General features: G+C 32.7%; 7 protein-coding genes across 19 annotated transcripts; 5 read left to right on the top strand and 2 right to left on the bottom strand.

The window, feature by feature from the left end:
• Positions 1-3,071: 3,071 nt before the first annotated feature.
• On the top strand, positions 3,072-11,370 carry LOC131648396 (acidic endochitinase-like). The gene is made up of 3 exons (XM_058918162.1): positions 3,072-3,343; positions 10,230-10,964; positions 11,167-11,370. The coding sequence occupies exons 1-3, from the start codon at positions 3,142-3,144 to the stop codon at positions 11,277-11,279; spliced, it is 1,050 nt and encodes a 349-aa protein (XP_058774145.1). The 5' UTR covers positions 3,072-3,141; the 3' UTR covers positions 11,280-11,370.
• A 13,635-nt stretch (positions 11,371-25,005) lies between these two features.
• Positions 25,006-27,570, top strand: LOC131648395 (uncharacterized). Its single transcript, XM_058918161.1, has 6 exons — positions 25,006-25,255; positions 25,339-25,471; positions 25,709-25,812; positions 25,913-26,057; positions 26,160-26,300; positions 26,389-27,570. The coding sequence occupies exons 1-6, from the start codon at positions 25,215-25,217 to the stop codon at positions 27,034-27,036; spliced, it is 1,212 nt and encodes a 403-aa protein (XP_058774144.1). The 5' UTR covers positions 25,006-25,214; the 3' UTR covers positions 27,037-27,570.
• A 5,661-nt stretch (positions 27,571-33,231) lies between these two features.
• On the bottom strand, positions 33,232-36,882 carry LOC131654126 (alpha-dioxygenase PIOX-like). 9 transcript variants are annotated; one of them, XR_009299235.1, is made up of 8 exons: positions 36,624-36,882; positions 36,430-36,520; positions 35,741-36,186; positions 35,477-35,629; positions 34,952-35,142; positions 34,541-34,599; positions 34,321-34,470; positions 33,234-34,234 (listed from the first exon to the last, which is right to left on the bottom strand). XR_009299235.1 is itself a non-coding variant. In XM_058924550.1 (3 exons), the coding sequence occupies exons 1-3, from the start codon at positions 34,589-34,591 to the stop codon at positions 34,127-34,129; spliced, it is 309 nt and encodes a 102-aa protein (XP_058780533.1). In that variant the 5' UTR covers positions 34,592-35,470; the 3' UTR covers positions 33,232-34,126. The 9 variants fall into 9 exon arrangements, 1 of the variants encoding a protein (XP_058780533.1); XR_009299236.1 differs by having other exon boundaries at positions 34,952-35,064; XR_009299234.1 differs by having other exon boundaries at positions 33,237-34,234; positions 34,541-34,627; positions 34,837-35,142.
• Positions 36,883-46,030: 9,148 nt separating this feature from the next.
• Positions 46,031-49,505, top strand: LOC131648394 (uncharacterized). Of its 4 annotated transcripts, none has more exons than XM_058918158.1 (9): positions 46,031-46,281; positions 46,421-46,516; positions 46,602-46,687; positions 46,804-46,906; positions 47,526-47,576; positions 47,781-47,934; positions 48,161-48,299; positions 48,520-48,625; positions 48,720-49,505. In XM_058918158.1, exons 1-9 carry the CDS (start codon positions 46,131-46,133, stop codon positions 48,884-48,886), a joined length of 1,053 nt encoding a protein of 350 aa, XP_058774141.1. In that variant the 5' UTR covers positions 46,031-46,130; the 3' UTR covers positions 48,887-49,505. The 4 variants fall into 4 exon arrangements, with proteins under 4 accessions (XP_058774141.1, XP_058774140.1, XP_058774143.1 ...); XM_058918157.1 differs by having other exon boundaries at positions 46,599-46,687; positions 48,720-49,504; XM_058918160.1 differs by having other exon boundaries at positions 46,074-46,281; positions 46,434-46,516; positions 48,720-49,504.
• A 1,071-nt stretch (positions 49,506-50,576) lies between these two features.
• LOC131654124 (protein ROLLING AND ERECT LEAF 2-like) lies at positions 50,577-54,290 on the top strand. The gene is made up of 4 exons (XM_058924546.1): positions 50,577-51,915; positions 52,499-52,674; positions 53,011-53,234; positions 53,329-54,290. The coding sequence occupies exons 1-4, from the start codon at positions 50,805-50,807 to the stop codon at positions 54,125-54,127; spliced, it is 2,310 nt and encodes a 769-aa protein (XP_058780529.1). The 5' UTR covers positions 50,577-50,804; the 3' UTR covers positions 54,128-54,290.
• A 318-nt stretch (positions 54,291-54,608) lies between these two features.
• Positions 54,609-56,021, bottom strand: LOC131654125 (ras-related protein RHN1-like). Of its 2 annotated transcripts, none has more exons than XM_058924549.1 (7): positions 55,870-56,021; positions 55,654-55,731; positions 55,409-55,576; positions 55,291-55,339; positions 55,128-55,201; positions 54,947-55,040; positions 54,609-54,852 (listed from the first exon to the last, which is right to left on the bottom strand). In XM_058924549.1, the coding sequence occupies exons 2-7, from the start codon at positions 55,714-55,716 to the stop codon at positions 54,752-54,754; spliced, it is 549 nt and encodes a 182-aa protein (XP_058780532.1). In that variant the 5' UTR covers positions 55,717-55,731; positions 55,870-56,021; the 3' UTR covers positions 54,609-54,751. The 2 variants fall into 2 exon arrangements, with proteins under 2 accessions (XP_058780532.1, XP_058780531.1); XM_058924548.1 differs by having other exon boundaries at positions 55,874-56,021.
• Positions 56,022-61,325: 5,304 nt separating this feature from the next.
• Positions 61,326-62,477, top strand: LOC131648393 (uncharacterized). The gene is made up of 3 exons (XM_058918155.1): positions 61,326-62,004; positions 62,144-62,215; positions 62,310-62,477. Exons 1-3 carry the CDS (start codon positions 61,465-61,467, stop codon positions 62,310-62,312), a joined length of 615 nt encoding a protein of 204 aa, XP_058774138.1. The 5' UTR covers positions 61,326-61,464; the 3' UTR covers positions 62,313-62,477.
• Positions 62,478-71,582: the final 9,105 nt, after the last annotated feature.

Here is a 71,582-nt window from a genome sequence, read left to right as displayed (position 1 = left end):
TTATCTCATTTTTCTGCGCACTTCTGCGTGACAAACTTTAATAGGGTTGACATGCATGTATGTCACCCTTTCATAGTACCTATATGTTATACCAAAAATTTTGAAAAAAATAAAATTCACATCGAAATTTGACGCACTCTTCATGTACATAAATAATTTTGATGTTAGAAAATTAATATTTGGAAAATATTAACGACTGTCCTAATGATAGTTGAAATACGGTTTAAAGTAGTAAATTTTTTAAAAAATAAATATTATTCAATGTATTAAAAATAAAAATAATTAATTTTTTTAAACAATATTTTTTAATTTAATAGCATTAAAGAGTGTCGTCAAAACATTTAGCATCACTTTTTATTTTACTAATTAATCTCTGAAATGTATCCTATTAATTGAGTCAAACTCATTTTTGTATAAAAAGTTATACACGTTTTATTTAATTATTGTTTTTAATAATATAGAAAAACAATTATAAAACATTGATTAGATGCATTAATTTTTATACAACATTTCTTTAATTTCGATCAAATTATCAGATTTTATAATGACTAAAATTATGAATTATGATACACCACACTGATATAGTTGTTTTCTAAAAATAAATCAAACTTATACTATTCCAACACTAAGTTTTGTTAATACATAGTCAAACTGAATGTGCGTCTATAGAATAAAGGGTTAATACTATTTTACCTCTATGTCATATAGACGACTTTTGATTTTGTCTCCTGTATTTTTTTTTTTTAAAAGCATCCTTGCCATTTGAACCCCATCTTATCGGTCCTCGACAACATTAAAACCATCTGAAGAGTCGATGGCAAATCGTGAAACAATGTCTAGGGGCTCTTGCCCGACCCAATCCAAGTTGCAACCAATGTCCATATTGGATCCCGCATTCACGTCAAGTAGGTTGACTTCTCCAACTTGTCGAGGCATTTTACCTGAAAGTCAGGGGGAAATAGTGAATTCGACGGTAAAATAAAACTCACCCTTCCACCGCAGATCAAGTGAAAAGGCGAGGAGACGCTAGAGGATAGGTCCTCGACTAAAGCCCTTTTCGACGTACATAACAAATGCGGGAACCCTATCCTCGACAATAACACCAAACCACTAGCCTGAGAAAGGATTCTCCACGATGCAATGGCGAGCACGATGTTCTCTAAACTCACGGGGGACGTATCCCAGTCACAAACCCATCGGAAGTTCGTGAGTCCTCATCGGAAAACTCATGAGTTTCATCGGGAGATACAAAAGATTAGTGCAGAGGACGCGAACGAAAGAAGAGCAACAAGAGAGCAAAGTTTGGAAATGTTTCAAATTATCCTCCTCACTCTTTTTTATAGCCAACCCCACCACACGAGGAAACACACGGTAGGTCATCATTGCTTAGGCCCTAAGCTATCATAGGCCATAATGATGCATTAATTAGTTGTCACGCGTGTCACACTAAAGGACCCTACTTTCACACTCCTGAGACAATGTTTCGTATCTACGTGTCGAGCTCTCATGTCGACTTCTCGCATTCCAGCGCGGACATGAACCCTAGGGCTCCAACATTATGTGTCCCCACTGTCGGGCATAAGCGACAGGTTACAACATTTCCATACCGTCGATCACGCTCGCAAAAACTCAGGCCGCCTCAAGCAAGCACAGTCTCGAGGAGTTTGGTGACAAATTTACCGTGTCGAGTAGGAATGACAGGCAGCACCTAGTCCGGATGTCGGACATAGATCATTGGCCCGACGCAAATTTCCTACGAGCATACATCCAGGGAAATTCAAAGCGAACTCGAGCAAACCACGTTCACGTGACTGCACGCCCAGATGATAGTTGACCACATGCAAAGTCTATCCACCACGAAACGGGAGCTAACTCTTAAGTCATAGCTCTTTCAATTAGGAGCAAAGATTTGGGGGGCTCTTGTTCTGGACCGGGCTTGTGGCTGGCCCACTGTCGGGAAGGACCCAGTCCAAAACTACTACAAGGAAGGCCGAACGAAGTGGCCCAAACTGCCATAGTCGTTGGGGTGCTTCTCACCCACGTGCCTTTCTAAGGACACGTGGCCAACTTCCCTCCAAAAGAACCGGTCTTCCAAACATCCGAAGATCGCGGGGCAGTTGACCTAGAACGAAGATCACGCGCTAGTTTTCCCTACCCATGTAGGATCTGGGCAGTCTTCTATTATGGGCCGGAGAATCCAACCCACAATAGAGACCTTGTCTAACGTTGGGGGCACTATAAATACCTTATTCCACAAGAGGGTTAGGTATTCTAATCATTCTCTCTAACTTCGTACTTGCACTTTTCACTCTGAACCTTACTTTGGCATCAGAGTATCTTGCAGGCACACCCCTCTTTTTTTTCTCATCAACCGCAGAAGTTCAAGTGTTGTAGGCCACTGAAGATTGTTCTGATCCCGGTAAGATCACCTACCCAAAAGAACAAATTATCGACACTCCAGCCACTAACGACTCATAATAAAGTTAGGGTTCTTCAGGTATCATTTACATGCCAAAGCAATACTCATATCTTCAAGGTTCTCCGAATCACTCGGATCACAACATGACAAACCATCAATAAACCTCCTCTATAATATCACATGTGACAAATAACTGAGAAGCCGACTCAGTGACGCTTCCACAAAGACCATAAGCCACACCTACATTATCTAAGTGAACCTCGCAATTAATGAAATTCTCTCTAGAGGGAAAATCATTCCGAAGCAACTATCAGGAAAAGACAATCACTTTGGAAGGTGCCTGAGTGGCCTAGATAGAAGACAATAGCAACCAAGTAAACTTCATCCTTCCCTACCTACCACAACGAACTATCACTACCAAGTTAACTCCTACCTCTACCTCAATTGTATATCAAATAGCTGAAGATCCTAAAATCTAAACAAAATAAAAGGATAGCATTGTTCAGGCACATAGATTGCATATTTTTTATTCACCATTATTGTTATTTTTATTCACCATTGTTGTTATCGTTAATTTTTAAATTTCTTATTTTTTATTGTTTATATGATTCCGCACAGACGGCATTTTGCATTAATAAATAAAAGATACAAGGTTACAGGATTTATCTTTTTGTGCAGAAATCTCTCTATAGTAAACTTGACGATGAAAAGAAACTATAGAGATGATTATACATATATTCCTTATTAGTACTTTCTTAGTATCTAATGCTGCAGAATCAAACATTGCCATTTATTGGGGTCAAAACAACAATGAAGGTACCTTAACACAAACATGTGCAACAAAAAATTACTCCTATGTTATCATAGCTTTTATGAACAAATTTGGGAATGGAACAACACCTGAACTCAACTTAGCAGATCACTGTGACCCACTACAAGAAACAAGCTCCCTAGCTGCATAATATAGTGACGTGATTATCACGTGTTAAAATAATGGCTGTTGCGACGTGATAATCACGTCACTACATATTATATTAATAAAATATTACAAGTTACATATTAAATGGGTGTGTCAGCATATTTAATTTAAAAAAAAAAATAGTGGCATTATAAGCACGTCGCTAATTGAAAAAATAAAATAAAATAAAAATGGGCGGTGGATTTCAAATGGGGGGAGTTTAAATATTTTGAAATTCAAACTAGAGACGTGATATTCACGTCGCTAATAAAGTAGCCTGACTCAGTCAGACATTGTGCAGTCTGTTGTTGACCGTTGGCTGAGTAGCGACGTGTATTCCACGTGTGAAATTAGCGACGTGAAATACACGCCTCTGATTGGCAGACTTTTGCAGAGCTTTGCAGAGCAGGTGACCGTTGGCTGATTAGCGGCGTGATTCGCTTTTGGCAAAGTAGCGACGTTGCTTGCCTGTCGCTTTATTTTTTATATCTTTCCCGAGCCAGCTCGGTTTCCACCATTATCTCTCATAACTCTTCTTCATTCTCTCAAACTCACCATCTCTCAAACCCATTTCTCTTCTTCATTTTTCTTCTTCATTCTCTCAAACTCACCATCTCTCAAACCCATTTTCATTTCTCTTCTTCATTTCTCTTCAACTCTTCTTCCCCAATCTCTTCCCCAATTTAATTTCAATTGCAAGGTATATATTTCAAAACCATTTTAATTTCTTATTTCATTTTATAAATTATGTTATGCTCTAGTTTTGTTCTTAACTGAAATCTGTTTTTTTGTAGGTATTATTTGTGTTTGAAGGAGCTTCCAAGGGAACATTAGAAGAAATAATAGAGGAAGATAGAGGTATTTTTAGCATTTATATTTTATTTAATGTGTTATTAGGTATAGTTTTTGTATTTGTAGGTATAATTTATTCTGTTTTACACTTTAATGTTTTATTAAATCTAGTATATATTTTATTGAAATCTGTTATATATAATTTTTAAATATTATATTAAATCTGTTATATCTATTATGTATAATTTTTATAATAAAATCTGTTATATCTATTAAATCTGTTATATATAATTTTATTGAAAAAAAATTATTAGTTTTAATAAGATAATATACATGCATGTTATATCTATTATATATATATATATATTTTATTGAAAAAAAGAATATTAGTTTTAATAAAAACAGATTATATATAGATATTTATATTATAAGAAACATATTATAAATGTTATTAAAAATAAGTTTAAAAAGTTATATGTAAAAAACAGAATATAAATATGTATAAAAAGTGATATGTTTTTAAATGTTATAAATGTTATACTAGATTTTAAACATATTATAAATGTTATTAAAAATAAGTTTAAAAAATTATATATAAAAAACAGAATATAACAAATTATATATAAAAAACAGAATATAGATATATATTATTAAAAACAGATTTTTAAAAAATTATAAATAAAAAACAGAATATTATATGTATAAAAAGTATTTATATTAAAAAAGTGAAATGTAAAAGGTATTTATATTTAAATAAAAAATAGAATATTTTATTTGTCACTTTTTTATTTGTTAAAAAGTATTTATATTTAAAAAGTGAAATGTTTTTTAAATAAAAGGTATTTATAGTTAAATAAAAAATAGAATATTTATTTGTTACTTTTTTTGTGTTAAAAAGTATTTATATTTAAAAAGTGAAATGTTTTTTATAATAATTTTTTATAGTTTTTTTATAGTAAATAATAAATTTGATTGATAATTATTAAAAATATATAAAAATAAATATGTATTAAAAAATTTGATTGATAAACAGATATGTTTTTTATAATAATTTTTTATGTTGAAATATTTTTAAAATTGTGTTATATATAATTTTACTTTAAAAATTGTCTATATGTATTAAAAAATTAATGTAGAAAACACCATTGTATAGAAAAAAACAATGTGATGTAGTATTTTTTTTAATATAACTTCTTTTAAAATGATATTGTTTTAAAATTTGTTTAGTTACATGTTGTGATGTAGTAGGTTGAATGATTTAATATAGTTAAATTATAATTATAGTTACTAAAAAGATAATGATTGAATATGTGCAGTATGGAATATTATTTGTACTATCGTAGTTGGATGTACGATAGATTGTATCCAGGAAGAAGTGGACTTAAACCCAATTTTATAGAAGGAGTTAATGGGTTTATAAAGTGGGCGTTTGTTCAGGAATGTTGTCGAAGCGAAGGGGGAGTTAGGTGCCCTTGTCTTAAATGTGACTGTAGATGTATAATTAGTGACCCAGAGGAAGTACAACGTCATTTGTATAGAAGAGGTTTCATTGAAAATTATTGGGTTTGGACGTCTAATGGTGAACAACTGCCGATGAATGTGCCAGAGACTAGCAATACGCATGCTTCAAGCAGTCGTCCGACTATGGAATACGAGGAAAATTTTAATTTGATTGGTGACATGGTTGAGGATGCTTTCGGTGTAAACGTGACCTATGATCAACCTGAAGATTTTGATGGGGAAGAGTTGCCGAATGAGGAAGCACAAAGATTTTATCAGTTGTTGAATGAGATGAATATACCGTTGTTTGAGGGGTCGTCAGATTCAAAGTTATCAATGTGTGTGAGATTATTGGCTGCCAAGGCAAATTGGAATGTCCCTGATAGGTGTTTGGAATTCTTCATAAAAATGATGTTGGACTCAACTGCAACGAAAGACAACTTGCCTAAAACTTTTTATGAAGCAAAGAAGTTAGTGTCGAGGTTGGGTTTAAGTGCAAGAAAAATTGATTGTTGCACTAATGGTTGCATGTTGTTTTATGACAATGAGTTTGGTACTAATGATGGATTGTTGGAGGAATGTAAGTTTTGTGAAAGTCCAAGATATCAAGTCCAAAGTAAAGCCGTTAACCGTCAACAAACACGTGTAGCAGTGAGGTCCATGTTTTATCTCCCGATTATACCAAGGTTAAAAAGAATGTTTGCTTCAATGCATAGTGCAAGTCATATGACGTGGCATCATACAAACAAAACAATTCCAGGCACTATGCGACATCCATCTGATGGCGAGGCATGGAAGCACTTTGATCGGATGCATCCTGATTTTGCCGCAGAACCTAGAAATGTCAGGCTGGGATTATGCTCTGATGGATTTACTCCGTATGTCCAAGGGTCGGGAACTGCATATTCTTGTTGGCCAGAAGGGAAAAAAACAAAAAACAAAAAACAAAAAACAGTGGTGTATTTGTAAAAGGAGTTACTGATGGGGGTGAAGATGACTTCTATGGCTTTGTTAAACATATCTACGAGTTGGAATACAATTACTTGGACTCCGAAAATAAAGTTGTCTTATTTTATTGTGAATGGTATGATCCAACTAGAGGCACAAAAATAGACAAGACATATGGTACTGTTGAGATTCAAATGGGCCGAAGGTACAAACAGTATGACCCTTTCATAATGTCACATGTTGTTAGGCAAGTTTATTATGTTCCTTATCCTTCATTTGTGCCACGTAAACGAGGCTGTTGTGTTGTAATTAAAACAAAACCATTGGCCCATATTGAAAGTGGCGATCTAGTGGAAGATCTTCCTTTCCAAGTTGATGAAGTTGGACCAATTAATGAGGTGATTGCAGTTGAACAAATTACAAGTTTGTCTGATACAACAGTTGAGGGGTATGAAGTTGAGGCGTCTATATTGTTGGTTGAAGATAATATCGACGGAGAGCATGATGAGAATGTCACATCAGATGACGAGAATGATATGGATGAAGAGCATGATGATAATGATAATGATATGGATGAAGAGCATGATGATAATGATAATGATAATGATGTATATTAATGAGAACATGTGTTTGTAATTATACTAATGAACCATCCATTGAATGTTTTAATGAAGATATATATATTAATGAAAATGTGTGGTTTGAATATTTATATATTTGATTAATTGTGTATTCTATATAAATAGGTAAAATGCGACCCCAATCTGAGAAGACTAAAGGTAGACGTCCGAGGGTAGTGGTATGCGAGGCACCTCAGACGCCAGTATCTTCCCGCCCACAGACTCAGCCAGACCGCATGTCTTTGGCCAGCACTCAGCCTCTTATGCCATTACTCTCCTCTCCATCTTTTATTAGCCCACCCAGTTATTCATTTCAGCATACTGGGGGACCTAGCTATCCATTCCAGCAGACTGGGGGACCTAGCTTTCCATTCCAGCAGACTGGGAGACCTAGCTTTCCATTCCAGCAGACTGGGGGAGCTAGCTTTCCATTCCAGCAGACTGGGGGACCTAGTTATTCGTACCAGCAGAGTGCTGGACCTAGCTTTCCACCACAGGTCCCCCCAGGTTTCCAGCAGACAGGGGGATCTCGCACCACACATCCGACACAGGTGCCCCCATCCTTCCAGCAGACAGGGGGATCACGTACCTCACCTATACCTCCAGGCGGGGATGATCATGTGGAGGTAGATCAGGATGATATTGAGCAGGATGAGGATGATGTTTTGTTGGATGGCGATAATCTTCAGGGGGACGATAATCCGGATGAGATTCAAATCGTCGATGGCAGATATTATATTACGCCTGTTGGACATAAGTAAGTATCTTATTTAAAATTTTTTAATTAATATAAATTTTTTATTAATATAAATTTATATTTAACGCATGCTAATTCAAATTATTGTTGTTTAGTTTTACTCCGAGTCGGACAGCTGCAAAGTGTGTGAGCTATGTGATTCAGCAAATGTATAAAGATGCTTGGACGAGATTTGGAGAAGTTCCAAATAAGGATGATTGGTTTAAAAAATTTAAGGTATAATTAATTTGTTTTTGAATTATTATTTATTTAAAAAAAATATTATAATTTTCTAACTGTTTATCTTAATGTCAACAGGAAAAGTGCACATGGGATGTTTTGAGCGAGAAGGCTGTTAAGAAAGTCTTTTTTACTAGGGCATCAAAAAGACTTTCTGACACCTTACGACGTGTTAGAAAGCGTTGGGAACGTGATAGTAGTTATCCCGCTTGGGTGGGCAAAGACACTCTTGATAAACTTCTGGTCTATTGGGATTCACCTCAATTTAAAGCTAAATCTGAAAGTGGCAAAAAAATGAGGGCATCTGAAAAAGGTGGGCACGTTAATGCTGGTGGAAGTATAAGCACCTACGAACATATGCGACGCATGGTAATTACTACCACTTATATATTGAAGTTATGTTTTGATTAATTATTATATATGTATTTAAATAAAGTTCATTTTATTATTTAGGAAAAGAGGTTGGGGAGAAAACCACTCATGGTTGAGTTAGTTAAGGAGACTCGGACGAAAAAGTCGGGAGAGTATGTTGATGAGCGTACACGGCAAGCTTTGGTAAGTTATTCAATTTACATTATGAATATTTTTTTTTATTTTAATGACAACTTTGTGACGTGATTTTCATGTGGCAACTAAGAAGTTGCAGCATGATTTACATGTGGCAACTGAGGTTGTGGCATGAGAATCACGTGACAACTGATTTTTATTTTATTTAAGTTAAATTTAATTTAAGTTTTATATTTAATATTTTTATTGTATGTGTAGGAGGATTATCAAGAAAGGCTTGTAGAATTTTTGGTCACTAATCCGAAATTTACTCCTAGCGAAGGACAACCGCTTCATCCAGATGTTGATTTTTATATTTGGAATGAAGTCATTGGCGGAAAAGGTCGTAATGGATGTTTTTTTGGTGGTGGAAGTATGGCGGGATGCTTGAGAAGTGGTGATAGAAATTTATTTGAAAGAGTAAGAGATGGGGAAGGAACGTCACGCCCAGCACAATTGTCCAAACAAATGATGGAAACAATAAGACAATTGGCGATAAGTGAGGCGAGACGCGAGTCAGAGCAACGTGAGATGGCGTTAAAAGCCCAATTAGAGGAGCAACAACGGCAAATAGAGGCAATGAGTAAGAGGCAAGCGGAGATGGAGGGGCAACAAAGCCTAATAGAGAGAATGGCCAAGAGGCAAGCGGAGATGGAGGAGCAAATGCGGCTATTTATGCAATTCCAGGGAAGCGGTAATCAAATGTTTGGTGGAAACGTTGGAGTTGGTGGTGCCTCGACAAATCAACAAGATAATGATGAAGATTTAAACCTTGATGATTTTCCCGATCCAGGAGATACTTAATTATTATGTAATATTAATTATATTTTACTTTTAGTTTTAATTTTAATGTATGAAACATATTAAATTTTAATTGATGTATGATGAATTTTAATTTATATTTTGTTTATTACTTATATTTTAAATTTTATTATATTATTCAATAAATATATTTTATTAATATTAATATTCAAATTATTTATTAATTATATTTTATTATATTAATTATAATTCATTATTAATAATAAAAACCTTTTTTAATAATAATAATTAAAATTTTTTTATTAAAAAGAATTATGCTTTGTGGCATGATAAACATGTCACTATATTTGTGACATGCTTACCACGTCGCTAGATGCATATTAAAAAAAAAAAATTTGTTTTGTAGTGGCATGCTTCCCACGTCACTAATCAGTGTCATGAAAATCACGCCACAAACTTTCTCCGTTTCTTGTGCCATCCCTGCAAACCTGCAGCATGTCTGCTGTGCCAGAAATATGAGTTGGATTGTGTGTAGGATATAGCGACGTGAATTACATGTCACTGAATAGTGACGTGAATACCATGACACTACAAGTTTACCACCTCTCCCCCTGCGACGTTTTCTTTCACGTCGCAAATTATGTGTGGTGACGTGATGTTCCTTTTTGTGGCGTGGGAATCACGTCGCTGGAGAGAACATTTTTTGTAGTGACCCTTCTTCCAATGATTGCACAATGTTAAGCACAGACATCGAGAATTGTCAAGCGAAAGGAATCAAAGTCTTGCTTTCAATTGGAGGAGCAGATGGAGACTATGGTTTGGTTTCTACTGAGGATGCGAAAAATGTTTCTGATTACTTGTGGAACAAGTTTCTCGGTGGAAACTCGTCTTCGCGTCCTTTTGGTGATGCGGTGTTAGATGGAATTGATTTTGATATAGAGAAAATCTTGAAAGGAAAACAACAACGACATTGGGATGAGCTAGCGATTTTCCTCAAGTCATATAGAAATTCAACACGGAATGTTTATTTAAGTGCCGCACCCCAATGTCCATTCCCTGATAGAGAACTGGGTGCGGCACTTGACACGGGGTTTTTTGATTATGTTTGGATACAGTTTTACAACAATCCTGAATGTGAATATAGCGGAAATGATGTTGATCAGTTGTTGGATTCGTGGAAGCGATGGACGGATTCGTTGACGGTTGGAAAAGTTTTTCTAGGATTGCCTGCTTCTCCTGCAGCTGCAGATAATGGCTATATTCCTGCTGATTTGTTGTGTGAGATTGTTCTTCCCGTCGTAGCAATGTCGCGTAACTATGGTGGTGTAATGCTGTGGGATACATACTATGATAAACAAAGTGGATACAGTAGATACATTAAAAGTTCTCTATGCACTCAACAAAAGCCTTCTCAATGTAGAGGAAATGATTGCCGTCGCAAAGGTTCGTTTTATCGACAAAACTTAGGCGCGATTATGGAAACTCTTTCTACTATTGCGAAAATAGTAGAAACAGTTTCTAAAAAAAATGCACCAAAATTTTGTCATAGTAGCAAATTTATATATTTTATAATTTAGGAATGAATATTTTTTTTGTAATTTTTTATACATGCAAATAAATTATTTATGATATATTTGTCTATCAGAAAACAAGTGGTGGATATGGATAATCATTGGGATAGGAGTTGCTGTTGCAGTTTCTGTTATTTTCTGCTTAGGTTGCACCTTAAGGAAGAAAAAGAAAACACAAGGTAATTAATTTCTCACATAATAAATTTTAATTGATGAGTTATCATTTTTGACACAAGATATTTTATTTTCTTATGTCAAATAATCAGTGGATAGAACAATGAACCAACAGAAGGTGTTACATGAAATTGAAGGAGATGTTGTGCTTTCTGACAAGGCAAGAAGTGTTTGAAATAGAGGATGGAAGGATAGTAAGTAACTTGGTTAAGAAATAAGTACTAGTGAATTTTTTTTGTTATGAAACTCACTTTCGTTGTATGTAGATAGCATATACTATGAAGTAATAATATGTAGGCCAATATTTGTTGTTCTTGTTCGAGCCTTTGTTTCAAATATTAATAAAACGAAACTATAGTGTTACTATGTAGTTAGAGACAAAGACATATTTGACTAAATTTTGTAATGCATAGAGACATAGACATAATTGATGTTTCATTATTTGCACTTTATCAAAAATTTAAGGTCTCAAATACTTAAGGTCTCAAGGAGATAAACATCTCCCACTCTCAAACAAACTGCCTCCTCCACCATCTCAGATCTCAAATCCACACACCCTTATTCACTCTCTCCCATTTTCACTGCAACATCTTCATCTCTGCTATACTAATTTTATTTTTGTGTTGATTTTTAAGTATCCAATATTTTGTCTCGTATAAAATTGTAAGTTGTATCACAGTCTAATAAAACTTTTTCTTCAGCTTGAGCGCTACCTTTGCATCACATAAAATACCTGATGTCGTACTCCATTTCAACTATCCAGCTTGAATTCGATGGTTTGCATCCCCTTCTAATTTCCATCATTTTCTATCACAGACCCAAGATATTTAAACCGTGTGACTTGAGGGATAATATAGTCTTCAACTTTCACCTTTACATGAGAAACACTTCTTTTGTTGAACTTACATTCCATATACAATTACTTCTGTTTAGGCAAAAATCATGTGTTTCTAAAGCTCGTCTCTAAATTTTCAACCTCTCATTAAATCCTCTTTCGCCTCTCCAAGAAGGACTATATCATCTTCGAAAAGCATGCATCTCGGTGCTAGCTCTTGGATGTGTTTCGTGAGTACATCCAAAATTAAAATAAAAAGGTAGGGGCTTAGGATTTACCTTTGATGCAAACCAATTGTAATGGAAAAATTATCTGTCTCTCCACCCTATGTTCAAAAATTAGCCGATACTCCTTCATACATATCTTAGATAGCTCAAATATATGCAATCATAACTCCTTTTTTTTTTAGAGTTTTCCACAAAATCTCTCTAGACACTCTATCATACGCCATCTCCAAGTCAAAAAAAATTAAGTGCAAGTCTTGTTGGTCGATCCAATACAGCTCTATCACACGCCGTAATAAATAAATTGCTTCCAAGGGTCAACCTTCTCGGCATAAAATCAAATTGATTTTCGGCGACTTGAGTCTCTTTTTTTAATATCCGTTCAATCACTCTTTCCATAAACTTAATCTCCTATAATTTGCACAATTATATATACCCCCTATTCTTATAAATTGAAATTAAAACTTTTTCTTCATTCATCCGGCATACGTTTTAACTTCATAATTTTATTAAAGAGTTTAATGAATCATTCAATACCTTAATTTTCAAAGATTGTCCACGCTTTAATATAACATATTTGTTCATCGTTTAGATAGACAAGTAGTTTTGAATAGAGAATTATGGCCTAACAAGGAAAACATTTTTTAAAATTTAAAAGCTAAAAACATTACCTGCCATGCCACCGGGGCTGTTTTGTTTCTTTTACCATAGTTGAATTTCAATATACATGCTTTCTTGCAAAACTTTCTTGCGTGTCTTTATTCCATCCAACTTTTGCCTAATTAATATTAACTCATTCTTTTATTACTTGTAATCTACGAACTACTAAAAAGTATATGTTTATTATTGCTTTTGTCCTCCATTTGGTAGCTAGGGTATTTTACTTTAATAAATCATGAGGAACTGGTGAACCTATTATCAATTAAAAGTGTGCATAAAGTGGTTGAGAGGCACATGGCTTTCAGGTAAGCTAAAGCAATATCACTATCCCTTTTTAATTTGATGCACATGAACTTAACTGTATCACCCGAGACCGAAAAAGGCGAGGAATGAATACACCGCATGTCACACTCGATGACGAATATGACAAGGAGTGGTCGCCACATCAGAATGAGGGGATCCTGAGACTGTGCAGGTGTGGGACTGCATGGTTGAAGGAAATATATACCAACAAGATGCATCTTCTTTTCGATAGCCCGTGTCATAAAAATTCCACAGTTAAGCAATCTGGGTGTTATAAATGGTATCAGAGTCGGACCTTTCCTAATACGATGTGGTTTATAGGGTCAGTCGATCATCCCGAAAACAATTTGAAATGTTACATTAACGACCCCAAATAGTCACTTTTCTCCTAAAATCTCTGTTCCCCTCAAATTGTTCCTATTAACTAACTACTTTTGTTCAGGATGATTCAATTTCACAAGATCAACGCCAATCCACCCAAAAGGAGCAAAACTAAAGTAAAATAATTTCAAAAAAAAATTCAAATCCCAAACTAAGAGAAAAATCTCTACAAGAGAAAGGATACTTAAATGCATCAACATTTTTCACTCTAACCACCTAAAAGTTATATACCCGAAGCTCAATAAAAAACCACATACTAACGAATTAGCGTTCAGTTGATAATATATGTTGGAGCTTTATCCTAAAATAATTGCAAAAAAAAATAAAATAGAAACCTTGACATACATTAATTAGATGATTCTACTATTCCACCCATCCACTTTAATCTCATCATCTCCTTTAAACAACCACCTCCTACCTAAATCTTCTCCCTAAACATGGAATAAGTTACCTGGTTTCAATTATATAACTTTTTAGTATGCTATTTGGTTGCAGTTTTGTCTGATTTTCCATATACAAAAATTGGTATTGTGAAAGAGTTGTTAAGCTGCAGTCATAAATTTCGCAATGTAGTTGGGCTAAAAAAAATTAATAGAAAAATTATTTTTGACATGTGAAAAGTTCAAATCAAATATATATTGATACAATCAAGATTACATAAGATTATAGGATTATATGATGGTTGACGGATTTCTTGCCAACATAAAAATTACACCATATTAAAAGCTCTATTCACTGAACTTGCACCTGAATTACATTTCACTCCATTAATGACTATATCTATTCTTAATTGAAATAACACTTTTACTCTTTGTTAATACCCTTTATTAATAGATAAGAAATTGACATTATTTAAAAACTATGTCGTTTAGGTTCGATCCCCCGCAACTGCGATCGGGAGGGGGATGAAACCACTTGATGCCAGAACTCGCCTCCGAATCGGACTAAACCGGTGGTATAAAGCCAAAAAAAAAAACTATGTCGTTTATTTATTTATAAAATTAAATTTAATGTCCAAAAATATATAAAAGAAATATTTAAAATATAGAAAATAAATATATATTAATCAAGCATATTGTTCACAGTGTTCATATAGAAATGTTTAAAATATATAAGATTTATTTCATGTTATTAAAATAATTGAATTTATTCTACAAATGAGCTGAAAATTAAAAAATTAAAAGAAAAAGTTATAAATGTAAATTCAGACAAAAAGGAAAGAAAGAAAAAACACGAATTTCTGTGTAATGACCTGGATGAAAGAAAGAAAAGGAAAAGAAAATGAGAGTGTAAAAAGTAAGAATGAAAAAAAAGCTGACAAAATCCAAGGACAAATTGACATTTTTCTTTTTTTCATTTTACACATGATAAAAAAGTTTTTAGCCACTATAGTGGAGTACCCCAAACAAAATTAATAACAAATTATTATTGATTAATTATTAGTATAAGCTTACATTTTTATAAAGACCTGAATTTTGCACCTCCAAATTGTTAACACTTAATTCAATTGTTTTAAATTAGTTGATCTATCGTTCCTATAAAAAAAATGGATAGTTGTTTGGTTCTCCATTACATTTTATACTGTCCTCTGCTCATATTTTAAATCAAAAGTTAAGTAAATATTTTGTTCTGTTTGGTGCCTCATATTTTAACAATAGATTATAATTATAATTATCTCAAATGAATGAAACAATGATGGAAAAAAAAGAAAGACAAGTTATGAAAGGTGGATTCATTTATCCAAAACAAAGTCTATCGTGATATGGTTGGAACTTTAGACAAAGTGAGCGACATTTTCGGCTAAAAGGATACAAAGTAACCAGAAGAAGCCATCATGTAATGTAACCATTTACGTGTGTCCACCCTAACCGAACATTATGACAACCTGAAATCAAGCATCAAACAACCCTTGCTTTCTAACTTTCCAATTTTGCATGGCCTAGATAGATCACATTTTTTTGTCAATATAAATATCTCAATTTTCATTTCTATGCCTAGTAAAAAAATAATATATTTTAGTCTCTTCTGTTAAAAAAAATATGTATTTTTGAATATCATTATTTTGAAGACATGTTTAGAACGTATATTTTAGCTTAGTTGATTAAAATCTCGACTTTTTTTTAATAAATCCACATATATTGATAAAAGAATATATTACAAAAGAGAAGGGACAAACCATTAACCCATCAAAAAGAAAAATAATTGAAGAAAGATATGTTTAGTCAATTTTATTCGTTCTTTCTTGTCAAGAGGAATGGACTAAAAAATATTAGAGTTCAATGAAAAATTAAAACTATAAGCGAAAAAATTGAATAAGAGTTCTCTTCTTTATAGATGTGAGAAATGTAAAAATGCTTATTTGTAACAACAAAAAAAGCTTTTATAAGTGTTCCGTTGTTTCTTACTTGCCAATGTGACAAAGGGTGGGAGAAGATTTAAATCCCCTCAGTTTTCGGAGATGCATCTTCGGACGCACCTTATTTTTGTGTAACGTTAGTTTGTTTCGGAGATACATTTCTGTAAGGTGTTCGAAGATACATCTCCGTATTTTATGCAGACAACAAACGCAGATTATTTTGTGAATGATTCTCATATCAAATAGTTAGAATGTATTCTAAGATTCGACTATAATAAGAATATGAATAAAATGACATATATAAAGTTATAAGTCAAGATTACACAAATCCAATCTAGAAGTTACACTGAAGTCGATAAACAAAATACAACTTAAAATGTATCAAGAGTACAAATACAATAATCTACTACGTATGACGGACTATGAGTCGGCCTCTCCCTCGTCTCCTAGAGTTCCTACGTTGCCTCTTGTACTACAAAGCCTCCTAAGCCTCCTTCATCATGACATCTACAATGCCCTTCATCTTAAAGCCATCTGGAAAGAGTCCTCCCTCAAAATACGGCCTGCCCAATTTGCATGATACGATGACACCTAGGCAATACATCATGAGCATGATCTCCCCTAGTCTGCTCTTCCTCTAGTATCTCCTGATGAGTTGGCCTAGGTGGAACTCCTAGAGCACCATGTACCATATAAGGATGTGACACCCGGAAGAACCAGCGAATGTAACCGTCAATGTAGCTCTAATTGTTCTCAACCATGGTACTATGTGCCTCATATAGTACCGGATGATTAAAATGATCATAAAACATAGCATCCATATCCCTGTATTTCACATTGGGAGGAGCAGTCACAGAAGTGTCTTTGAGAATGGACTGCATGTAGTCGAACTGACGCAAGAAACGCTCAGGCAGATTATGAGCCATCAAAGTGACCCACAAGCCAACCATCTCGAGTATAAGACAATGTCATCAAAGAGAATTATCTCACAGTGATCAACGTAACAGTGGAAGTGTATATCCTCAAATACCAAGCAGTCAATATACACTCTAGACAGCTTCGTCGCCTGGTTCCCTCTAGGCGGGGAAATGCATAAGCACACGACTTATCCTCTGTATAAGTCGGCTCAAGTGACCAACCGAAGATGTGTGGGAATTAATGGAGGATCCAAGCTTGAAAACACGAATCATTAGTTAGTAACAACATTGCAATAATTAACAAATTGAAACACAACCAATAGAAGACCAATAAATGTTACCGTTAAAAGTGTGATACTTCCTATCATGTGCCTCATCTTCCACATACAACCGTCAGATAACTTGGAGTAAAAGAGGACCAAACAAGCGGCCCCTTAGTTGTACTCTTGGATCTGCTCAAAGTCCTCAAAGTACCGCAGGTTTAAATGACTAATTGCAACTAAAATTTTCCTCTCTGTCCCAAATATGTTTGGTAAAATGATCCGAATAAAGAGGCAGTAGTGATAAGTCTGACGTGCCTTCTCCAAAACCCGAATGCACTGCAGGTGCGGCCTGATCCGCCTGGGCTTGGTATGCCACAGGTGCCGCCTAGGACTAGGATGCTTGTGATGCCTCAGGTGCCTGGGATATCTCAGATAGGGGTGTACATGGGTCGATTTGGGTTGTAATTAGCCAAAACCATAACCCAACCTGTACATGGTACACTGGTTTGGGTGAGGTAAAATAACCACCCACAATATCATTGGGTTGGTTTGGATAAAACCACAAATTTGTGGGTTGGATTGGGTTGGGTAGTGGGTTACCCATTTTTTCCTTATATAATTATTAATGATATGTCACATTTTTCTTATTAAATAGTTTAACATATTATTGTTGTTTTTTTAAACATCAAATGTCTAAATGTACAATGAAATTTATCATAAACATATATTTGTACAAACCAAAGTTACATTACAGTAAAACCTAGAATTGCATAAAATAGTTGCAACTTACTAGAATTAGCATCAAAATAATCAAAGTGTGGCATCCTAAATAAGTTAAAATCATTACTTACTAAATAAAATATGTTCAAAAGGTTGAAATTGAAGCAAACAAAATTTAAAACATCAAAGTCATAACTTGTCAAATTACAAAAAAGAGAAAAAAAATATAGTCACTCAAGAACCCATGGGTTTTGTGGGTTGGATGTGGGTTTACCCATAACCCAATTATTTTGAATGGATTTTCATTTTTGAAAACCATATTCACCCAATAAACCGACCCAACTCACTTTTTTGGGTCGGTTTGTGTGGTTTTACTGGGTTTACCCATCCCATGAACACCCCTCTCAGGTGTCGTCTGGGACTAAGATTCCTGTGATGCCCAACCTTCAAGAACAGTTTGTTTCAAGATAATGTATCCCCCAATCAATCACAAATGTACCATAAACAAGATTTAAAAAATAAAAAAGAGGTTGAAGATAAAATAAATTTGAATGCAAGAGTTTTGAACTTTTCAAAATGAGAGAGAGTTGATTTCACATAAAATCACAAAATGATTATGATTTTCATTACATGAAAAGTGCTGACAAAAGGTTTTATATATGCTTGATATTAAGCACAAAAATGAGTGGTAAAAGTTGGTTAGATTCGAATGAAGAACAATGCATGGTTTACGTCAAATGAGCAAGTCAATATAATATAAAGATATATAATTTTTTACCTGTTTTCTCTTGATTTGAATCAATTATAAAGCATGATTCGAATCAAAAACCTCGTGATTCAAATCATGTATAAAATGTGATTTGAATCAATTGCAATAGGCCCTCAAGAATTTTTTTGAAAAACGGTGTGATTCAAATCATGTGTAAAGTGTGAATCAAATTGAGCAGAGGTCAGGTGACCAGTAAGTTGCTTGATTCGAATTATGTACAAAACTTGATTTGAATCAAATTGTTTAAAAAGCTTTGTTTCATCTCTATTGATTTTATTTGAATCAGAATGCGTGTTTAATTTGATTGATTCGAATCAAATACACAAAATCTCTATTTTTCATGTTTTCAAAAGTACTTTGAAATTTTTCTTTGCACTTAACTTGAATCAAAACATGTATAGTTTTTATTCCACCAACTCATGCAATTGACTAAAATCATGTTGATCAAGTTCAAACATAACCATTGATTTATCTATACTAAAATGAATAACGAATCGATCTCAAACTTGATCCAAAAGATGTGAAATCATGAGGGAAACTCAATTAACGATAATAAACGAAAGTGATACGACAAGTAACAAAATAAATGTATTGGGGGTGCTCCCCCTGATTATGTTTGAGAAATGCACCAATCTCCCCTAGGGATATGCAATTTCACACACACCTTACAAACATTCAAATATAGGTCTTTGATGCACATCTGAAAACTATTTTGAGAGATTTTCGATCGCAAAATAGAACATTTCAAGTTCAAGTAAATGCAGCAGATTCATAGTGACTTGCATCTTAAGTGATTGGTGACGAAGTTTGTTTATGGAACCTTAATCATGGACTCCTTAAATTAAGAGTCTCCACACTTTAAAGTCAATGGAACATGTATCTGAGAAAGCATATGGTTTCAAGAAATCTTTTGTGTCTCAAATTCATATGACATCCTGAGGTAAAATTGTTGTGGTTCATTCTAACATATGTGGTCCCTTTGACACAATATCATTAGGAAGGAATATACACCTGTTTAAGCATCATATAATGATGTGCGTATAAGATGCAACAAAGATGAGGTGTTTAATGTCTGCAAGAGATTTAAGATGCAACAAAAAAACAAACAAAAATGCAACTTGAGATTTTAATAAGTGTTGAAGGCGGTGAATAAAAATACAAGGAACTTAACATATTTATGAAGAGATAGAAATTTAGCATGAGACCATGAACATGACTAAGTGTATGTGAATGAAAGGAACTTGTCACATGGTTTTTGGGGAGAAGTTGTTACTATTACATTTTAAATGTTAAACAATAGTACAACCATGAGATTTGACAAGTTTCATATGATGCAATATGCCTAGGTAATACTGTATCTATCAAGAACTAAAAGATTTATGGCTCTTTATGTTTCAAACATATTCTAGACAAAAGAAGGAAAAAACTTGAAGGCACGAGTTAGCTTATAATTATTTTAGGCTACCGCATTATAAAATCATACAAACTGTACAATCGGGTCACCAAAAATATTGTTGTAAACTGCGATGTTACAATCAATGAGAATGAATGTTGAAATTGGGAAATGAAAGGTGTTGCATCGTCCTCAAGTGTGACATTTAATTACATAATGGCCAGGAAGAGTCTAATGTACATGAAGGGGCTATTAAAAAATCATAATAGCCAAGAAGATCATAAATAACTAAATTCTCAACTAAGGGTCTCTAAGTTTATAATGTCATTCGTGACAACATGGTTGCATGTGATATAGACCTAATGCACTTATCCATATTTATTGAATCAATGAAATCTCAACATTGTGTGTATATATGTGACTGATCTACTCATCATTGAAATTAATCATGTTGGAGTTAAGAACCTTAAATTATAGATAAACATTGAGTATGATATAACTGACTTAGGAGAACTAAGGTACTCCCATGATTTTGAATTTGTTGGAAATCAAGAAACAAATGATAATTCATCACAAAAAAAGTATATTAGTGACATCCTGAATGCACTCTTATGGAAATAAATTTCAAATTAAATTATGACGAAGATGTCAAGATAATTAACATTAGTCCATACAAGTAAATGGTGGTTGTAGTGAGCAGAATTATGCATAACCTAAATTGTCGCATATGCAAGAAGTCAAGACGATTATGAGGTATCTTAAAGGCACAATTAGCTGTGGTATCTTATTCCTAAATCCTAAAGACAAAAGAGATAAGCTGGTTAGTTTTCATGATTCAAATTGGTATGGAGACAAGGTGGAAAGGAGAAGTGCAATGAGGTATGGGTTCAAACTATTCAACTTTTCAATCCCAAGGTGGTATAAGAAGTAAATGGTGGTGGCCTTGTTATCATATAAAACTAAATATATCTAAGCTTTCATTACAACCTATGAAGAGGTATGGTTGCAATCTCTACTAAGTGAAATGGAGATATGCATGGAAAAAGAAGTGAAACTCGTGATAGACGATAAATCATAAATCAACTTTGCTAAAAATTCCATAGCTCATAGGAGGAGAAAACACCTAAAAACACATTCCATTTTCTTAAAGATTAAGTAAGCAATAGTAACATCATTCTGGCATATTGTAATAAAGACGATTAAGTTGAAGATGCCCTAATTAAACCACTGAAAATTGAAAATTTTAAAAGGGTTAAATACATTTTACCCCCTGCCAAAGTAGCGAGATTCGGTTTTCCCCCTTATTAAAAAAAAATTTAGCCTTCGCCCCTTAGAAAACAAGATTCTGTTTTCAGACACCCCCTATCCCTTGTTTGGCTGACTGGGTGTGGTGAGTACCCCAATCTTTATGTTATGGTTGACATTTTGAACCACTGCGCCATACATGCTTCTTGGACTAAGTTACAAACGAAATATTTATGTATCATATTTTCTACCATTTTTCAAATATAATATAAACCATATATGTTTATTATTATTAATACATTATTTATTTATTAATATTTATTTATTAATAATTTATTTCAATTACAAATTTTAATTTTATTACATAACATTTATTATCCTATTTTTATTAGTATATTATTTTATTTATTTATTATATAGTTTATTGATTATAGTTTATTGATTATAGTTTATTTTATCAATAATTGTATATACTATATATGTTTATATTATTAATATATTACTTTATTTATTATTTATTTATTTATTTATTTATTTATGTATTTATTTATTTATTAATTATTAATATTTATATATTACATTTTTTTATATTTATTATGGGTTAATGAACTTTTTCGTCCCTTTAAATATTTCAAATTTCGTTTTTAGTCCCTCTAAAATTTTCCTTCAAGAAATCCTCCCTTCAAAATTTTTCTTCCGAATTATTAGTCCCTAACGTCAAATTTCGTAGCTAATCGGTGGCTAAAGTCGTAGCTAATCTCTAGCAAATTTGACGTTAGGACCAATAATTTAGACAAAAAATTTTGAAGGGACGATTTCTTAAAGAAAAATTTTGGAGAGACTAAAAACGAAATCTGCAATATTTAAAGGGACCAAAAGGTTGATTAACCCTATTTATTATTAATATACTTTATTATTAATATATGTTTATATATATGTTTATTAATAATAAATAAGTAAATAAATAAAGTAATATATAAATAAATAAAGTATATTAATAAATAAATAAAGTAATATATAAACATATATTAATATATTAGTAATAAAGTATATTAATAAATAAATAAATAAATAAAGTAATATATAAACGAAATATATATATTTGCTTTGGAAATTATAACAACTGAGCATTTTGCTTTAATGGTTGGTTGCGTGCCTATTAACCCTTGTAACCTGGGTTCAAAACTCTGCAAGTTTGATTATTTGCAATTTTGCAAGCTTTTCAAAACCATAATTTTTTTTAATAAGGGGGAAAACCGAATCTCGCTACTTTGGCAGGGGGTATAAATTGTATTTAACCCATTTTAAAAAAATGAGAACGATGCTCGATAGTTAGTGTGAAGACTTTTAATTAAGAAATACGGTTGATATTAATTGAAATAAATTTTTTAAGTGAGTTACTTATTGTGTAAGTAACTAGTTAGACTCTGTTTGGCAAGTCCTATTTTGAACTTATAGCTTATAAGCTCGTATGATAATAAGAGATCGATAACTGTCTTTTCATCACGAGTTTATAGTTTATTTTACCAACTTATAATTTATTTTTCAGACGCTATTTTAAATAGCGTTTTAACTTATAGCTTATAATTTATCATTTTTCTTCTATTATTACACTTATAAATTTTAATTATTTTAAATATACATTTAGTTATTAATTAAGAAATATCTTTTTATATCATTTTACTTTATCAACTATTTAAACCGCTAATTTTACAAAACACTTTAATTATCTTATCACCTACTAGTCATCAACCATCCGCTGTAAATTATAAATTATTTATAAGTTATCAACCATCAACGATAGTTTATCACCCAACCGCTAATTTTATCATAGAAATACTTGCTTAAATTAGTTACGTAACTTGTTATGATGTTTTGGATTCAATAGTCCCTTGCAATCCCAATTGATAATGTGTATACGTAATCAAAACTCTGCTATAACAGAGCAAGTGCATTTATCCCTCCGAGTAGCATTCAATCAATCATATGAAGCGTATATTTTAATATTCAAATAACATAACTTTTATTGCCGTCCATGTTTATTGCCTTGCACAATCGCACATTTCAATTTATTTAATAATTATAATATTTGAGTGATAAAAAAAAATTATAATATTTAATTTTTCATTCAAAAGTATTGGAATGAGACGATTTCTCTTTCCGCTTAACTATAGTATTTAAGGAAATTGCACGTAGAGGATATCTTAATTTATAAAAAAAATATAATTTTTCTAAATAAAAATAGAGTTTCTACTTTTTTTTCATTTTATTTATTATCATAAAATTTACCTTTCACTAAAAAAAGTCAAATATTGACCTTTCAAATAGAAAAAAAGAAAAACTTCATTGAAGGTTTTCCATTAACAAATCATTGCCTAATGGCTCTTGTCATAAAAATAAAATAAATTGTTGCCGAATAATGGCTGTCCAATTTTGTTTGCCGGCGTAAGTGGAAGTAAACACATTATTCATTCATTAGTTTAATTGATATTTAGATTATATTTCTTTTACTGCTTTCTACTTGATTGATTGCCAATTGTTAAATCTCATAATCTATTGTTAGTTGTCTTTTTCTATTTGGATTGAGTTATTTTAATTTATTTACTTTTTTAATTCTGTGACACTATTCAAGAGATTTTATTAAAATGGTTTATGACATTGATATTTTCATCTATTTTTTGAATTCATTTTTATAGAGGGAATCATAATTATTCAAAAATAACACTTTATATGTAATTAACATATAAAGAAAAAGTCAAATATTTATAAAACATTAATAATTGAATCATTGACATGTAGTGTATTTCAATTAAATTTTTTTATAAATTCTTTAATATAATTTATAAACATCATTTATAATATATATAAAAATAATTTATACAAATTTATTCATAAGTATATTTTTGTATAAAAAATTTCAAGTTTGTGTTATAAGCTAGGAATATGTTTTTAGATGAAAATAAATTTATTTTTCATTAGCATAATTGATGTAAACGAACAACCAATTTCGTCGCTATTTTTTTTAGATGGCAAAACTAATCATGGAAAAATCATATTTATTGTACTAGTATACACAACATTATTATGCATGAACCTTTGCAGTCTCGATAAAAGATCAACATCATCTGACGTTAGAAAACCAAAAGTGTAGAGTGTAAATAATAAGTAAATATGTTGATTGTGGGAATACGCTTTCTACTTGAAGCGGTTTTGAAAGCTGTTTACCCCACAATAAAACCTCCAATCTTTAGTCTCACTAATAGAGAAACACCTGTCAAATTTACTCATCCATAATTTTTTTAGACTTAAGTGTAGATCAATCCTTCCGCCAAATATATCAATATTTTGATTCTTTATATACCTTCTATTCATTTTTTTTTTTTAAATTCTTAGGTACCCATAATAAGTAAGTTGGATACCGGTATCTTTAGTGTAAATATGACAATGAATAATCTTATTTAATTGTATGAGGGTATCGATACCCAACAAAACTAAAGGGTACCGGAGTGCTTAATTTTTTTTTTTCACCCCAAATTAATAGGTAACAAATTATATAACCATTTCAGTTTTCATCATTATTTTTTCTCTCTTTTTGTTCCAAAAAATCACATGAATGACCTCTTGTTTTTAATGGTTACCAAAAATTCCAGAGAGACACCACCCTTTATATTACATATTATTCTCTCTCAATGACACCTCATTTTCGTTCTCTTTCTCTCTAACTAACTCTTCTTCTTCCTTTAACAAACCATATCTTCTGTTTCTTCTTCATCTTCACTCATCTCTCTCATTACATAAACCTTCTCATCAATGCTAGCTCATTCTTGATCCTATTACAATTCCATCTTCGCCACCTTGAAGAAAATTCTATTCATGTAAAAAATGTTTGAAGGATTATTGAAGCCGAAAAACTATACAAAATGGTAAACACAAACAATGCTTTTCTTCATTCATCATTTTTCATCAACATCTTGTTTCTATAATTTGATTTTGATTCTGGAAACAGCAAAACAGCCTTGAAATTAATCAAGACGAGGCTAGACACGATACGAAAGAAGCGAAACGCGGTACAGAAATTTCTCAAGAAAGATCTCGCTGATCTTCTCAGAAATTCTCTTGATTATAATGCATATGGAAGGGTAATCATTTTTCATGCATCTGTCACTTTTCTTTTTGGCCTCAATGGTAGCGTAAGGATTAAGCAATAATAATAATTCTTTTTATTCAATGATTTTTTTATTTGAAATTATCTCAAAAAGATTCCTACTGATCCAAATCTTGCATTGATATATGCATAATGTATTATATTATAAGTTGTTTATTTGGATTCTCTATAAGCTGTTTTCAACTTATTTATTAAGCTCTTTTGAAAACAGGCTGAAGGGCTTTTGGTGGAGCAAAATATGTCAGCTTGTTATGAACTCATAGCGAAATTTGTTGGATGTGTATCGGATCATGTTCGCGATATTTGTAAACACGAGTACGATTTTCTTCATAATCAGCTTAATTATACATAAGATAAGATTTTTCTGGCTTCTTTTGTTTCATTCACTGATAAAAGAAAAACCTTCTTGCAATAGGATTTGTCCCGACGAATGCAAGGAAGCTATACCGTCATTGATGTATGCTGCTGCGAGGTTTTCTGATCTTCCAGAATTGCGCGAGTTGAGAACTTTTTTTACAGAAAAATATCGTAATTCTCTTGAACCTTATGTGAACAAAGAGGTAAAGCAAATGAACCAATGAGAAACGTATATAAACGCGCAATGGTTTACTAGTTCGCATTTCAGTTACTGGTGTATAAGTTTTTTTTTTTGTTTCCACCAGTTTATCGAGAGATTGAAGCAAAATCCTCCTTCGAAAGAAATGAAGATTCAACTATTGCATGAGTTAGCACAAGAATCCTCTATAGATTGGGATATGAAGGCTTTGGAACAAAGACTTTATTCACCTCCTCTTTCGCGTCAGGTAAATGCTCGTTTGGATCGATAGCGTAGCTTTTGCCAAAATCGCGCGTGTTTTCGATGAATAATTGAAAGGATGGTACTTTTTGCAGGAGAAGGAAAAGCCTAAAGATGATGAACAAGATGGTTATGATAACATGAACCCGAAAATAGATGATGTATGGTGGAGTGTGCAAAGAAGCACTGACAGTGAAACAACTATTACTGATAGTTCATCGCAGGAAGGCCAAAAGGCTTGTTCAAGTTCATTAGAAAATGTATCCGACGACAACAACGAAGAACGAGAAATTAAGAAACTGTTTACATCGAAGTTTGATCCACCTCCTTATTTCAGAGAAAATAAATTCGAAAGCAATCTGAAGAAAGCATCTGAATCTCCACCTGAAAAACCAAAACCAAGATCAGTGAGAAGAAGACCTCTTAAACCACCGCCGAATGAAAACGCGGTGAAAGATTTTTCTAAAACAGGTGCTGCATTTGAAGAAAAGATGGTGGATGAACTTCTAATGCACTATAGTCAGAAACAACCTCCTTATGAATATGATAAGGCGCAAAATAAAAGGCCTGTAAAATCGATTTCTCAAAAAGAAACAAGTATGATGGAAACATTACAAGGACATGGAAGATCTACTTCCTTAGCACCTGAGATGTTGAGAACAACAACAATAAAACATGTGCATCCTAGTTTACCTGATTATGATGATTTGTCTGCACGTTTAGCAGCTCTCAGAAGAACATAATGATAAACTGTTATACAATTTTTTTGGCTTGGTTATTCTTACTTGTTATTCATTCTCAATCTGCATATACTTTATTTCTATGTTTGTACTTAAAGATTTGAATCAGGATATATCAGTTGTCTATACTGTAGTTTTTGACACAATGAGTATGTACAATTTAAGGGTTGAGACTTCTTCACAAATTTGAGAGCTAATATGGCTATTCTTACAATTTTAATGACTAAAACGTTATGTACGCAAGGCAGTGCCTTAGTTAAGGGCACATGGATCAAGTTAAAGAAATGACTAAAACTCGAAGCCACAGGTTCTCTAATGAAATGTCTGTGTCAATGTGTTTTGACCTCTCATCTCTCGTGAGTTTTAGGCCGAGATGCTATCACTGCACACCGTAGCAGTATTGGTTTTAACATCCAAACTTTTCAACAACTGCTTCATCCATAATAGTTCAGATGTCAAAGCTGACATGGTTTCCATATTCTGCCTCTGCAGAGAGTCTGGCAATAGTAGGTTGTCTTAAGATATTATGGATATGTAGAGTTTTCTACTTGACACCTCTACACCTAGCCATGACATTTAGCTGTTAATCCCTAAAACATAATAATCCTAGGTTGTTAGTGATTTTTTAGTGGTTTAAACTAACTGACTAACAATTGGTTAGTTAGTTAGGTTGCTTAACCAACAAGCTTTATATATTGATGTAACTTCTGTTGGAAAAAAATGGAAATAATTCCACCATTGTTGACATTCGTTTAGTTAACTTGCTGAGCAAGATAACCCGTGGCTATGCTAACAATTGGCATCGAGAGCTTTGATTTTGATCAAAGGGAAACACGAGATTTGTGACTGGCCATCAAATTGAGAAACACATAGTGAGGTGTATGAATTCAAGGGTTTTCCAGCAGCCATGAGTACAAGTGGTGGATTTCCTTCTAACATCTTGATTTTTTATGGAAGCAATTGGAAAAGATGGAGTGCTTTAATAAAGTCATTGTTTGAAGCTCAATATGTGCTTGAGATGATGCAAAATGACTGAAGAACTGAGAGCAGAACCCTCCGAAGCATAAAATGACACAAAAGATTCAAATAAAATGGATTGCAAAGCTTTGTTTTATATTCAACAAAATGTGAATGCTCATCATTTTGAAAAGATTTCAATGGTGTCAAGATCAAAGGAGGCATGGGATATCCTAGAGAAGTACTATGATGATGGAGAAAAGGTGAAGCAATTGAAGCTTCACTACTTAAGGAGGAAGTATGGGCTGATGCAAATGAAAAAAGAACAAACGATAAATGATTGATTCTTAAGCTGATTGTAAAGATTAATCTAATGAAAATTTGTGGTAGTGTTATTTCTGATAAACAAGCAGTTGAGAAGGTGATGTGATCTATGAATTCAATATTTGACTTCATAATAATGGAAATTCAAGAATCCAAGACGTAAATGGACACAGAAATACTCACAAACTTTGATCCAATCAAAAGAACCAATGTATTGCTACAAAACAACAGTTACCTTGGAGCAAAGGCATTAGTGACACTGTCATTTAGAAAAAAAGATGGCAAAACTACCTGGTATGATGTGCAACTTAATGAGCATTAGAGAACTGGTTGAGAAGAGATTTTCAGTCATTATGAGCGGTAAGCATTACAACCAGTACAGCCACATATATCATGAACAAGTGTTCCACCAAGAAGCTGAATATGAAAGTGCTTGAGGAAACTTGGAGTGGAAGAAAATCAAGTGTGAAGCATCTAAAAGTATTTGGAGCACTATGTTCCAAGCATATACTTGATTAAAGAAGAAGTAAGCTGGATGACAAGAGTGAGATCATGGTTTTCATAGGACATCATTCAATATGAGCATAAAAACGGTATAACTTTGTGACTCAAAAGGTGCACATCAGTAGAGATGTGATTTTCAATGAAGCAAAAGCATGTAATTGGCAGGATATATCATGAAAAAAAGGTAATTTGAATCATGGCTTTGCTGAACCTGGTTATAGTAAAGAGTTAGATTCATAAAAAAATCCGGTGAGCTTATTTATTTTGCTCTGCTAGCTGATGTTGAACCAATCCGGGGACGCAATAAAGATTAAGGTAAGGAGGGAGGGCATGATTAAAGCACTTGAGAAGAATGACACATGAGAGCCAATTGATTTACCTGAAAGAAAGAAAACTTTTAATGTGACGTAGATCTTTAAAGTAAACATGAACCCATATGGTAAAATTTCAAACCATAAGGCAAGGATAGTAGCTAGATGCTTCTTGAAAATATATGGCATTGTCTATAATGAATTTTTGCTCCTATGCCAAAGACTTGAGACTATGAGACAGTGTATATTGCTAACACATTTGCTTCTTGTCAAGCCATTTGGTTTGATTCTTTGATGAAGGCGCTGGAATGTGAAGTGAATCCATTGAAGCTCATGATTGGTAATATATAAACCATAAATATTGCAAAAAATTTAGTTTCACATAGAAGAAGCAAACACATAGAGACTGAGTTTCATTTCTTAATAACTTGTGTTTGAAAAAAATGAAAGTACTTCACTAGTTACACCACTTGCATAGAGTTTATTCCATTATTTTCAACATTCATTTAATTAATTTCAGACAACTCTCGATGCACTAACAATGACCCCCTAGCAATTTTACAATTTTATCCGTAAAAGTTTATACACCTTTTAAAAATATTTACTATTGAAACCTCTCTCTATTCCCAAAAGCTCAAAACAAATAAAAAAAACTAGGGTAGAATTTGTGCGTGATAAAGTTCATTTGTAGAAAAATATTTCTCCATATTTCAAATAATAAAAAAATGTGGTATATGTTTTTTTCCATTTAAAAAAGGTTAAATATTTTTGTGATCTTCTTAAATATTTCATATTTCACTTTTAATTCCTTAAAATTTTTTTTAAAGAACATTCTTCATACAAATTTTCATCCAAACATCTGGTCCCTTCTGTTAAAACGGTCGCTAAGTTATAAAAATCGTCACTAAATTGTATGAGACCAAAAACATGAATGCAAAATTTTAAAATGATCATTCTTTTAAGAATTAAAAGTGAAATATGAAGATATTTAGAAATACCACTAATATATTTTAACCCTTTAAAAAAAATATGTGGTAGTTATATTCAATTTACCACATTTTTCATCGACTCTTAAAAATGTGGTAGGCATATATGAATTGTTTTTTTAGTTGTAGTAATGGAAAAAATCAAGTATATCATAATCGAGATTTTACTTTGAATTATTTTTTATAAGTAAAGTTGAAACATAAAATCAGAACGTGAAACCACATAATTTACTTCATATTAAAATAATATTAAATTTATATTTACAACTAGTGTCTTACCCGTGCGTTCGCACGGGTACCCGTCGTTTTCGCGCATTGTGATTGGAAAAAATAAAAGATATTAGTAAAAAATTAAGTTTTGGGTAAAATTGAAAAAGTTATAAAAATAGTAATATTTTATTTAACAAATTATAACGAAGGAAAAGTTTTAAAATCGCAAATTCACAAATTATAATGAAGAAATATTCAATCAAGTTATATAATTCAATTAGTGATAACTATTTAATATAATTGATTAAACTACAAACTATTAGTCCAATCTCAAACTATCAGCTAAGGAGAATCGATTATTTTTGGCTGCTAAGGAGAAAATTAATTATTTTGGCTCAATTATAACTATAAACTACCGGCCCAATCTCAAACTATCAGCTCTCTCTTGTAGGCCAATGAGAAACCACTGCAAACTCCATTTATAATAATGATTCATTCAAAATACATAATTAATAGAAAAATACTTTGACCAGTAACTTCGTATTCCCGTTAATATTTCACATTTCTTCCCGTTAATATTCAATATTTTGATCAGTAACTTCATATTCTTGTTAATATTCATTATTTTGATCAGTAACTTTGTGTTCCTGTTAATATTCATTATTTTGATCAATAAATTCGTGTTCCCGTTAATATTCCGAATTCGTTTCGTTAATATTCAAAAAAATTATCAGTAACTTAATGTTTCTGTTAATATTAAAAAAATTATCAGTAACTTCGTGTTCCTGTTAATATTTAATATTTTGTCAATAACTCCGTGTCCCGTCAACATTTATTATTTTGATCAGTAACTTCGTGTTCCCGTTAATATTCAAAATTTGTTCCTGTTAATTTTCAAAATTTGGATCAGTAACTTAATGTTTCCGATAATATTCAAAAAATTTATCATTAACTTTGTGCTCCCGTTATTATTTAATATTTTAATCAATAACTCCGTGCTCCCGTTAATATTCAATATTTTGTTCAGTAACTCCGTGTTCCCAGTAATATTCAATATTTTCATCAATAAACTTCATTTCCTGTTAATATTCAATATTTTGACCAATAACTTCATGTTCCCCTTAATATTAAATATTTTGATCAGTAACTTCGTGTTCTCGTTGATATTCAATATTTTGTTCAGTAACTTCATGTTCTCGTTAAAATTAAATATTTTGATCAATAACTTCATGTTCTCGTTAAAGGATGATAGGGATAATGTGTAAAATATAGAAATTTCTTTTCAATAGGCTGGGCCAAAGTTTGGGATATATTGATTAATAAACATTATTTTTCCCTTAATATTCAATATTTCGATCAATAACTTCATGTTTCCGTTAATATTCAATATTTTGATCAGTAACTCATGTTCTCATTAATATTGAATATTTTATTCAGTAACTTCATGTTCCCGTTAATAGTCAATATTTTGATCAGTAACTTCATGTTCCCGCTAATATTCATTATTTTGATCAGTAATTTCGTATTCCCGTTAATATTTCAAATTTGTTCCCGTTAATATTTAATATTTTGATTAGTAACTTCATGTTTCAGTTAATATTCATTATTTTAATCAGTAAGTCCGTGTTCCCGTTAATATTAATTATTTTGATCAATAACTTCATGTTTCGTTAATATTTCAAATTTGTTCCCGTTAATATTCAAAAAAATTATCGGTAAAAGGTATTAGTAAAAGATTAAATTTGGGTTAAAATTGAAAAAGTTATAAAAATACTGATATTAAAAAAATTGAATATTATGTTCCCGTTAATATTCAATATTTTGATTAGCAATTTCATGTTCCCGCTAATATTAATATTTTGATCAGTAACTTCATGTTTCCGTTAATATTCAATATTTTTATCACTAACTTCATGTTCCCGTTATTAGTAAATCCATGTTTCCGCTGTTATTCAATATTTTGTTCAGTAACTTTATGTTCCCGTTAATATTCAATATTTTGATCAGTAATTTAATATTCCCGTTAATATTCAATATTTTGATCACTAACTTCATGTCCCCGTTAATATTAATTAATTAAAATTAATTTACAAATCAAATATATTATTCCATATATAAAAACATTTAAAAACTTCATGTTCTCGTTAATATTCAATATTTTGATTAGTAACTTCATGTTTCCGTTAATATTCAATAGTTTGATCAATAACTCTTCATGTTCCCGTTAATATTCAATATTTGAATTAGTAACTTCATGTTCCCGTTAATATTCAATAGTTTGAACAATAACTTCATGTTCCCGTTAATATTCAATTTGTTTATCATTAATAGAAAGAAGAATAGAAGCCAATCCGACAAATTCCTAGGTATAACATTATTCAATAAGAGCATTTTGATAGCCTTATTTGAAAAAATAATCACATTAAAATAATTTAATTCTAATTTAATTTAAATACATTCAAATCTTTAATAATTTTATTTTTTTATTTTTTATTTTATTTTGGTTGAATTGAACTAATTATTCAATTTTTTCTTGGTGTGATTATTACAAATATACCTATCGTAATATTCATAGAATTTCAATAAAAAATTCATATAATTATTATATTTACATTATAATAAATATTGATGTTACACATTATTTTATATTAATTATTTATTTAATTAAAAAAAATAACATCATACTCTCCACCTTATTTCAAATAGACATGTTTAATGAAGATGCCATATTTAGCTTTTTATAAAACATAAGCATAACATATTTAAATCTATTATATTCACACATATTATTGAAAATAAATTTTCAAATTTATATTATTTATTATAATAAAGTGAAATTAATGTTTTAATAATAAATAATTTATATAAAATTATAAATAAAATATTTAATGAAATGTCATGTCAGTTTTAATATCATAATATTGATGTAATAATTATTGATTTCTATCATATTAAAAGTGATTTAATTTTCATTTAATTGCATTCTAAATTTGAATGACTTATCATATTAATGACGGTTTAATTTTTCTTTATTCTCATTATAAATTTAAATGCATTTAAATTAATGAAATTAAATAAGACTTAAATTATTTTTTAATTTGATTAGGATTTTTTAATTATCCTATGAGCATTGCAATGCATATGCTATGTTACCATATGAACCTACTCAAACACACGTGAATCTACACGTTCCCGGTACCGCACAAATGCCTCACTTCAGCCTTGACTTCATAACTAACCCTACTAACTCTAATAGTTTTTAACATTTCAGCCTAACCTAATAGTTTCTATTCCTAATAGTTTTAACTAAACTGTTTTAAATAACTAATCTCTAACTGTTTTTTCAAACCCAACTGTTAACTAACAGCTTTGTAACAGTTTCTAAACATCCTAAAATTCCAACTAACACATTCCTAACAAATAACTAACTACCATATCTAACAAACTATAATTAGCCAATTGCAAGATATAATTATAATGGCATTAATGTTTCCTACTAAATATAATTATAATTATGAATAAGAAATAACAAAAAAATAAATAATATTACAGAATATTTAATTGAAAACAAAACAAAATATTTGATATAATGGTATCCAACAATTCATCAATTACTTTAGGATGCGGCAGAAGAGAAAAAGTCGCCGTCCAAAGCTGAACTGGAAGGGTACCCATTTCCAAAAACAACCAATGCTTTAGTGGTAGCAGATGTTGGCTGGGACATAAGTGAGACTGGAGACAGTGATGTTGGTGTTGGTAAGGAAACTATTCAGTTCTTCCAAATGCACAAAACCTTCATAATCAAGTCTTAATATCATAGGATCCTCTGAGAATTTCCTTTATTTTTAAGAATTTAAAGGATTTTAGACGGGATTGGCTTGCAACTTCAGAAGATGCAGTGAGTTCAATCTATATATAGTAAAAACATTTATTTCTAAGTTTTCACGTATAGAATATGAAGAATACAAAAATGTATATGAAATTCATTTGTATACCTGTTGAGTGTCCTCCAAATGATCAATCCAATCATGTATCATAAACTGAATCCAACTTGCTGCTAACACATTGAACTGTTTTCCAGTGTCTTTGAATGTTTTCCTCTCCAAAAGTTTTGTCATCAGCACCATTGGATCTGGCTTCAACAGCTGCACAAAAACACTATCCAATTATATATTCATCTAAATTATAGTTAGCCATATAATTTCCAGTCAGTACCTTGTTCTTCTGATCGAGAGAGCCGCTGTTTTCATTCGATCTGTTTTTCATCCACGTTCCTGTATATTCTTGTTTGTAGTTTTAGAACTTTATAGAATAAAAATAAAATAAAATAAAATACAATATCTATGGAGACCAAGTTCTTTTCACTTATTAATACGACATAAATAACAACTGGATTTCATTGCACCAGTGCTAGTAAAACTGACATATTGCTCAACATTTTATTCTTTTATTAGAATAGTACTGAGATTCCTAGTCAGATACACCAAGACATATGCTCAACCATATCATACCATTCTATTCTCTGCTGAAAATTGAACATCAAATAACCTCTGTCTAGCCTTCATTGCCTGCATTAGTTTCTTCACACAATTCACATGAATAAAGTAATGCATAAAAGGATAGTACCTCATAATCATAAATGCTTAGAGAAAGTTTTATCAGAATTTGCTACTCTATGTTATTGTCCTTTATCGTAAACCAATCCGTGTCAGTACCACCCTGCATCACAGTGCCAAAATCTGTAGTAGAACATAGAAAACCAAATCAGAACTGCAGCTTGCATCGTATCGATCATGGTCCACACAAACATCAAACTCCTGCACATCATTTAAATCCACTAACAGTCAGCCTATATACCATACAAAACCTATCGAGCGATTCATGGAATTTTTCACCTAACATCCTAAAGGGCTGTCCATACTATCTTAGATACGCTACGTCAAGTATTTTAACCGAGTCCTAGCAAATTCAAAGTTTCAGTTCAGTTTGCTAACTTGCAACCTTACCATCATGTACGAAAAAACCAAACTATCTTCTAATCCCTAGCAGCCCCGCATTCAAACAGTTTCACACATCGAAAGCCAAAAAAACATACATATACAACATATACATTCCAAAGTAAAAACTCATATAAAACTCATAAACACATACACTCAGTTCAGACATTATTCGAAACAGGGACGATTCCATTCGGATTCAATGACCGTCACATTATCTCAGCAGCCATATACATCAAGCTAACCGGTGTCTAAATAACATAACCTGCCGTATGTGAAGCTCTTCACACCAGTCCCAAAGGACCTGCTGCAAGCAAATATGTCATCAAGAAAGATATTGTATGTTAGGGAAATATAATCTCTTAAATGACTACTATGTCTATACATACAACTCAAGAGGCAAAAGAGATGATTTTACCGAAACGGCCTGATCCCATAAATGGAAGTAGTAATAAGAGAGATTATTGACCCAAACTACTGAATATCTTCAAGGTTCCATATGCGTAAAGCAACACAAATGGGAAAAGGGAGAACCCTGCTGCTTGCATCATACATGTGGGGTGGAACAAAAGGGGCAAGAAAGGCTTAAGGAACCACTAATTATACTAATGATGCTTCCAGTCCTGTTTGATATTGTATACATTCTTCTGCAATGTTTTACTTTCAATTCTTTTCCATGTGTAAGAGCATTTTTTCACCATTACAAATAATTTTTCAGGAAGGTATCGAGTAAGCATAGATGTATCTTACCTCATCACCATATTGCATGAGGGACCGCACCAATGTAGGGGCAGTGTAGAATATTGATACTTTAAATTTATCAATAATGTTCCAACTACGCCCAGCATCAGGATAATTGGGAGCCTGCATTCATAGTATCAGATTCAGAGCAAAATATTTCTTTGCAATTCCATGACTCTTAAAAAAAATTTATCCATTAACTCAAATTGCCAAATTAATAGAATGATGTTGGTGGAAATCACTATTAATTTTTTCAAAAACCTCATAATATCAATCTTTCTAAAATATGTAGGCAAGTCAAAAAAATTATCTATAAAGCTTAGCTTGAGGGAATTAAAATTTTGCACTATGTTTCAAAATTATTACCCCTTCATACAGAACAACAGTTGCACCATTGAGTATGGGTCCATAAGTGACATAGCTGTGCCCAGTAATCCAACCACAATCCGTTGTGCACCTATAATCAGGGAATAGGGGTTATTAAATAAGACTACTGATCCTGTTTTCACCAAGAACACTTCAAAGATAAAAAAGTATGCAAGATGAGCTTTCGAAGTTACCAGTAGACATCAGATGGTTTGTAATCAAATGCATACTTAAATGTTGTTGCAGTGTAATAGTGCACAGTTAAAGCCACCGAAATTAGCATTCATGTCTAGAGTATTTCTGAACATGTTGTATGTTGTAAGGTGACGAAGTCCTTATCACCAACCCTCTTTGGATGATCAGAAAATCTTAGAGGTCAAAGGAGTGACCAATAGTTTTGAACAGCTGATTTCCAGTTGTCAAAATCGTCAGCAAATTCACCAGGCAGCAATCCTAGTAGCGACACAGAAAATTTAGTGACTAAGAAGTTAACGTTACAATATTTGTACTTCCGCAAAGAACATCACAATTACCATGTATGGCTGGCTCATTCATGTTCAAATTAGCCTGAGAAGGCCAATTTTCCCTTTTTTCAAGCGAAACCCAACGGCTGCTCTGCGCTCCTCCTTTGCAATTTTGCAATTCGCGATAATATGTAGACTCCGCATCAATACCTCAAACATTATGTACCTCACAATCTTATCACCATCAGCGTACCATGCAATCTTGTCTCCTCTCTGATACTCTCTTTCACTGCAGCCAAACAACACCATAACCAAAACGAAAAATGAAAGTACGTAATCAAATTTGATATCAGAAAGAAAAGAAAAAAAGCATAACCAAACAACATTCACGATTCAGTTTCGCTCAAATTCATAGTGAAAGATTTTGTAGAATGATAGTTGATACCATAAGATAATAAGATCTAAGCATTACCTCAACACTCTAAACCAAATTATCACAGAAATACCATAATGTAATTGTCAATTTCCACTCCGATGAAAGTTAGGAAAACCAAAACATACCCGCTGATTCAAAGACAACATATACGACGCATTCCAGTTTTGTAAAAGATGCTACATCCACTCATTAAAGTTATGCTTCTGCCGTTCACTATTAGTTTATATGACAAATGTAAAAGAAAATAAATATAAGACGTGTAGCAGATAAAGTGATGGTGAATCAAACCTTCAAAAACACGTATAAAAACTTACTTGAGACCCAAATTTATATATCGATTCCCTTTAGTTGTTGCATCAAGCACTGAAACCAAACCACAAACAGATCATAATTATTATTATTATTATTATTCTGAGCATTATATTTGAGAAAAAAAGGGGAATGAGTACCGGATTCTTGAAGATGACCGACGGCATCGGTGAAGCATTGAATATGATGTAGTGAGGTGTCGGTGGATTGGGAGAGGGACAATCGGAGTGCTTCAACCATATCGAACCCGACACCACCAAACTCGCCACCGGAAACGCAGCACAATTGATCTACCACCGGAAAATCGCACATCTCTATAAAACCGATGAAAACGTCGGATCCACGGTAATGTCGTCGTATCAGATATTTTGGTTGGTACCCTATTTGTGACTTGTAAATGACATCTATGCTTAACCTTCCAAGTAGCATAAACAAAAACAGTAAAAACAAATTAAGTTAACAATTAGCAAAGATCAAAGTGAATGGATACAATTGGGATGCTAGACTATCAACGCTCTTCATTTTCTCATTCAATCTGCATCATTAAGCATCAAACTTTATCTAATTCATTCAACTTTCTGAGAAAATTATCAAAAACACGTATAAAAACTTACTTGAGACACGAATTTATATATCGATTCCCTTTAGTTGCTGCATCAAGCACTGAAATCAAACCACAAACAGATCATGATTATTATTATTATTACTCTGAGCGTTATATTTGAGAAAAAAAGGGGAATGAGTACCGGATTCTTCAAGATGACCGGCGGCGTCGGTGAAGCATTGAATATGATGATATGAGGTGTCGGTGGATTGAGAGAGGGACAATCGGAGTGCTTCGAAGACGGAGGTGAAGCTCTGAGCAATGGCGAAGGAATCTCGTTCGACAACTTCAATTGCTTTCAATATTTCTCTGTGATTGTTGGTGTTGAAGGAGCTACCATCTAATGTTAGGGTTACTTCAATTGAGAAGATTAATGGGTGGATTGAAACGATTCTGAAAGCATTATTTCAATTGCATGAATATAGGAAAGATTGGAAGTGGAAAAGGGAAATAAATTACAATGATTTGGGTAACAGGGGTTTGGAACGTGGATGGGCAGAGAGAGAGTAAAGAATCTGTAACTGCAATAGCATGAGAAGCTGTGAGGGTGAATTTTCCACAGGAATAACTGCCGCAGCCCACCAGGCAGTTGAAGGATCAAAAATTCTGTAGTAACCACCAAAGCTGATGTGGATCAACGATAGAAGAGTTGCTGATGTGGATAGCCTAAGAAAGTCCCAAATGGTAGACTTTTCTTATATTTTTTTTTTTTTTTAACCGGACAAACTAAACCGTAATTTTTTTTTTTTTTTTATAAACTGAATAATATTAAGAAAATGAAAACAAAAAGATACAAAAGAAAGGGGGGGACCAAGCCAAAAACCCCTTAAGAAAAGATTCTAATCCTAGGGGTGCCTTCCAAATCTAAAAGGAAATCCCTTACTAAAACCGAATGAACAAAATAAAACCAATTATAACTACCTAAGGTTAGACCAAGATTCGCAAGAAGATCCGCACAAAAATTGGCTTCTCTATACACATGAGTGATCATAAACTCGATCGAACGAGTATAAGCAACACAAGAGAGCCAACGAGATCTAATCTTCCAAGGAACCAAGTTAATATTAGAGAAAGCTTGAGTAACAAGCATGCAATCCGATTCCATCCATAATCTATTATACCTCAGCTCTTTAGCTTTTTCAATGGCAAAAATGACTGCATACAGCTCAGCCAACACTGCATCCCCTTCCCCCAAGAAATTACAGAAGCTCCCTAAGTGCACAGCTGCATCGCTACGGAAAATACCGCCACACGCCATTAACATAGGCGAACCACGGGCAAGACCATCTACATTCACTTTTATCCAGCCTCTAGGAGGAGGACACCAAAGAACATCAATCATACGCGAAACTTTGCCGGGATGAATAAGGACATCAAAGCTTTTAAGAATTGAGAAGCTCTGCATATTATTACTAGAGCAATTGACAGTATTATTCCCTACCAATCTGGCCCTAGCAATAATATTCGAAATGCACCATTTCCAATGAGTGTCTTTGTCTTCAAACCTCTGCAAGTTACGGGCTCGCCATACATTATAAAACACACTGCAGATGCACGATATCGCAACATCTTTCGCTTGCGGAGACCACCATTCTTTAATCAATTTAGAACAATCCTGTAGGCTGCATATACTGCTCGCAACCTGCAACTTATCTAACAGCCATTTCCAAATGTGAGAAACAAAAGTGCATTGAAAGAAGATGTGATGAGATGTTTCCACACTGGCCCGACAAAGAGAACACCGCGACGGAGTATGGAAACCTCTTATAGCCATATTATCATCAGTAGGCATTTTTGCATGAGCTATTCTCCAAACTAAAAAGGACTGATTAGGAGGAACATTTCTATCCCAAGGATAGAAATCAAGGACTTTGGCAGCTTTTTTCTGGCAAATAGAGTAAGCATGCTTCAAAGTAAAATCACCATTAACAGTATTCATCCAAACTAACGAATCATCCACCTCCACATCCGGAAACTTGATCTTTTCCAGCAAATCCCTTAGACACGGGTAAGCAGCCAACACATTAGAAGGAATGCACCAATCTCCATTGACCCTCCACTCTTTCACCATCACAGAAAGCTTGTTTTTAAAAATGCAAGGAATATTCAATAACTCTGCCAGCGGTTTATCTAGCCAATTATCAAGCCAAAAATTCACTTTGGACCCGTCCCCTATAATCCACTTTGTATTCTCCAAAACTTTAGAATAACAATCCTTTATGCTAGACCAAATAGATGAGCTAATGTGGTAAGTAATGCATCTTCTGTTTCTAACAACACGAGCTGCCAGCAAATCAGTCCAACTTTTTTCCCCTTTCACAAATTGCCAGCACAAATGAAGGTTAGTGGCAGCGTTAAAACCCTCAAGAGACTTGAGACCTAAGCCTCCATCTTTCAAGCTAGCACAACATTTATCCCACGCCACAGTAACAATCTTTCTCTGCTCCAAGTTACCACTCCAAATGAAGTTGCGCATCCACTTGTTGAGTTGCTTAACAAGAGAACCAGGCCAGTTGTATATAGATATACAGTGCACAAACATACTCTGGATCACTGATTTTACAAGCAGCAGCCTTCCAGCCAGAGACAGCAGCTTTGCTTTCCAGCTAGCCAGTCTTAATTTGATCTTATCTGCAATAAACAAAAAATAAACCGGCTTAGGACGACCAATGAAAATAGGAGCCCCTAGATACACAAACGGTGGGTTAGCCATGGTGAATCCTATCAACTCTGCAAGATTTTTGAATCTCCCTATGGACATGCCCCCTGCATAAATGAGAGATTTGTTTTTGTTGCAAAACTGCCCAGAACAGCCAGCATATTCTTTGAGTAAATTGTCAATGGCAGTGATAGATTTATGATCCCCTCTACAAAATATCATAATATCGTCAGCGTAAAGGGTGTGAGAAGGAACAAACGCATTTCTCGAGGCCTTTATGAGATTGATTTGATTCGTATCAACGAGCTGAGATATACCCCTACTCAACACCTCCTCAGCCAAACAGAATAAAAGAGGTGACAAAGGATCACCTTGTCTAACACCATTAGAACACTTAAAATAACCTGCCTGAGTACCATTGAATCCAATAGAAAGATGAGCAGAATTTAACAAAGTAGTAATCCAGCCACAAAATTTACTGCTGAAACCAAAACATTCCATAGTGCTAAGAAGAAAATTCCAATTAATGGTGTCAAAAGCCTTAGAAATGTCTATTTTCAATGCAACATTACCACTATAGCTTTTATTATTCAGAATATTAATAGCTTCAGAAGTTAAGCATATGCTATCCCTAATGCTTCTCCCAATGACAAAACCATTTTGCTCTTTAGAGATCAAGGAAGGAAGAATAGAGGCAAGTCTATCAGCCATGATTTTAGAAATGATTTTAACCTTGAAGTTAGCAAGGGCTATAGGTCTATAATGATTGATAGAGTTAGGTTCATTGTTTTTAGGAATTAGAATGATAGTATTAGCATTATAGTTAGGAAGCATCCAATCCTGCAAAAAAAATTGGTTAACAGCCCCAATAACATCTCCCTTTATAATGTTCCAATATTTCTGGAAAAACCAAGGACCAAATCCATCAGGCCCAGGAGCCGATTCAGAGTTAAGACTAACAACAGCATGATGAACCTCCTCAGCACTAGGAATTAAGGTGAGCATAGCATTAGTGTTGTCATTGACCAAGCAAGGAATGACCCTTTTGATGAGATCCGAGCCCTGCAGCTGCACATTCTGGTTAAACAAGTCAGAAAAGTGATTAATCAGATGGGATTCAATGATGCCTCTATCAGTAGTCACCGTATCATTAACATTAAGAGAGGAAATTAAATTATTTTTCCTCCTAATCTTGGCATAAGTATGATAAAACTTAGTGTTTCTATCACCATCACAGTGCCATTTCAAATTAGCTTTTTCTTTCCAAAAAGCTTCTTCTAAGATCAAAGCTTTCTCCAAATCATGTTGAGCTTTAGCTTCCTCAACCTGCAACTCATCACTATAACCAGACAAGCCTATAGTTTGCTGTATGTTCTTCAAAACGTTCTCAGCCATCAAAACTTTCTCCTTCACATCCCCAAAGCAATGTTTATTCCAATCTTTTAACTTAGCCTTCAATATCCTCAACTTTTTATCCAAGATATACATAGGACAACCACAAATTTTAGTACTCCAAACATCCTGAATAATTTTCTCACAATCCTCATTCAGGCTCCACATCTTTAAGAATTTGAATTGTGATTTAACCTTCACCTTCTCAAAGTCACAAGTGAACAACAGGGGATAGTGATCAGATTTAACTCTAGTAAGAGTGTGACAAACTAAAGTATTACAAACATCAAGCATGTCTAAATTACAAATGACCCTGTCTAATCTTTTTTCAGTTAAGTTCCTACCCTTTCTACCATTACTCCAAGTGTAAAAGTTTCCAACCGTAGGCAAGTGAATAAGGTGGTTAGAATCAGACCATTGAAAGAACTCTTTCATGGGAATATTGTTAGGATTATGCCTACCTCTGTACTCATCAGCACTAATGATGGCATTAAAGTCTCCTATGAATGACCAAGGATTGTTAATGCTAGAAATAAGATTACTAAGATTACTCCAAAGATTCCTTCTAAAAGCATAGCAAGTAGAAGCATAAATAACAGAAAAGCCTAAAACCTGACTGTTAAAATCAACAGTGAAAGAGACATGCTGGTCATCAGCTAACAAAATATTAGGGTTTAAGTAAGACTTACAGAAACACCAAAGATTAGGCAAAAGACCATCCCTTTTATTGAAGGCAAACTGCTTTAAATCAAACCTGTCCATCCAAGCTTTAGGAAAATTGCAATAATCCATCCAAGGTTCAGCAATAAACACAAACTCAGGGGAGTTTTTTTTGAATTAGATTTTTTAGAGCCAATCTCGAAGAGCTATTGGCAATACCCCTAATGTTCCAATAGAGGCATTTCATAGTGTAAGATTTTTAGGACCAGCTATAATCCTGGTTTGGGCAAAAATATATTAAATCACTATAATAAACTATAATATTTATAAAATTGTACAAAACTACATAAATTATCCACAAAATCATAATTTTATGGATTATTTACAAAATCATAAATCCGTATAAAATGAGAATTTTTAAAATTTAACTTAAAAAATGTGAAACTGGGTCAAAGTAAAATTTAACAATTTTACACAACTTTACACGAGTTTACCGATTTCAGAGAGATTTAAATCGTTCTAGAATATAATTTTATATAAAAACCCTTTTTTATGTGATTTATATGTTGAGCTTTGAAACTTCTCTGATGGAGGTTTCTCTTCTCCTATGCCCTAGCTCCTTCTATTCTTTTTCATCTCATTTTCGCGTACGCATAGTTTTAAAAAGTTATTGATTTATAGATATCAACAACCTGTTTATATTTTGAAAGAAAATACAAATAAATGTTATTGTCAGGAGTTGAACCCTGAACCAATAGTTCATACCCTTAACTCAACTAGCAAATGTCAGCTGAACTACTCCACCCACCCTCATCCAAATACATTTAACAACTTAGAAAACTCATCACTATCTACAATAATGTGACATATTTATCTCTAAATCGACTTATAATACAACCATATTCAAATGAGTCATGGATTTGCTTTAAAATAAATAATATAGATTTTTTTTAGGTATTGTAGGAGTGTCATCTACTCTCTAACTATAACAAATCAATTGCATAATTTGTCTAAATTGTCCTTTCTATTTAAAATTACTACTTACATCCTTAAATATAAGACTCCATAGAGTAAATTGTGAGAATTAAGAAAGTTTGTTAGAGTAATAAATTTATTGACTATTTTATATAATTTTACAAATTTATCTTCAGGTGAGAAAAATAACTAACGTGTGTGACTGTATTTATTACAGATTGCATAAAAATATGTAATATAATTAAAGGTATGTTTGGAAAAAATAATTAATGCACTTTGAGGGTTTGTTTGGTTCAAATGAGAGGGAGGGAAAGGGGATTTTAATGGAGGGAAGGGAAGGGGAGGGGAGGGGAGGGATTTTTTGTAATTATATATATGTTTGGTTCAAACGAGGGGAGGGGAGGGGAGGGATTTTGTTTAAAAATATGTTTGGTTCACGAGGGGAGGGGAGGGATTTTAATAATAATTTACAATTTTATCCATGTAATTTTATATAAGTGATATGATATTCAATTGTAAAAATTTCATAAATATTTTCTTGGAATTAATATTTGTATAACTGAGTGATTAAGAAATCATAACTTATCGCAAAATATTAAAAAATTGAGTACACTTGATTCGTATTATAACTCTCGACACAAAATAAACTATGCGTTGATAACAACTTTTGAATATATAAAATAAATTATAATAAAAAACAAAAAATTATAGTAATTATAATTTTTATTAAATAAAAAAATAAAAAATAATTTGAAGGTGAAGAATAATTATAATAAGTTGATGGAAGCAATAAAGAAAAAATTACAAAAAAAAAAGTAGGAACATGAAAGAAAATAATATTTTTAAAATAATAAAATAAAAGTGAGGATATTTTAGTAAATATATTAATTTAATTAATATTAAAACTCAGATCCCCTCCCCTCCGAATCCCCCGATTCGGGGAAATGCAAAAAGTGTCATTTGGAGGAATTTTGCTCCCCTCCCCTCCTCTCCCCTCCTAAAAATTGAACCAAACACATTTCATTTTAAATATTCCTTCCCCTCCCCTCCCCTCCCCTCCCCTCCCCTCGCTCTACCTCGAACCAAACACACCCTGAAAGTTGAAGAGAGTCTTATGAAAACGACAAGAAAAAAAACTCAAGAGGGTTTTGTAATTAGGGACAGAAGTAGTATTACACTCTTAAAAGGGTTTATAAGTAAACAACAAATGTCTTGCTTAAAACTCTCTTCCATATCACATTGTCCTACAAGTGTTATTTGTTTATTGGCCTAATTGATCAACTTTTCCCCCAACACATATTTTTTCTCTTAATTAAAATTTCAAATTTCTATCACATTTCTTTTTTCACACTTTCTTACTTTTCTTTTAATTTTTTCTCTATTTATTAATTTTTACTAAAAATATTAATAATCTATTTTTTAATTTTAATAAATAAAAAATTTATTTATGTCACAGGTAAATACAATATGTATTTTATTTTAATCCATCATTATCTGATAATTTGAGAGACAAAATAATTATTTATAAATATTTTTTTCTTTCTCTATCTCACGATTTTTTGTATGATTATTTAATATAATTAAATTTATATGATTATTGTTCATTTTGCAATTAAGTAAATTATTTTAAATTTTGCATTTTTATTTAAATATATATTATGTTATATCATATCGAATAATTTTTTTTATCTTACGCGTAATTATCAACACAATATCTATTTTATTTTAATAATTACTTTTGTTTGAGAGATAATTTTTATTTTCAAATATTAAAATTTCATTTTTTTTCTCTATATTACAATTTTTTATATAAGTATTGAGTTAAAAGGTAGTGCACTGACAGTGTAAAACTATTTTACACTGTCATCCAATAGGGAGTCATGAATGTGCCATGTCATTAAAGTTTTTTTTAAATAAAATAATGTTTTAATTGGATGCATGGTGGTGATTAGTTGACAGTGTAAAAATATTTTACACTGTCAGTGCATAACCCTTTTTCTCATTATTTAATATAATTAAATTTATTTTATTATTATTCATTTATAATTAAAACCACTCATTTTAAATTTAACGTGGTTTTACACGGCTATCTTGTAGAGAAAGTTGAGAAAATCTCAAACATTCATGTAAATGTGACGCAGAAAGGAGCTAGAAAATACATTAATTTAATTATTAATTAATTACGTTCTTTTTGTTTGCAAAATGGAGCATTCAGCTCCGTCGCCGGAAAAAGAAGACGAAGACTTACACGGCGGCGACGATGAAGTGATGAGCGAAGTCCACCTCGGATGCCCACCCGGATTCTCCGGACCTCACATTTCCCGGTTCACCATTTCCCTTCCACTCCCACACGGTAACTCTCCTTTCTTATTCCACCATTATTCCCTTTATACTTCACTTTACTCAATTCAATTTCAATTTTTCTGTAACTGAAACTGAACTCAGATGCAGCAACAATAAACCCTAAAATAAATCATATCCCTAATTTCTAGATCTTGATCACAGCAAACAAATTCATGAAGAATCAGAAACTCCGATTCTAGAATTCGATCAAGACGGTGACCTAGTTCTACCTCGTCGTCGCACCAGTAAGTTCTCAATTGCATCATTCTTAGCTTTACAATTCGATAATAACTTAACACGGATTCGTATTAACACACTTTATTATAGAAGAAGCAAATGTATCATGTGATGATAATAGGTATTGTGTGAGAATTCAGCATAATATCACTTCCTCGATTCCGAATGTTGGCTTGCAAGTAATTCTCTAATCAATTTCTGAATACTTTTGTTTTTTCTTTTCATTTATCCAAATTCTGTGTATGCATTATCAGCAATTCAGCACTGATTTGTTCTATATCTTCCTTCGCTTCAGGTTTGGAGAGCCGAATTGGTGTTAACTGATTTTATATTGCATAAAGCATTGTGTTCATCTGAGTCTCATGGAGTTACTGCGATTGAACTTGGCGCTGGAACTGGTATATTCATAATTACTCCCCCTTTCTAACTTACTTTATAATTTTTTGCTGTTGGGGACTTTAACTGAAATTAGAAACCTAAAAATTATGACCAGGAAGTAGGAACTGGGAAATTCTTAGAGCAGATCTATAGGAATGTAGCATGGTCAATAGAAACCTTATGGTTATGTGAAATATGCATGCGTTTTTAAAATCTTCTTAGGATTAGAAATGAAAGTATTAGAGAGAGTGTTGGGATAGTACCTATAGTAGAACATATAATGGAAAATAAACTTAGGTGGTTTGGACATGTAGAGAGAAGATATGTAGATTCTATGCCAAGGAAAGTAGATCAGATGAAGAGAAGTCAAATAACTAATGGAAGTGGAAGACCTAGAAGGACTATAAGAGAAATTATTAAGAAAAATCTCGAGATTAACGATTGGGATAGAAACGTGATCTTGGTTAGATCATTATGCCAAAAGTTTATCCATGTAGCCGATTCCACTTAGTGGGATTAGGCTTAGTTGTTGTATCAGTGAAGCAATGATCAAATCTTTCAATTTGAAAGAACTTCATGTTATTTTAAAGAAATATTTTTTATGATACTTACGATTCAAGTTTTCACCTATGTTGATAGGCTTGGCTGGTTTGTTACTTGCACGTACTGCAAAGAAAGTGTTTGTAACAGGTATAGTGTCTTCTTCTAATTGACGTACCACTCTTCCCAGTAAGAATCATATTGCATAAGTGTTGGTAATTACCTAGATTGGCTCATATCAGTTGATATACTTAATTGATTCATATTTACAAGGAGCTCTGTTTAATCTTATTAATTTTTGTGATCTTTAAGCTTGATGACTTTATTGAAAGGCTGATACTTGTTATATGTCAGATCACGGGTATCAAATACTTGACAACTGTGTGAAGAATGTTCAGCTTAATCGCGGATTATTGAATAATCCAGCTACAGTTTATGTACATGACCTTGATTGGTTTGATTCCTGGCCTCCCAGAGCCAGAGTAGGAGAAGCTACTTGCACTCATAGGTAACGTTTATTATATCGATGAAAAGTTTCCGAGAAATTAGTGCTGCTTTCTACGCCTTTTGGGTTGGGATTTAGTTTATTACTTGAAACAGCAATTTTGGTATATGTTATGCATTTTGCAAGGTTCATCCTCCAATTCGTAATTTCGTGAGATGAGCGTAACTACTTTATCTTTTTAAAAGTAAATATTAGGTGCACATCACAATCACTTCATGATGTCATGCAGATATTCTTGGACTTCAAGAGATATTGAAGATGCAGAAAATGCTACTTTGCTGATCGCTGCTGATGTTATTTATAGTGATGACCTGACCGATGCATTCTTCAGTATTTTAGAGAGATTAATGTCAAGGGGCTCAACTAAGGTAATGTTAACTTGGTGTTATTAAGATTAAACTCAAATATCGTGGGTTTTAAAAAGGGAGGGAAAAAGAAATGGGGTAGGGGGATTATTCTATCAACGAATAACAACGATACATGATGACAAAGATGGATTATTGCAGAAATGTCATAGGAATGATCTGTTTTTGAGCCACGAGATCAATATTCTATAGCAGTTATTTGACTTGGTATATCTATTTTTAGGTGTTATACATGGCACTGGAAAAGCGATACAACTTCAGTTTTTCCGATCTTGATGTCGTTGCAAATGGATATTCACATTTTCGCAGCTATCTCAGGGATGAGGATGGTAAGCTTCTATAAGCACTTAGTACTATAAAAAACGAGTTAATTTCACATAATTATTCGTTGTGGAATGCTTGATGTAACGCAACTTATTGTAGCAATTGAAAGCTTCAAGTCTACAAGCATGCCTAATTTTGTGGGAATGAAAATGGACATCTCTCAAATTCCGCAGTATGTTAAAGAATATGAAAGAACACACGATGTTGAGATTTGGCGCATCAAGTACTGTGGACCAAAACATGAAACCTCAGCTATCCCAGGATAAAAATTGAAGTTGAATTCTTATATTACCAATGTTATTTATTTTGCTCAATTTTATAAAACTAATTAAAATGCAGTTATTTTATTCAACTGCATAATAATATTATTAGGGGACTTTTTGGAATTTGAAAATTATCTGTAAGAGTGCCAAACATCATGTTTGAGTTAGATGAGAATGTTTGTCATGTTCGCTTGTTGTTTAGTTTTGGTTCAGATACCTTTGATTGTTTGTGCTGGTGGGAACAGTGCATTTGCTTTGAAGATTGTAGTAAAAGGGTCCAACTTTGAGATTCCTTGACTAATACTCTGGTTGGCACAACTAATGAAAACGATGACAGATCTTAAATCAGCACTTTGAATAATTATTAAATTAAATTAAACTAAACAGGCAAATCAACAAGTGCATTTAAGGCTGTAATTCTCCATCTTTATCAGAGGAAGAGGGATCAAGAATAAAAGGTTGAAGCTTCTCTGTAAGCTGTTTATTTTGCCAAGTTTAAAAAAAAAAAAAAAAAATTAAGCATAGCATTATTTTCATTTAAAAAGTTAAGCATAGCATTATCTTATTTTTTTTTGTAGATCATATTTTTCTTTTTGACCTAGTTATCGAAATATTGAGTCCTTTTGTTTTATAGATTAAAAAAAGTAATTTATTTTTAAATTTTTAAAAATTATTTTATGTTATTTTTCTTTAAAATTAAAGAAATTATTCCAATTTTTGTAAAAATAAAAAAGTAATTTTGAGATTGAAAAACTTAAATATTTTCGTTTAAAAATTTTAACATGAAAAACATATAATATTTTTAAAAAATGTATTCTGAAAATAACAATTTTTGGTATCATATTCTAAACATAAATTTAAATTTTAAGTGAAAACTATTTAAATCAACTTTAATAAAAATTCGTATCTTCATTAGAGGTTATAGTTTTAATCTTTATTATTTAATATCACCACTGCACATTAAAATCATTATTAAAAAATCAATAAATAATTGTTCATATCTTCAAAAGATTTACTATTTCACATATTTTCAGTCAAAGTATTCATATAACGTTGGGAAAGATATTTTAAAAATGAGTTTAAAATACTTCATAGACCAGTGTAAATTAATATTACAGGTACACCAGTCAAAATATTTATATTTGTTATGTCATAATAATATTTTAAAAATAAAAATATATTTTAATTAAATATATATTTTTTATTAGTTGACGGTATAAAAATATTTTATAATGTCAATAATGTATGAAAAAAATAATATACTGAAGATATAAATTAATTTTAAACTGGTCAATTAATGATGATCATAGATTCTACTTTTATTTTTAATTCTTTTAATTATTTAATAAATTGTTAATTTAATATAAAATTATATCCATTAAACCATAATATATATTTTTTTCTATTTAAAATTTGATAAATTATGAATGAGAAAAGATAATTATAAAATAAAAATGGAAGATATTTATAAAAAATATATAATCTAAAATATATAGATTATTTATAAACTAATAAACTTGATTTTTAGCGTGCTGATTTTCTTTTTCAATCCCGTTAACTAATTAATCTTATTATATTACCAACCCATCCATCATTATTCCATTCGTTAATCCCAAGTTATTATCATCATAAGATTCTACTGCTATCGACAAATAAAAAATAAAAATAAAAGAATAAGAAAATAGCAAGTACAGTATCTCCGTGAATTCTCTGCATTTTCTTATCTACTGTTGTTTTTCTTGTCTTTCTCCACAATCTTATTGAGATTATTATCATTAATTATCATCATTAATTATTACATAAACACTTCAACACACTCATCATACTATTTTTCTCCCAATTCAAAATTTTCAGTTTCAATTTTGATGATTTGAACAATACTTTGAGAGTGAGTAACTGAACAAAGTTCAAATCCACAAAGATGGGTTGCAACCAATCGAAGATCGAGAATGAAGAATCAATTATGCGATGCAAAGAGCGAAAGCGTTTCATGAAAGAGGCAGTATCGACTCGCAACGCGTTCGCCGCCGCTCACTCCGCCTACACAACTTCCCTCAAAAACACCGGCGCCGCCCTAGGTGACTTCGCCCACGGCGAGGTTCAGAATCCTGGATTACTACCTACCGGTGGTGGTGGTGCTGGTGGTGATTATGTACCAGGACCGTCGCAAAAACCCTTCGAGATCCCTCTCCCTCCGCCTCCTCTTCCGGATTTCTCATCTTCGCCTCTTCAGCGTGCCGCGAGTATGCCGGAAATCAAGATCAATAAGCCCGATCCCCGGCCTATGTCGAAGCCTATTCCCGAGGAGGAGGATGAAGAAGAGAGGGAGTTAGAGAATGAAGGTTCTTTGAGGAGAAGAAGAAGTAACAGAAACACTGGTGGTGGTGTTGGTGTTGGTGGTGGTGGTGGAGGGGGTGTGAATAGTAATAGACGGTTGGTGGATGAAGATATGGCTCCACCTCCTATGCCACCTCCTCCGGCGAAGCAACAACCGGTCAGTGATCATGTTGGTAATCAAGGTCATCATCATCATACCATGTCTCAACCGCAGCAAAACTCGGCTGCTTGGGAGTATTTTTTTCCATCCATGGAGAACATTGCAGGAACAAGCTTGAATGAGGAGGCCGAAGAAGAACACAGGCACACTATCCATAAGATGGAGCATATTCCAAGGCCGAGTAGGGTTCATGTTATGGAAGAAGTTGCTGCAACTCAAAGGCGTGTTGATGTTGATGTTGATGTTGAGGTTCCTTTGCCTAGTCGTGAGCCTGAGCATATCCCTGAGCCTGAGGTGATGATGGAGTCACCTGTGGAGTCGCCGATGCCATCAGGCTTGAAGGTGAAGCAGATGCCGGTAACGCCTCCCACGATGGAGGCAAAGAGGATTGTGAAACATAGTAGTGTTAACTTGCTGCAAATATTTGCTGATCTCGATGATCATTTTCTCAAGGCTTCTGAGAGTGCACAGGAAGTTTCAAAGATGCTGGAGGCCACTAGACTTCACTATCACTCCAATTTTGCTGATAATAGAGGTACTGAGTTGTTGCCTTTTTTTAGATATGGACTATTGCAAATTTCAAAATTAAGTGCTTTTCCATTGTTTTCTAGTTCTTTCTCTAGGCGCATCAATCTTGAGATCACCATATCCTACTGCATTATTGTTTGATGTTATGAACTTTTAACTTCTGATTTTAAGACAAATTGATGGGAATGGTGTAATAATGGTATTGATTACTTTTTTTTATTATTAAAAAGAGAAGATCAATCTATGTGTGAGTTCTATGTATTTTGTCTTTTTGTAGAGTGGATAGACTTCATTGTATGTATTGCCTTGTTCGGTTTCGCTGTTAAGGAGAAGATGTGAACAAACACTAGTTATTAGGGTGTGGAATATGGATAAATAGAGGATAAGGAACTATTAGAAAAGCCATAAACAATGATTTAGATTCAAATGAATTTTCATTAGACATTATTTATGATATTTGTTTGTGTCATTTAGTTTATGTAGTCGACATTGATCCCTCCTAGAGATACAAGTTTTTTGTTGTTATGCAGTATATGTTTCATATTGAATTATATTTATGCTTAGCTTTTTTGTATACTTTTCTCTTGCAGGACACATTGATCATTCTGCAAGGGTAATGCGAGTTATTACTTGGAATCGATCCTTTAAAGGAATACCTAATTTCGATGATGGGAAGGATGATTTTGACACAGATGAACAGGAAACTCATGCTACCATCTTGGACAAGTTGTTAGCTTGGGAAAAGAAACTTTATGATGAAGTTAAGGTAAGTTGACTGAGCCAAACGGTTGGTAGTAGGAGTTTTAATTACCTCTTCTTTTTTCTATTAAATTTAAACATTTTCTGCCAATGCATAAGTTCTGTAAAATCATGTTGGCTTTTAATTTTCTGAAAAAGTCACGCCACTTTATCTGTCAACATATATACATACATATACATCTTCTAAGCTTAGTTTCTATTTTTTTTTTTCTGTCTGCTTAATGTTCTTCTACTACTCTAATCCTTGCTTCATTTTTGGTTCAACACACGACCATGTATGTGTTTGTATGTATTTATTTTTTCTTGTTCTTTTCTGAATTTTCCACTTCGTATAATATTATAGGCTGGCGAGCTAATGAAATTTGAGTACCAAAGAAAAGTTGCCACACTAAACAGACTGAAAAAGAAAGGTACTAACTCTGAAGCATTGGAGAAATCAAAAGCAGTTGTCAGTCATTTGCATACTAGATATATTGTAGATATGCAATCATTGGATTCAACGGTCTCAGAGATTAATCGATTACGTGATGAACAACTGTATCCAAGACTTGTTCAACTTGTAAACGAGTAAGTTACAATGTAGAATTAGTATTTTTAATTACAGATGTCTAGTAGTGCTTTTTCTCTTCTAATTTTGATATGCTTTTTCTATGGACTGCAGGATGGCCAATATGTGGAAAAAGATGCTATCTCACCATGAGAAGCAATCGGAGACTGTGACGTTGCTGAGATCGTTGGACCCTTCACAATCTCCTAAGCAGACAAGTGAACACCATCACGAGCGAACATATCAACTATTGGTTGTCGTACAACAGTGGCATTCACATTTTGAGATGCTAGTCAACAATCAAAAGGGATACATAAAGGCACTAACTAATTGGTTAAAATTAAATCTTGTCCCTATTGAGAGCAGTTTGAGGGAAAAAGTTTCTTCACCTCCAAGAGTTCAAAGTCCGCCGATACAAGATCTTCTCCGTGCATGGCATGACTGTCTAGAGAAACTTCCCGAAGAACTTGCTAGGACAGCTATAGGAAACTTTGCTGCCGTGATGGATACTATTTTCAATCAGCAAGAAGAAGAGATGATTTGTAAGAGGAAATGTGAAGATACTCGAAAGGAGCTTTCTCGCAAAACCAAGCAATTTGAGGATTGGTATCACAAGTACATGCAAAGGAAAATGCCAGAAGAATTTGATCCAGAAAAGCCAGAAGATGCTAACGCTCCTGATGAAGCTGTTACAGAGAGGCAGCTTCAGGTTGAACAAGTGAAGATGAGGTTGGAAGAGGAGGAAGCACAATATGAAAAGCAATGCCTCCAAGTGAGGCAAAAAACTTTGGGAAGTCTCAAAAATCGCATGCCAGAGCTCTTCAGGTCCATGTGTGATTTTTCTCTTGAATGTTCAAAAATGTACATGCATTTATCTTCGCTATCACAGCACCTAGGCCAGAACTCGTCATGAAGTGAGTGCTTTGTGTATTTTTTATGCTTATTTTTTGTGAGTAAATTATTTTTTTCTTGGACATGTTAATGATATTACTCTTGAGATATCCTGATTTGAGGATAAGCACGAAGATTAAGTTACAATAATGATATAAATAAGTTCTGTTTAAATTTCAATATAATTGCAAGGAATGAAAATTGAATGGATTGTTGCCCTTGTTGTAAATTGTTCATGTTCCATTCCATGTTCTATGATACGATATCTTGTGCCTTATAAATATAAACTAAATAGAAAACGCCTAGTCTCGTTTAAGTTTGAATGGTGGGAGATCACACTTATCACTCGCGTGAAAACTTCACGCGAGAGAATTCGTTGCTGTCATTTTTGAAGTTTTAAGTCAATCATTTACTGTATTTTATATCGATCATTTTTTGAGTTTGCTAGTGGCTAGAGAGGTCAAAACTCAGCTCAAAACAAAATAAGATATACTAAAAACTAATAAACAGAACAAGTATTTCATTACGTTGTAGTTATTCAAAGATCAATGTATTACAAGAAGCATTTAGGGTAGCATTTAGGGTTTAGGGTTTATGATCAAGGATCAAGGGCACTTTTCTGTGACTTGATGATTACATTGGAATATCACGTTGAGCAACAAAAAAACTTTCTCCCACCATCTTGTACTTCACTTTTTAGATTTATTCCAGTAGGCTTTGATGGAAAAGCTTTTGCTAGTCTCCTTCCTGCATTATCACACAGAAAAAACCACTTATAAATACAGTCATAGATGCTTTATTTCCTTACACTTACTTACTATTCAGAGCGAATGCCGCATACCTATTTCATAGAAAAGTTCGTTGATGTTCTCAGCAGTTTTAGCAGATGTTTCCATGTAGAACATTCCATTTTCTTTAGCAAATTGATCTCCTTCCTGCATTAGTATAATTTACTCAAACAACAACTTACAAGGAAAATTAGAAGGAAAGACAGATTTGTCGCAACGGTAGATGGAAACTACCTCTGTTTCAACTTCTCTCTTTGGCTCCAAGTCACATTTGTTTGCTACTAATGCCATCACCGACTTCGGACTTCCTACAAAAAAGTGATTATCTTACATGGTTTTACTCTATTGCATATGAAATTGTTACTTCACTGTGTTTGAAGTATGATTAGTTTATTACCATGTCTTTGCAATTCCTGAACCCATTTTTTCGCTCGAACAAATGTATCCTGAAATAGAAATCCTGATCATAAACAACATTGTTGATTATATTCAAGTTTAACTAAATGATTGCTTACAATGCTAGAGATGTCATAAACAACAATTGCTGCTGCTGCACCGCGATAATACATAGGAGCTAAACTATGGTATCGTTCTTGTCCTGCTGTGTCCCATATGTCAAACTTTACTGTCGCTTCAGATAACGATAATATTTGTGTGAAAAACGCAGCTCCTATGGTTGGTTCCTATATGCAGAATGCAGATTAATCAATATTAAGGTTACTAAAACTCTTTGATGATAACAAAACTAAGGTTACTAAACCTGGTTTTGATAGAATTGGCCTTTAACAAATCTTAATGCTAAACTAGTTTTTCCTGTTCCCATGTCTCCAAGAAGTACCTACATAGAAGAATCATAGAGAAACTATATAAATCTGCAACTGCGATTCTGATTAATAAACACGTTTTTATATGAAACATTTTACCGAAATAAAAACTATAAATTTAGGAAAATCGAATCAAATAAGGTAAGACATACCTACCAGCTTGGCTTGAATGATCTTATTCCCTGGTCTTGACATACCAATAAATTGTGAAAGATTTTGCAGAAGTTGCAAAAAATTGATGATAAATTTTTATTGTGAAAGAGTGTACTGTGTAGATCAAAGAAACTACTAGGTGCATTTATCATTGGAAATTTGTAGGTAATAAGGTAAGAGACTGGTAGTTTTGACTAATGTTGACTGGTAGTTTGCCATATGTAGTTTCAATTTTATGAATTGTTTTTTGTTGTGTTCTTATCCATTACACTATACATCATTCAAGTAATTAGGCTATTGAGTTAATTTGGTAGTGCTAATAGATTATAAATTAACATGATGTTATACGTCTGAACATAAATGGAAATAAAGGTTTCTAATATCACAAGGAATATAGTTTAATTGAGAGAGATCTAGAGCTCATACTTCAACTTAACTTTGTTAAATTGTTGTCGAAAATATTTGATTTGATTTAGAAGTGTGGAAATAGTTTGTTACACGTAAATTTGATTTAGATCTAAATTGGATAGATTTGATTTAAATGTAAAATATATTAGATTTGATTTAGTTCTAAAATAAGTATTTTGGGCTTTTATAGTTTTAGGCATTGGCTTAAAGAGCAAGCTAACCTAAATCTATAAATAAAGGGAGTAATCCATATTTTTGTTATTTTTGTAATTAAGTAAATCTATAAATAAAGGGAGTAATCCATATTTTTGTTATTTTTGTAATTAAGTAAATCTATAAATAAAGGGAGTAATCCATATTTTTGTTATTTTTGTAATCAAGTCAATTGAGTTGTATTAACAGAATTTACAAATGCATGTGAATAATAAAGTTTTTCACAATTTGTGAGCAGAAAGTTACTCTGCAGAAACCCTAATCTCTTTTTTTTCTTTAAATATTTTCATCGTTATTGTGTGAGTGATAATAATTTTGTTCATCAATATTGATAGAAATTCATGATAGATATCAGTGGATTTCCAATAAACTTAAATCATTGATGAGTTGTACAAGTCATCTACGTAAACCATTCAAAAGTAATTTTTTTCAAACTTGACAAAGATTATTTCGTATTCATTTCACTCAATTATCCTCTGTTGTTCTCAACTTGGACGAGGCCTAACCCAAATTAATCATGATAAAGGCCCATTTTCTATGTCCGTACAAATAATAAATACAACAGACAAAGAAACAACAAGAAAAACTATTTTCAAACTATTTTGAGTTATTATTACTATTTAGATTAGAGGTAGAAATGTCAATTTATATCTATTATTGAGATTTTTGTAGAGATTATTTATTCAGGTATTTGAAGTCAGAGATTTTTTTCCTCCGCAAGGATGGAGATGAAGTGAAAAATTCCTCCAATGATATTTCGGGACGGAGATCACAAAATATCATCCGCCCTACAAATTTCACGAACCCAACCATATTATTTAACTTTTATATATAATATATCATATAATATACAATATATAATTATATAATTTTACAGGTTTTTTTTATAAAAACTAATTAATTTGTTAGGAAATAAAGAGTCATTAGTGAACACTAACAGACAAGGATCATTTTATTTTTTGTTTCATTGTATCGTTTCACTACTCAAATATCCAACTCTAAAAAAATCATCTAATATATACAGTGTAAACACCGTCTTCTCCTCTTATTTCTCAATTCTCTTTGTTTCATCGGTTCCTTATCTCCTGTGTTCTCATCAGCATCATCACAACAATCACTCTCCTTTGTTTATTTTCACCAATGCAACATCAATCATCATTGTGTGTCTTTATTTTTGTGTGTTTGTTGTATTTGGGAGGTCGTTGTATAAGATTTATAACTATTTTTTTGTCTTAGACTTGTGTTGTTTGGATATTTATTTTTTGACAGAAAAAGAAATAGAGTTAAAAGATAATACACTGACAGTGTAAAATAGTTTTACATTGTCATCAAATAGAAAGCCATAAATTTGCCATGTCATTAAACTTTTTTAAAAATAAAAAAATGCTTTAATTAGATACATGGTATTGATTGGTTGACAGTGTAAAAATACTTTACACTGTCAGTGCATCACCCATTTTCTCAAAGAAATATTAGTCACTGCAAGTGCTTTTGCATTTTCTTTTTGTTATCAATGCAAGATGTGTTTTTATTTTTATAAATAAAAGATGTAAAATATATTTTTTTTTATAAATTAAAAAATGAAATACTAATGTCGGATAGAAGAGTATAATTTTTTTTTTAAGATCTGATGTTCGTGGATCTCCATGGGAACCGTGGAAATCTGTGGGGATGAGGATGGAGGAAAATGTTTTTCCATGGCAGAAATTGAGGATGGGGACGAGAGACTTTTTGAGGGGTTGAGCGGAGAGCGGGGAAGCATCCTCCTCACATTCTCTGTCCTGTTGACATCCATAATTAGGGGTGTATATGAGTCAGTTTGGGTTGGATTTGACCAAAATCAAAACTCAAACCACATAGAGTATACAAGTTTGAGTGAGGTAAAATAACCACCTACAACATTATTGTGTTAGTTTGGATAAATCCGTAGATTTGTGGGTCACCTAATTTTTTTCTTGTATAATTTTAAATGATTTGTCATATTCTTTTTAAAAAATGCCTCAACTATTTTTTTTCTTGAAAATTAATTTAGCCCTATTAGCGCTATTCTTTTAACATTAAATTACTAAAAACATTATATGAAATTTATAATAAAAATATTTGTAAAGTTAAAGTTATGTTATGATAGTACCTAGAACTACTATTATTAACATCAAAGTACAATATTTTAACTAATTCAAAATCATGATTCACAAAATAAGAGCTTAAAATTGAAGCAACCAAGTATGAATACATCAAACTCATCATTAATCAAATTACCAAAAAGTAGGGGTGCTCAAAACCAAACCAACCCAATAGAAAACCGCAAACCAAACCAAACCAAACCGAAACCGCAAAAAATCGCATTTGGTTCGGATTAGTTTGGGTCATTTTTTAACAAAACCGCACGGTTCGGTTCGGTTTGCAGTTTGTATTTTGTAAACCAAACCAAACCGAATCAAACCGCATTATGTTACAACCTAAATTTTACTTAACTCACATCCAACCAAAAATTAAACCTATTATACATTAGCCTTATGATTACGAACAATTTTCTCATCCTTACACATAATTTTAGTCCCGATCTTCTCAAATCTCTAATAACATTATTTCACCTTCTTTACCACATACATCTTCCCTCTTCTTCTATAGTCTTTACTCTCCTATATTCTTTCTTTTTCACCTTCTCATTTTTATGTAAATGTTCCGTATTTCAGTTTCATTTTTATCGCACATCTTCTTCTCTAATCTCTCAACACTTTTTCTTTTTCTTTTTCACCTTCATTAATCTTTCGGCTCTTCTATTTTTTTGTTTCATTATAATAATTTTTATATTGTTTTATGCTATTATTTTATGTTTAATATTCCACTTTTCTCTAATTTAATTTTTACATATTAAATGGAAAATCGTTGTTAAAATATGACGAGTTTTGTTGTTATTTGTTAGTGTATGAATGTCTAAATATAAAATTATGTTGTCATATATATGTGTATGTATGGCTCAATAAAATATTTGTAAAAAACCGAACCAACCGAACCGAACCAAACCGCATTAGTTTGGTTTGGTTTGGTTCGGATTTTTTTTAAAAGCCAACCGAACCAAACCAAACCGCACTATTTTTTCTCTCGCGGTTCGGATGATTTTTTTCGTCAAAACCGCCCAAACCGCACCGCGAGCACCCCTACCAAAAAGACTAAAAAACATTGTTCAAATATACTCCACAATTTAGAAAGAAGTCTTGACTTCAACATTAATGCCTTCAATCAAATTATAATGATAAAAATATAAAGATTAGTTATATAGAAATTTATTATGAGACCTAAAAAACAAAAATATATAGTAGTTTTATGTAAAAATTTATGGGTTTTATGGACCGGGTTTGGGTTTATTCGAAACCCAATTATTTTGAACGGTTTTTCATTTTTGAAAATCATATTAACCCACTTACCGTTCAAATTCAGTTTTTTGGATCAGGGTGGATGAGTTTGATCAAATTTAGTGAGTTTACTAAACCCATGTACACGCCTAATTTGGATAGACGTCTTTGAGGATAAGATAATGAAACATCAATATATACATAACATTTATCCTCTCTATAGCTAAGATAATGAAACATACATAACATTTATCCTCTTTATAGCTAAATTCAACCCTTAAACAAATATTTATTCCCCTCTTTTATCTCCAACAGATGAATATTATTCTCCCCTCTGATTTCTAACAGAGATAAATAATTAAACTCAAACTCTGTCCCTAACGAGTTCAGATATTTTTGCCTCTCCTTCATTATGTATTAAAATCAATGTTTTTAAAACTGAGAATAATCTTTTCCCCAAACCTGTAACTTCTCCGAACCCAAAATCTGCCCTAAACGTAAACTTGTTTTAAATCTAAAATCTGAAACCCAAAATCAGGTATAAACCTAAAATTTGTTTTGAGCCTACAAACATTAACTTACACTACAAACAATTTCAAAAAAATTTCATCTCAAATAATAAATAAGTCGGATTTAGAGATGAGTTCATGAGATTCTAATGTCATCATTACCCTTTTAATTTTCTATTTGGCTTAATTGCAATTTTGGTCCCTTTATTATCTATTTTTGTGGGTTTTGGTCCCTTTATTTTAAAATTCGGAATTTTAGTCCCTATATTTTAGTTTTTTGAGGATTTTGGTCCCCCTGCAAATTCAAAGACAATTTTAAATGAAATGACGCTCTTATTGATGATGTGTCAGTGCTAGTTCAACAGTGATTTTTTTCAAAAAAGTTATTTTTATTTAAGATTTATGTTGAACATGTCATCAATGTGAATTCCATTTTATTAAAAATTGCCTTCGAATTTGCAGAGGGACCAAAATTCTCAAAAAACTAAAACAAAGGGACTAAAATTCCGGATTTTAAAATAGGGGGACCAAAATCCAAAAAAATAGATAATAGGGGGATCAAAATTGCAATTAAGCCTTTTTATTTTTTAAAATCGAAGAAAAGTTAAATCTAATTAAAATAGGATTTTCCATTAAACTCAAGATGTAACGAATAATCACATATACGTATGGATTTAATTGTCATCATGCCTACTCCCAACTCGTGATCAAGCCTATTTGGCTTGTATGCAATCCACACCCATTGCTAAGGTCCTACCTTATATCAAAGGTTGTTTTAAAATTTTTACATGATTACTATATGTAGTTTGTATCTTATTCTTTAACCAATTTTCACTTCCTACAAGAAAAAAAATTGAAAGGTGAAAACGAAAAGCCATTTTAACGTGTACTAAAAAGTTAAAGCACAAGAGAAGTTGATGACTTAAAGAAGCATTTAACACAAAGAATAAGGAGAAAAGACAAATCACATTTAGACAAACACAAAATAGGAAACACCCCCACAATTTCCTACAACCAACCTGATAATAATCACTTATTTAGTACGTACCATCTTCAAATTCAATTTTCATTATTTAAATAAACTAAACCTACCTCTTAAAGAAAAGCCATGAAAATCTCCAAAGAAACATGTTACTCTTCTTACACTAACCTCCTATGGCCATGCCAACCTCGTACGGAACAAAACCACATTGTTTTCTCCAACCGCTTTCGTGTCACCTGCACTGTAAGCCTCCTACTCTTATTCACCACCGTCTACATTTTCTGGCCGTCGGATCCGTATCTCAAGATCGTACGGCTGAAACTGAAGAAGATTAAGGTACACCGTGTGCCGCATATCACCGTAGACATCTCCATGGTCCTCACGCTGAGAGTGCAAAACGCTGACGTGTATTCCATGGACTTTGGTGCGGTTGACGTGGCGGTGTCTTATAGAGGGAAGCCACTAGGGCACGTGACGTCGGAGAATGGTCACGTGAGAGCTATGGGTTCTTCGTTTGTGGATGCTGACGCGGAGTTTTCCGGCATCGGTGTTTTGCCGGAGATATTGTTGTTGCTGGAGGATTTGGCTAAGGGAACGGTGCCGTTTGATACAGTTAGTCAAGTTAAGGGCAAAATGGGGATTTTCTTCTTTCACTTTCCCATTAAGGTAAATCATTTCTTTAATAACAAATTAACAATAATAATTTGAGTTAGTTAAAGGCTTATATTAATATTATGATGCTAATATATTTTTTTTAATAAGCAATTAATATTATGATGCTAATATGATAATGTAACAATAACAGGCAAAATTAACATGCGAGATATTGGTGAGTACGATAAATCAAACAATTGTTCGTCAACACTGTCTTTATGAGGTAATTATTGTTATTTGGGTTAATTATGTTAATCAATGTCTTAATGTGAATATTACACTTTAATTTGTTAATCATTTTATTTTATTTACTTCAGTGATGAAGAGAGAAGTGATAACAAAGTGAAGAAGAGTCGGAAGATGTTATTGTTAGCTCCTTTGTATATATGTAGTATGTATGTCCCCAATGTTTTGTATTTCAATTACATAATATATGATTATGATTACTGTAACATTGATAAATATCAAATTATGTAAATTTTATACGGATGCATTTGGTGACAATTTTATATTTTGATAGACTACACATTATATAGTGGGAAAAAACTAGAGATTTGACAACAAAAGCTTATAAAATATGACAACAAAAGCTTTTAAAACAATAAAAAAAAGGAGGTTTGACTTAATTTTTATATATAATATGTTATGTTGTATAAGTGTTTGTAGTTGAATGCTTTTCTTCAATGTAATGATGTAATAACAAAGTTCACAAAAGTGTGATTACATACATATTACGGACTGCTGGACCAGTTTCAAGAGTCACTATTGAACTTCAATTATATTTTTAATTCATAGTCTTTTAAGCTTATTTCCTTTCCTATGGTTCGTGATGCAGTCATTATATACTTGAAAATTGCCACTTTGAAGTAAGAATTTCGGACAAATTATTATTAAGTTCTAGAAGTAAGAAATTATTTATTATAAAAGTTATAAGTGGTCGGACACTTATTACTTATTTTATATTTGCTTAATATTAATTTTATATGTGGTTACTAATAATCGCATATGTGGTTACTATTAGTATGCATATGAATTTTATATGTGGTTACTAATAATTGCATATGTGGTTACTATTAATATGCATATGACTATTAATTAGAAATCTGTGTTAGTTATATTTATATGATCCTCATTTTAATTTAATTATAATTTTATCTATCATCTTTATGTTCATTATCTTGTGTGACAATTTATCCCAATAAATTAATATTAAGAGAATCAATTCAATCAATAATATCTTCCCTAGTAGCTACTGAGGCAATTTTCATTAACCAACCGTCATGAGGGGTCTCGTCCCAACTCCCACTCCAGAGCTCTTGAAAGCTCCCACGTGCGCGACATCGGTCTCAAAGTTTCCGAAACCACCTACGGGTATGGAGCCGGCGTCGATCGTATAGCTTGCTGAAAATTGGATACCTATTCGATCCTCAAATTCAGCAGAAGGTACGCAACATCAGTAGTTCTGTTGCGATGGCAACTGAATTTGAACTCTCCTCCGTGAGAGCCTTTCACTTCCCTAGGGTAATCCCCTCTTCTCCGCATCGACGACAGAATTCAAAGGCCCGGGTAGGGCCGAAACTAGAGGTTGCCATCGCAGCAGAACTACTGATGTTGCGTACCCTCTGCTGAATTTGAGAACCTCCAATCATTTCTAAGCAAATCTATATAAATAATAATGATGTATTATATGTTTGTAAAAACAACCAAATAGATTAATTGAAAAATATACTTCCTCTTGGCGCACTATATTATAAATAAATAAATAAACTTCTTCCTCATTTTATTTTAATTTAATTCTAATTTTATCTATCATCTTTATGTTCATTATCTTGTGTGACAATTTATCCCAATAAATTAATATTAAGAGAATCAATTCAATCAATAATTTCTATCAATGACAAATGGAAGCACAACCTCCAATCATTTCTAAGCAAATCTACCAGTATTCAAAGGGAGAACATTATGAGAGACGTTGTGCGCAAATGAAGACCATATTCATATTCAAGATGTGCTTGAAATCGTAATGGTGAGAACTCAACATTGAAAGCTAATGCAATAGAAGCCTAGAAGACCGCTCATCGCAAACTGAGAAAATCATGTTCTTAATCCATCAATGTGTAGATCCAAACATCATTGAGAAGATCATAGAGGAAGAAACGACTAAGGGTGTGTGAGATACACTCATGAAACTGTATGGAGGTGATAAGAAATTGAATAAGGTGAATTTGACATTTTTGAGGAAGCAATATGAGAACACACATATGAATGATGGAGAGGCAGTTGTAAATTTTTTTTCAAGATTGATGTTGTTTACCAATCAAATAAAGTCTTGTGGTCAAAAGATAATTGAACTGCAGAAAGTTAAAAAAGGTGTTGAAAGCTCTAGCTGCAAAATTTGACCACATAGTTGTGAAAATTGAAGAATAAAAGGACCTATTTGAGATGAAGCTTGAAGAGTTCCAAGCATCCTTGGAGGCTCATGAGTTAAGGTTGTAGTAAAGAAATTTTGATAAGGTAACAAAAATAAGTTCTACAAGCCAAATTCATCAAGAAGATGAAAAAAGACGCCTCAAAGATCAATAAAGATAAATAAAAGTGGAAGAAGAAGGGGAATGATGAAGGTGCTGGCAAAATTTTTAAAGATTCAAGGAAAAGACAAGCAAGAATGGTGCCTCTCACAATAAGAAATTAAAGAATAAGATAGATATGAAGGAAGTTCAATGATACTGCTGTAAAAAATATGGTCATTATACAAGTGACTGCTACTTCAATAATTAATCAAATGGTAGTGACAAAGAAAAAGAACAATTTGTGCATGCAAACAAAAATGATTATGAGGAGGTGTTATACCCCAAAATTTGCCCGCATCTTTTTTCAAGAAAACTCCAATCTGAAAATTAAGAGTCTCATATAATCATGGATTTTTATTTCAACAAATATCCTGACATATGAAACACTTAGTTTTTAGAATTTTTCTTATACAGTAATTTGGCTTGCAGTTGAATTTATTCTTACGCAAACGCCGAATACTGTTTATTACTTCACACATGCTATTTATTTATTTACAGATAAATAGTACTGACACAATTGATACAGAGTTAAATCTTTTTGCAGGCGCAGAATCAGGAAACTCAGACTGTACTGGTAACAAGTAGATTATTATTATCTTTTGTTTCCCACTAATTTTTGTACTATATTCCATTATTTTCAAAAATCTTTTCAAATCTCTTTTTCAAAAATCAAATCTCTCTTTTTCCCAACACTATCTCCACTTTCTTTCAAATCTTATTTCCACTCAAATTTCCTTTTGTACGGAATCACATCATTCCCCAACGTCTCTATCCTTCTTTCCATTCTATAAATACCTCTCATTTTCTCTTAAAAATCTCACATCAAATTCTAATTCATCTCTCAAATTTCTACTTCATAATCCATCCTTTCTTCTTCCCCGACAAAATGGCAAAGCGGTGGGAAACTTGTTTTCTTATGGTGATCACCATTGCTACGGTGATCATGTCTTTCTTCTGTCTGCATAGCCCGGAACACTGTGGACCTGGGATGCTCATGCTCCCAATCATCTACATGTTACTATTTGTAGCATGGGTTATCAATCGTCATTCTTAAAATTTGCCGTATTTCTTATTTCTTAAATGTACCAATATAGTATGTAATATTTGTACTGTCAGTATTAAATGTTGTACTATTTGTCATAATATTGCTTAATTACTCAGATAATATTTTGGGTGTTTTCTGCCAGTCAAATATTCATTTTTCTGTGCATTAAATGATTTTCAGGGTTATTATCGGTAATTTTGCCCGCATACAGTAAATATTAAGTTATTTATTATGTCTGTGTTTTTTTTAACAAGTCATGTAAATAAACTTTCATTTTTCACATAAAACAAAAACAAAAACAACAAAAAAGAAAATTAACTTTGACTGTTGATTTTTCACTCTAACTGCTACGTCAATATCTGAACAGTCAGTTGACAGCCAAACTGCTGGCAGTACAATTCTCAGTGTTTTGTACCATCAATCAAATCAATCTTTCACAATTCAAAATTCCAAGATTTTTGTTCTAGAAGTCTTCTGAATATCACGCGATTAGCAGAGACTCAACACTGCACAAAAATCAGGTACGCTTAACTGTCTCCTACACAAACAGTCCCTGACTAGGGTTTTCTTGTTTTTACAGGAGAAACAAGCTTTTGAGACCTCAAATGGATTTCATGCACATCCATATATCTCAAAAGTACCATCATACAAATTTTCAAACTTCAATTCACTCAGACGCACCGTCAGCAGCTCAAACAGTCAACAGACGACCCGTTTGACCAAAAAAGTCAACAGACAGTCAAAAATGAAATTTTTTGTCAAAGTCCATATTTTGTCAAAGGATTCATCATTTGATCATTGGATGATCATAATTCATCAAGGAAAGATCAAAAATCAACAAAACCCTAAGATTCAAAATTAGGGTTTTTACCTGAAAAGTCAACTCAACTTTGACTGGTCATAACTCTCTCATCCTTCATCCAAAAAATTCAAACCAAAGCTCATTTTGAAGGAAATTCAATTATATTTCAAATGCAATTGATCCCATGGTCATTGCATTCACCATTTGAAAAATATGACCAAAGACATTACAGGTCATTTTCAAATTCAACAAAAAGACACTTTTTTCAAAAGGACACACAAGGAGCATCAAAAATCATTTTGACATGAGACCAAAGGCATTGGTTAGAGGACTCTTTGAGGTTTCCAAAAAGTGCAAGATCTCCTTCATATGACAAAAATTGAGGGATTTACAACTTGTTGAAGTTGGCTAAATTTTGGGAAAATGCATGAAGTCAACATTGCTCAAAAATGTATTTTTTCCAAATGGGGCCAAGTTTTCATGGTTCAAACATCATTTCCACAATATTATGGGCCTCCCACGACCAAGACAAGGCCCACACCTTTTTTTATCCATTTTTTGCTTAATTTTATCTTATTTTAAGATTAAATTAAAAGGAAAATGAATGGATAATGGGTAGCTTACAATCCAAGCATGACTCACCCAAGGAATCTCTGATTTTCTGCAGAGAATTGAAAAGCAAGGCAAGAGCATTGAAGAGAAGAAGACTTGGTCAATAATTCAAAGGTTTTAATATAAAAAAATCAAGAATTCCACAAAGGCAACTAGATGCTTCTTGGCTTCAATTCTAAGCACAACATAGTCTATATAAAGGCTATAACACTTCACAATCAAAAGAGACAGAAATCAGAGCCATTCTTATGCTTGTACCATGCTTGTAACCACTTAAACTTTTCAAAGAAACTTCAAATTCGAATTTTTAGTTTAATACATTTTCAATATAAACTAAACACTTAAACACCTTCCTCAAGCATTATTGAACATATCTCAATCATTTCCAAGTCCTGAAACCTCATAAATCGAGCTACCTAGGCCACGGTTTGTTCAAACTAAAACTAACTTATATCTCATAATCCATGCATGTTTAGCAAGATGTAGACATATATTTGTGTTTGGTTTGAGGTCCTAATCGTTTCTAGAAACTTAATTGAAGTTTGGACGCCTATACGAAGGATCACCATTTTAGGGTTCGAACCTTTAAATTTGGGGTTTTACGATCCATGCAAAATTATGAACTCTAAGTAGTACCTTCAAACTCGCATGAACAAGACGAATTGAACCATGGCATCGCGCCAAATTTATATTAATGTTTGCTTGCATTCGTTATTTTCAACAGGTGTAAAAGGTTGGAGTTTTTACACCACCTGCAATTGAAAGGTGTAAAAGACCCATCCTGAGGAAGAAGATGATGCGTGGCGTCCTCTGATTGGCTGGAGGGCGCGCGCGTGTTTTTTAAACTGATCTTGGATTCAGTGTTTTGCAGGTGTACCACGTGCGATGGTCCCCCACTTTAATCACCTTCTGATCCACTTGCCAGCTCATCCAACGTTCCAGAACACTCATCCTTACCATGTTCCCTCATGAATTTCCACATCTGATCAGTATCCTTTTATTTTCTATTTTATTTTAATTTCTTTGCAAAATTAATTAAAAATAGTTTTAAAAATCCAAAAAATACACAAAAAATATTTTTAGACTTCTAAAATAATATATTATTTTCTGAAATAAAAATATTTTATTTTTCTTCAAAATTTCAATATTTTGCATAATTAATTAGTATATATTTATATATTTGCTTTTTAATTATTCTAACCAATCAAAAAATCATAAAAAAAATTGTTCTTTATATAAAATATTGTTTATATATTATAAACTAATTTTGTACATATTTTGAATAATTTTCTCTTTGAGTTTTAATTATATGTATAATTATTTGTATAATTATGTATTAATTAGCTTAATCAATTTCAAATCAATTTCAAAAATTCCAAAAAAAATAGTTTTGTTTTAAAATTAATTGACAAATATTTTGTACATATTTTAAACTTAATTTCTAGGTTTAAATATATTTTCATCTTTTTTTTCTTCATTTTAATTTAATTAATCATGCATTAATTATAATTAAAATCAATCATAAAAAATCCAAAAACATGCCTTTTATTTTTCTTGCAATTTAAATTCCTAGATAAATGTATAGGTTGTCAAAATCATGTAAATAGGCTAGTTTACATTTCCTGCACAATCGATGTAATAGCGTAGATTTACTTTCCGCACTTTACATTTCCGCATTTTAATTTCCAGCAAATATAAACTGCGTGTATGTCAAAAATAAAATTGAACCGTTAGATCACTAACTTCAAAGATAAAATATCTGAATACAAACACAATCACACTTGCACCTCTTAAGGTAATCCCTTCTCATTCTTTTCAAAATCAAAGTCAAAATTCTACTGTTTTGAGTACAAAATCGAACCTTTTGTTTATATCCGGTGAAAGGATAGATTTTTAAAGGAAATAAGGATAAAGACCTTACAACTCAGGGTAGACCTCCTAGTTTGCTTGCTCAAATCAAAACAAACAAAATTCTCATACACTGTTGTTTTTCAAAACAAAACTTTCCAAAAAGACAATACTTTGTATACATCAAAACACGGATCATTACAAAGTTAACGTTCTTTTCAAAACATCTTTCGAAAGATAAACAAACATTTTGTATACATCCGCACAAGGATCATTACAAATTCAATTTACAAAGGTATTTGAAACCACATATGAGCATTCTAAAGCAATTGAAAAGTAATCGAAAAACAAGTGAGCTAAGCAAACTTAAGAGCCCATGGATAACCATGGATACAAAGGGTGCTAACACCTTCCCTTTGTATAACCTACCCCCTTACCCAGAATTTCTTAAAGGTCTTTTTTCTGTTTCTTTTATAAACCTTTCCTTAATTGGATAAAATAAAAGGTCGGTGGCGACTCTGTGAATTTTCAAAAAAATGCGAAAGCATAAGCGATAAAAAAGAGTCAGTTCACGTATCTCTCCCGCTCAGAGGTATGGCCCGAAAAAATGGAGGTCCACAGAACTGGCGACTCTGCTGGGGAGATACTTTCAAAAACAAAATGTTTTCAAAAGGGGTTACCTTAAGAGAATAGATTACTTCGATGTTTTCAATTGTTTGACTTGATTGCTCTATTTTTCAAAGGTTTGTTTGGGTATTTTGCTTGTGTGGAAGATTCTAACCCGAATCTCGAGATACCTTAAGTATATGACAATAGACCAAGGAAACTGTACGGCATGTACCGATACGGTTGATCTGGTAGTCATCGTTAGTGCGATACTTTGGTTTATACTGATGTCCCTTGAAAACGATCAAGGAGTATGTTAGGCTTCCGAAATGTCATTAAACACTAATTTGTCTTAGAACCTATTTAGTTGAACTTGACTTATGGCCTATTAAGTGGCTAGCTTTGAAATTGATCGAAGTTAGTTATCCTCGAGGAATATTTTGATCGGCCGTTCGAGCGCCGTATTGAGATGTTACCTCCAAGGATCATAGAACCCGAATACTATTCTAGGACAGGTTTTAACCAACTCAACTTCAGTGGGGAGGGTATCACCTATCAGCTCCATGCAAGCCTTTAAACCTAAGGCTATTGTTTGATTTGTTTTTGTGTGCCACATGTTTGCATCATAAGCATATCATTTTCTCACTAAACACTTCAAGGATCAAAGAGTTTACCTTTGTTTTTGCAGGTAATGGCTCCCGCTACCCGAGATTACATCCGAATCAACATCTCAACGGTACCATCTGAACTAAAAGACTTAGTGTCAGAATTCCCCAGGAATGTTCAATTCACCGAAAGGCATGGTCACCTACTCCATTTGGTTACCTCAAAATTTGAAGAAGACATGATACGGGTCCTGTTCCAGTTCTTTGACCCTGAACATCATTGCTTTACCTTTCCTGATTACCAGTTGGTACCCACTTTGGAAGAATTCTCTGAACTAATGGGATTGCCTGTTCGAAATCAATTACCTTTCACTGGTTTAGAAAGGATTCCAAAACCTGAAGTCATTGCTGCTGCTTTACATCTGCGGAAATCAGAAATCGAGTCCAATTGGGAAACAAAGAGTGGAGTTAAGGGTTTGCTTGCCAAGTTCTTATTGGAAAAAGCTCGACTACTGCTAGAAAACAAAAGTTATCCAGCTTTTGAGGAAGTTATGGCACTTTTGATCTATGGGTTGGTTTTATTCCCTAATCCCGACCAGTTCATAAGTGTACACATCATCAACCTTTTCCTAATCCGTAACCCGGTACCAACATTGCTGGGAGACATTCTACATTCTATACACACTCGTACCATGAAGAAACGAGGAACTCTCATGTGCTGTATACCGCTACTGGCTAGGTGGTTTACATTTCATCTTCCCCGATCAGTGTTGAGAAATGAACAAAGAATGCAATGGTCTCGCGGGATTATGTCTTTGTCTCATTCAGATATCCGGTGGAATAACTTCTTTCAAAGAGACATTACTATCATTGATCATTGTGGAGAGTACCCTAATGTGCCACTCCTTGGCATCAAAGGAGGCATCACTTACAATCCCTCTTTAGCTCTACGCCAATTCGGATATGCAAGGAGCAACGGTCCTCATGACATGATTATCCGTGGCATTGTGTTTGATTACGAGAATGATTCTCGTAGACACCGACAAAGGTTTATACATGCATGGGGCAGTGTCTATAGAATAGAAAGCAAAACTCTAGGGCAATGGAATTCTATTCCTATGGAACCTTACCTCAGATGGGTCCGTACTCATGCTCAGAAAATCATTATGCCATATCCCGCTATTCTACCTGTGACTATTGAGCCAGAGGTCGAAGGAGACGAACCCCACGTTATTCTACACCCGGATATGCCAACTGACCTAGAAGAGTTGCAAAAATCTTGGGTTCAACTCAAAGAGGAAAGAGACACCTTCAAAGCACACTGTCAGGACTATGAGAGAAGGATATTGGAGCTCACCGGACAGCTTCAAGAAGAACGGCAGATCAACACATTCCTAGGGGCAAAGAGAAAGCGTCCAAGAGAGACCTGAAGGATCATTTATTTTATTTCTGTCTTGTAAGCCCAAATGAGGCAAAGAAAAAAAAAAGAATAAATTGATTAA

Source organism: Vicia villosa, linkage group LG2, assembly GCF_029867415.1.
Source record: "Vicia villosa cultivar HV-30 ecotype Madison, WI linkage group LG2, Vvil1.0, whole genome shotgun sequence".
NCBI lineage: Eukaryota > Viridiplantae > Streptophyta > Magnoliopsida > Fabales > Fabaceae > Vicia > Vicia villosa.
Note: the sequence above shows the minus strand (reverse complement) of the source record. Positions and strands in the feature narration are given on the sequence as shown.

Coding starts and splice junctions, on each gene's coding strand:
- LOC131648395 (XM_058918161.1), top strand. CDS start 25,215: ATGTTTGAAGGATTATTGAAGCCGAAAAACTATACAAAATG. Junction 25,256..25,338: donor CCGAAAAACTATACAAAATG/GTAAACACAAAC, acceptor TTCTGGAAACAG/CAAAACAGCCTTGAAATTAA. Junction 26,301..26,388: donor CACCTCCTCTTTCGCGTCAG/GTAAATGCTCGT, acceptor TACTTTTTGCAG/GAGAAGGAAAAGCCTAAAGA.
- LOC131654124 (XM_058924546.1), top strand. CDS start 50,805: ATGGGTTGCAACCAATCGAAGATCGAGAATGAAGAATCAATTATGCGA. Junction 52,675..53,010: donor AACTTTATGATGAAGTTAAG/GTAAGTTGACTG, acceptor ATAATATTATAG/GCTGGCGAGCTAATGAAATT. Junction 53,235..53,328: donor CTTGTTCAACTTGTAAACGA/GTAAGTTACAAT, acceptor TATGGACTGCAG/GATGGCCAATATGTGGAAAA.
- LOC131654125 (XM_058924548.1), bottom strand. CDS start 55,912: ATGTCAAGACCAGGGAATAAGATCATTCAAGCCAAGCTG. Junction 55,577..55,653: donor GCCAATTCTATCAAAACCAG/GTTTAGTAACCT, acceptor TTCTGCATATAG/GAACCAACCATAGGAGCTGC. Junction 54,853..54,946: donor CGAACTTTTCTATGAAATAG/GTATGCGGCATT, acceptor GTGATAATGCAG/GAAGGAGACTAGCAAAAGCT.
- LOC131648396 (XM_058918162.1), top strand. CDS start 3,142: ATGATTATACATATATTCCTTATTAGTACTTTCTTAGTATCTAATGCT. Junction 3,344..10,229: donor ACTCAACTTAGCAGATCACT/GTGACCCACTAC, acceptor ACATTTTTTGTA/GTGACCCTTCTTCCAATGAT. Junction 10,965..11,166: donor AAATGATTGCCGTCGCAAAG/GTTCGTTTTATC, acceptor TTTGTCTATCAG/AAAACAAGTGGTGGATATGG.
- LOC131648393 (XM_058918155.1), top strand. CDS start 61,465: ATGAAAATCTCCAAAGAAACATGTTACTCTTCTTACACTAACCTCCTA. Junction 62,005..62,143: donor TCTTTCACTTTCCCATTAAG/GTAAATCATTTC, acceptor TAACAATAACAG/GCAAAATTAACATGCGAGAT.
- LOC131654126 (XM_058924550.1), bottom strand. CDS start 34,591: ATGAAAAACAGATCGAATGAAAACAGCGGCTCTCTCGATCAGAAGAAC. Junction 34,471..34,540: donor CTCTCGATCAGAAGAACAAG/GTACTGACTGGA, acceptor GTTTTTGTGCAG/CTGTTGAAGCCAGATCCAAT. Junction 34,235..34,320: donor ATTTGGAGGACACTCAACAG/GTATACAAATGA, acceptor TACTATATATAG/ATTGAACTCACTGCATCTTC.
- LOC131648394 (XM_058918157.1), top strand. CDS start 46,131: ATGGAGCATTCAGCTCCGTCGCCGGAAAAAGAAGACGAAGACTTACAC. Junction 47,935..48,160: donor GAAGCTACTTGCACTCATAG/GTAACGTTTATT, acceptor GATGTCATGCAG/ATATTCTTGGACTTCAAGAG. Junction 48,626..48,719: donor CTATCTCAGGGATGAGGATG/GTAAGCTTCTAT, acceptor AACTTATTGTAG/CAATTGAAAGCTTCAAGTCT.